The sequence below is a fragment of the Scleropages formosus genome, chromosome 14 (genome assembly GCF_900964775.1).
Source record: "Scleropages formosus chromosome 14, fSclFor1.1, whole genome shotgun sequence".
NCBI classification, from domain to species: domain Eukaryota; kingdom Metazoa; phylum Chordata; class Actinopteri; order Osteoglossiformes; family Osteoglossidae; genus Scleropages; species Scleropages formosus.
Window position 1 is genome coordinate 22,369,638 of NC_041819.1, and position 71,248 is coordinate 22,440,885.

Consider the following 71,248-nt stretch of genomic DNA (forward strand, 5'->3'; position numbering starts at 1 on the left):
ATTGGATTTCTGTGCTAGTCGCGGTTTATCCATAACGAACACCATGTTCATGCATAAGGGTGTCCACCAGTGCACTTGGCACCAGGACACCCTAGGTCGGAGGTCGATGATCGACTTTGTAGTCGTTTCTTCTGACCTTCGGCCATATGTCTTGGACACCCGGGTGAAGAGAGGGGCTGAGCTGTCAACTGATCACCACCTGGTGGTGAGTTGGATTCGATGGCGGGGGAAAAAGCTGGACAGACCTGGCAGGCCCAAACGCATAGTGAGGGTCTGTTGGGAACGTTTGGCGGAGGCCCCTGTCAGAGAGGTCTTCAACTCCCACCTCCGACAGAGCTTCAACCAGGTCCCGAGGGAGGTGGGGGACATTGAGTCTGAATGGACTATGTTCCGCTCCTCCATTGTCGGTGCGGCTGTTCGGAGCTGCGGCCATAAGGTCTCCGGTGCCTGTCGCGGCGGCAATCCCCGAACACGGTGGTGGACACCGGAAGTAAGGGATGCCGTCAAGCTGAAGAAGGAGTTCTATCGGGCCTGGCTGGCTCATGGGACTCCTGAAGCAGCTGACGGGTACCGACGGGCCAAACGGAGCGCGGCTCTGGCAGTCGCCGCGGCAAAAACTCGGGCTTGGGAGGAGTTCGGTGAGGCCATGGAGGAAGACTTTCGGTCGGCCTCAAAGAGATTCTGGCAAACCGTCCGGCGACTCAGAGGGGGGAAGCGGTGTTCCACGAACACTGTTTACAGTGGAAGTGGTGCGCTGCTGACCTCAGCTGAGGATGTTCTCGGGCGGTGGAAGGAGTACTTTGAGGATCTCCTCAATCCCTCCGACACGCCTTCCGTAGAGGAAGCTGAGGCTGGGGACTCGGAGGGGGACTCGTCCATTACCCTGGCTGAAGTTGCTGAGGTAGTCAAAAAACTCCTCGGTGGCAAGGCTCCGGGGGTGGATGAGATCCGCCCCGAGTTTCTCAAGTCTCTGGATGTTGTGGGGCTGTCTTGGCTGACACGCCTCTGCAGCATCGCGTGGAGTTCGGGAACGGTGCCTCTGGACTGGCAGACCGGGGTGGTGGTCCCTCTTTTTAAGAAGGGGGACCGGAGATTGTGTTCCAACTACAGGGGGATCACACTCCTTAGCCTCCCTGGGAAAGTCTATGCCAGGGTACTGGAAAGGAGAATCCGACCGATAGTCGAACCTCGGATTCAGGAGGAGCAATGCGGTTTTCGCCCTGGCCGTGGAACACTGGACCAGCTCTATACCCTCACTAGGGTGTTGGAGGGTTCGTGGGAGTTTGCCCAACCAGTCCATATGTGTTTTGTGGACCTGGAGAAGGCATTCGACCGTGTCCCTCGTGGCATCCTGTGGGGGGTGCTTCGGGATTATGGGGTTCGGGGCTCGTTGCTACGGGCTGTTCGTTCCCTGTATGACCGGAGCAGGAGCTTGGTTCGCATTGCCGGCAGTAAGTCAGACCTTTTCCCGGTGCATGTTGGACTCCGCCAGGGCTGCCCTTTGTCACCGATTCTGTTCATTATTTTTATGGACAGAATTTCTAGGCGCAGTCAGGGAACGGAGGGTGTCTGTTTTGGTGGCCGCGAGATCTCGTCTCTGCTTTTTGCGGACGATGTGGTCCTGTTGGCTTCATCAAGTCAAGACTTGCAGCGTGCACTGGGGAGGTTTGCAGCCGAGTGCGAAGCGGCGGGGATGAGAATCAGCACCTCCAAATCCGAGGCCATGGTTCTCAGTCGGAAAAAGGTGGATTGCTCCCTCCGGGTTAGGGGGGAGTTGCTCCCTCAAGTGGAGGAGTTTAAGTATCTTGGGGTCTTGTTCACGAGTGAGGGAAAAATGGAGCGGCAGGTCGACAGACGGATCGGTGCGGCGTCTGCAGTAATGCGGTCATTGTACCGGTCTGTTGTGGTGAAGAGGGAGCTGAGTCGTAAGGCGAAGCTCTCAATTTACCGGTCGATCTACGTTCCTACCCTCACCTATGGTCATGAACTCTGGATCATGACCGAAAGAATGAGATCGCGGATACAAGCGGCAGAAATGAGTTTCCTCCGCAGAGTGGCTGGGCGCACCCTTAGGGATAGGGTGAGGAGCTCAGTCACCCGGGAGGAGCTCGGAGTAGAGCCGCTGCTCCTCCGCATCGAGAGGAGCCAGTTGAGGTGGCTCGGGCATCTGTTCCGGATGCCTCCTGGACGCCTCCCTGGGGAGGTGCTCCGGGCTTGTCCCACTGGGAGGAGGCCTCGGGGCAGACCCAGGACACGTTGGAGAGACTATGTCTCCCGGCTGGCCTGGGAACGCCTTGGGGTTCCCCCAGAGGAACTGGAGGAGGTGTGCGGGGAGAGGGAGGTCTGGAGTACTCTGCTCGGACTGCTGCCCCCGCGACCCGGCCCCGGATAAAAGCGGAGGAAGATGGATGGATGGATGGATCCTTTTCTGGTGTGAACCGTAGTCGTGTGTGGGGAACCAGGTCTTCGGTGCCATGTGATGGATGGAGTTCACAATTTGGAAAATCTGACAGATGGTTTCTGGGCATGAAGCAGCTGAAAACTCTGAAGATGAAATGTACTATGCAGAGTAGATGTGCAACAAGCTTGAGAGCTTGTCATGATTTTTCAACTGCACTTGAGGTTGCAGTTGTCAGGAGTGAATTCTTGAAAGGTCCTGTTTCCACAATTAACTACAAGTCAGGTGAAGTCTCTCTGGCATCTCAAGTCTTCTCACACTTGGGGAACCTTGCTCTATGTATGGATATATATAGGCAATTATGTTTCTGTCTGTCCATCTAAAATGGCACAATGGTGAAGCATAATTTACATTTACTCATTTAGCTGATGCTTTTCTCCAAAGTAACTTAGAATGTTAAGGTTACAAGTATTTACCCATTTATACAGCTGGGTAATTTTTACTAGAGCAATTCAGGGTAAGTACCTTGCTTAAGAGTACTACAGACAGAGGTAAGGCTCAAACCTGCAACCTTTGGGTCTAAAAGCAGTCATGCTAATCACTATGCTACCAGCTGTCCATAATGTCATAATAGCAATTTGTTGCACTCAAAATATAGCGAAATGTTGGTTTGCCTTTTATAAAACCTCACCAACTTGTGCAACCTAGGCCCTTTTGTCCATAGTTTGAGTCACGGCCCTGATGATCTCAAGCACTAACATTTAGCTCAAGGTCTTGAAAGGGGACTCCAAACCCTCAGGGGGCATTTGGGCTATTCTACCATGGCCAATCATGTGTAGCCTCTTCACTACAACCCAAGAAGAAAGAGCCTTTAAAATAAACTCCAGAGAGAGCTGGTGGAGTCACTTCCACTGGTGACCAGTGACCCCCAACAGCTCCCCCAGAACCTCTTGCCTCCTCCCCTCTAAAAAAAAAAGAACTTTCTTTCAGGTTTCTCCCTCAATGTCCCTTTCAGCAGCGACCCCTGAGAAATCAACATGACAATGTAACAATGCACGGCCCTTTGAAAGGAGATCCTGTGTTTGTTAACCGCTTTCCACCAAAGAACACCAGGGGCAGAGTGCAAAGCCCTCAAACCCAACCATGGACAAGCAGGCTTTGGCCATGCACCTGAAGAAGATATACTTTCATTAAGTTGGCAGCATTCTTCCTAGAAAGCGTGGAATCTCCTCATGCCCTCTAAAGGATGTGATTCATCGACATTGTGGTCCATTCACTCACAAGCCTCTTACATTTTACAGGCTTCCTTCTTAAATGTCTTATGACTTTATCATATTTAAAAAAAAAAAAAGTTTCCTGCCATCCTTAGGACTTTGAATTTTTGTGCATGTATTTTTCAAATAAAATGTGCTATTTCCTGTAAAGTGTAAAGTACAAGAGTTTTATCACTTTAAAGACTGATCTTCAGATATAAGTAGTCTGATGTAAAAGAATAGCTGAATAAAGAAAGAACATAGAAGGTATTTTACCAATAAGCCCCACCCACTACAAAGAAACTCCATCACGAGGTGAAACCACGCAGACTTCTGACAAGATTGGAACTATGGGGGGAAACGTGCACGGTGATTATTCCCATATTTATGTGTGTCATAATTTTAGAAAAAGGAATTACCTGAATGGATTAAGACTTCAGAAAAGTTACAAGGAAAAAAAAGCTTGTAATATTCATTCCTTTTTCACTAATCCTTTGTCCAGATAGAGTTGCAAGGGAAAGCACTTGAAACGCATGACATCACAATCTGCGGTACTGCATTACATTCCAGTAGGCTGTTGAATATGGATTTGCTATGGTATGTATGCATGACATGGTTCTAATGTTTAATCCTTACTGTATATTTCGCTTCAGTGTTATTTTTCAGGTATCAGTAGCAACTGGTTGACAAATTCAGACAAATTAACTCTTGTTTAGTGTGTTACATAAACACTGGGGAGGACACTACAGGGTTGAGTGAACACGAGGGAAAGGGGCCATCACCCCCCATTATACATATGGTTCTTCAAAAGTATTCTATGACTTTTCCCATTTCCCCCATCATCTAAAATGACCACAAATGGATCCCAGAGGAATCCCGCTGTTGTACCCATAAACATGGAGCTTTGCCTAACTTTTTTAGTGAAATGAAGAAATAACATCTCATAAAGCCACTGAAAGATGTAAGCTTTCACAAACTATTAGCTTTATAGCATGCAATTTATCATGCACATAAAATATATAAAGACTACATATATATTTATGTGTATATATATATATATAATATATACATATATATGCATAGTGAAGAAAACTTTTCCAAGTTATATATGTTAATACGTCGCTTTCGCCATAAGCACGAAAAACCCTTGTGCCACTAGCTGTCGTGTTAGTGATACTCCTTCTTTATGTAACACTCTCCATTATTCATCAAAAGGAGTTTAAGCGCTCCTCAGTGCTGTCACACCTTAACGAGCAGTGCTGCGAAGGTCCTTCATGAATCTTTTAGAAGCCCGAGTGGAGGAAATAGATGGTGAGGCAGTGAATGGAGAAGGAGAAGGTTGATGGGGGAAGAGGATGGGACAGAGAAAGGAAAGTAAAGGTGCAGGCCTTCAGTGTGTATCCCTCCTCGAAGCCCCTTTACTGGGGACATACAGCTCAGTCTCCTGCAATAGTGCTGCACGGGGTCATTGTATGCATATTCATTTTTAAATGTTTTTTGTAATCTGTAAAGACGTGTGCACTTTATCGCAGGAAACTGTGGCACTTGTGGGGGAAATGTTCAGAGATAGATTTTAGGCAGCAAATTTTGATTGATCTTGACGGATAATAGACAACATCTCTTCTTTTTATTATAAAAATAGAAATTGCTTGTGTTGAATTTATAAAAAAAGGTTTGAAAAGCAGTCCTCCAGAGGACTTGGTGGACTTTTTTTTCTGTAGCCACTTCTGCCTGAAGCCCATATATATTTTCTGTTTAAAAATAGAAATGGTCATTTAGGAGCCCTCAGTATTTTTAGAGCAGTGCTTGAAAAATGACATGATGTTGACAATGGTTTTGTGTAAAATGGTATTAATTTCCATCTGTGTATGATGTAATTCTGTCACTTTTTTTGCTTTAAATTCACCATTGTTTGCCTCTGAGTCTCTGATTGACAAAGAGCAGTAGCGTTCGTCTGAAGCGAAAAAAAAAAAACCACACAAAAACATGAATAAATAAAATAACTATTTGCGGCGCAACCCATTCATGCTTTAAAATAACTAGTGTATTTTTGTACAAATGTTTTTCTTTGCTGTGACATTTTTTTCAATAGCAAATTGTGCATTTCAATGCGAAAAGTTTAGATTAAAATTGACAAATTTGGAATATTTAATTATATACACCATTTATACAGCATTGTATTTGTCTATGCCATTAAAAAGGCAACCTTTTTAGGTTTGGTTCAATGCTTGAAATGGAGTAAAAATAGTACAATGACGATACTTTTGACCGTATATTTTGTATGGGGTTATTGCCGAAACAAAAAGCATGCATGCCCAAGGCACCATTTAATAGGTGTTTTTAAATAAAGGATAACATCAATAACATTATCATTCCTTATGTGTTAGCTGTGTTTTTCCTCAAAATGACTTTGCACTGCTTGATCTATTTATGTAGATTTCTAAAACAATCTCTTTGGCCCTGTGCAGATGTTGTTCCTGAGATGACCAAGTCTTCAACATGTTATGGGTCCTTTATCCTTTATAATCATTATTACTATTGTTTTTTTGGATAGTTTGCTACTTTTTTACACCATTTTTATAGCTGCGCACTTTGACATAGACCCAGTGAGCGTAAGGGTCATGCTGCAGAAGTGGGGATGGGGTCTTGAACCACGCAGGGTGTGTATGTCCATAGCCTTTACTACTCCAGCCTTCAGTCTTTAACTTGCGTACACTCAAATACTGTAGGCTACCGCCTTCACAAGTTCACCACATCCAAGGTGTTGAATATCAAATAATATATTAACAATGACCGGAATCTAACCCTGCGCCTTGGGGTTTATCCATGGGCCATAACTTATGGACATATTTGGCCCCTCATACACATGACCTTAATAACCTCTTTGTCAGATGATGTACTACAAGAAGGAAGACACAACATGAAGAGATACTGCATGTTGCACATTCCTTTCCCGTCTTTATCTTTCATGCCACTAACGACACCTCTGGCATTCAATTAATTTCTACTTCTTTCCACTTTATTTCATCTAACGTATTATTTACCATTTTGATAATGTTTGCTTCACGTGCAAAATATTTTTGCGAAACTTGACCCGAAAGAGTATTCACTACTTTGTCTTTTCCATGGAACGCAAAGCATGCTGGGAGAAACGGATCGGTCGCCATGTTGGATGGAGAATATGGTTAGCGTTACTTCCTCGTTTCCACGGCGACCCGAAACCTGCCGGAACATCTCGAACGCAAGGCATGCTGGGAGAAAGGAGCAGGTTGCCATCTTGGTTTGGTAAAGTTAGTGAACGGATCGCAAAAACAGTCTCGTTTGTGGGAGTATCTGAGGACCCACTGGGCACTTTTTAAGGGGTGTACGTTAAGTAAAACCCAGGCAGCCAGAGGGCGCTTTTACTGGGCAGACTCCGCTTCGGAATCCGGCGTTTGAGAGGCCGGTTCCAGAGTGGTCATGGGTCGGTCGCGCAGCCGCAGCTCGTCTCGCTCCAAACACTCCAAGAGCAACAAGCACGGCAAGAAGCGCAGCCGCTCGCGCTCCCGGGACAAGGAGAGGCCCAAGAAGCGCTCCAAGTCCCGCGAGGCGAAGCGCAGCCGGCGGCGCGAGTCGCGCTCCCGCTCGCGCTCCACGAACGCGTCGTCCCGCCGGGAGCGCGAGCGCGAGCGCGTGTCCTCCCCGCCCGAGCGCATCGACATTTTCGGCCGCACGCTGAGCAAGAGGAGCGCGCTGGACGAGAAGCAGAAGAAGGAGGAGGAGGAGAAGAAGGCGGAGATGGAGAGGCAGAGGAAGATGTAAGCGACCGCGCGGCTCTGCTGCTTCATGATCATCACCACCATCATTACTATTAGTCTAGTCAGTGTGGGGGAGGGCTTCCCATGACCGACCACATTATGACCGTGGGACCAAGAGAAACACGATCAGATCAGGTGCCCATCTGCATGGCATGAGACCCGTCTAGGTGTGAGGGAGCTGGGCCCCCACTTCCTCTGTTCTGTATGAAAGCCAACGTCCCTGTGTGGGCAGGTTGACCATGTCATTATGTCCTCCTCCATTGATGCCCCCCGAAAACGCATTTAAATTATGGTGATGCGACCTTCTGATTGACCCTGGTGGTTCCTATTTAAGTGGACCTGCTTCTGTGTGAGCAGAGGAACTAGTTTGTTAACCACCAGGCCACCGACAATCCCCCCCGGGTTTGGGGGTGGGGTGTGCATTGAGATGTTCCTCCACCTCGCACTTCTCTTGTGTGGAGAGAATAGGTTCCCACAGCTGTCGTTTCTATTTCGCTGGGGGCACTTCTACACACAAGCTTTTGTTGATGTTTTTCCCTGGTCCTTGATACCTTCAAAGCGTTTCTCCTGCCCTTACCGCCAATTTTAGACATTACCTAAGTCAAACTGCAATAATAAATGCGGGTGTCGTTGAGGATGAAATGCTGCCAAGGCTCAGCTGTCTGATGGGTGCAGACTTCACACCCAGCCCTGGAGGATATTGAGGTGTCTTCCATGGTCTTGTCCGTGGGTGTTTGGAAACATCCTGAGATGGGATCCATCCAGCCACAGTCCATAAGCTCTCATCCAGTTCAGGGTCTTGGTAGTCCAGAGCCTGTCTTGGAAGCATATGTTGTGAGTCGAGGTACGATGCTGGTCCAGTTGAGATTGAATATTCAGTTTAGTTCAAATTATTTTTAAGCGCTCTTCTCACACGGTGATGCAGAGAGCTGGAGAAGGGATATGCAAAGAAATGTCTCATAGTTTTAACACTATATTCATGGTTTGGGTGTGTGTGTTCACCCTGGTTCCTGTGTGTCATATGTATGGGGATGCTTGTGCATTTTTGCCCACGTTTTCTCGTTCATGCTCGCACGTACGGAAACTTTCTTTGGTTCATTGCATCCCTGTTCTCCTTTCAGCACCCATATCTTTGGTTCTAGTAAAAGATGGTCTTCTGTAGCTCACTTATTAGTTTGTGAAGATGAATGCGTGTAAACAGGCTAATGAACTACAGCAGAGCTGAGCAATGATGTCTTAAGGTTAACTGTCTTCCGAGGACTCGCGATCGGACATTAAACCAGCCCCTACTTAGCCATCGCTTCTCAAATCTCACTTTAGGGCTCCAGAAATCCAGTTCATGTCCGCTGATACTCAACGACACCAGTCGTTTCTCTTCCGTCTTCTCAGATGCCCGGAGAGCGAAACCTTAAACCCAGTTTATGCTGCCTGTAGCCTCAGAGTGTAGTGCTGAGTTGTCCCATTCCACTCCCCCAGTCAGAGTCCCGTTCCCAGTGCAGTTCCCTTGATCTCAGTTGATTACTATATCAACTGAGTTGATATAGTAAAAATGACCCTGTAGAATAAATGGGTAAATAATTGTACATAGCTTAGTATGCAAATATAGCATTGTAAATCACTGTGAAAAGTGTCAGCTAAATGCATAAATATAATAAATATGGATTATGTCCACAGAGATGCAACCATCGGTAGTTTTTCTAGGACTTGACCTCTCTTGGCCTCCCTAGTAACCGTCACATTGAAAATGCGGCCTTTTTTTTTCGGCAGCTTTCCAGTGCTGGGAGGTAAAAAGACAGCTGGTGTGCACCTCTTACCCCCGGGCTTTGTTGCCAGTTTACGTGGTTAACCTTTTTGGCTGGTGCCCCGTCAGATCACTGTGCATGCCGTGGCCCGGGTTTGTTTGTGCCCAGAGCAATGCGGAGTGCCTCTGCTGCTTCCTGTTTGCAGGTGCAGACTAATCCGTTTAAGGCTAAACGCACTACCCTGCCATTGTGTGGTGGTTGTTTTTGTTTTTCTGTCCTTCTCTCCCCTGCCCAGCAACCCTAAGCCTTTTGTACACATCCTCCAGTGCAGTCAGGCATAATGTCCTGCTCATGTTTCCCAATGCGCTGTCTTCTGGATTAGGTTTGGGGGAGGAATTGAGGAATTGGAGGAGGGATTGTGCATCTTAATCTTGAACCATTCGTCCCCAGAGCCCTGCTTTAACTTCTTTTGTAGCTACACGTTAAAATATGCCTTGGGAAGAAGTACACCCCAAGCACAGGAGATTCCATAAAACCTGTATTATCTCAGAATTGTGGTAAATGGAGTGATAGATGGATACTGAATGTAACGACTGCAGCATGATGGCTCTCCAGGGTTCGGTGCTATGTAAAGTGTGGTGGTGAGGATGAGGATAGTTAAACAGGCTGTGTTTCTTTGCCTGGGGTACAGAGACCCAGACCACATGTTTAGCCCCCATGCTTGGCAACAAACCCTTTCCCTGAACAGTGTCGGATAAGTCCCTTTCCCTCAACGCAGCCCCAGAAGCACGCTTCGAGCCCGTGGTTACAGAATTGTTCTGGTCAATGATCTTATAATAAACACTTTTGTGTGTGTGGTTTTTTTTGTTTGTTTTTGGGTTCTTTCCCTGAAGCATGGAGGATTTTTATAGCTAGTGTAAGTAAAGCGGCTGCAGAAATATCAGTCCCTGTCGGACCTCTTTTATTCCCCAAAGCTGATTCGTCTATCTAAACTTGGTTTATGGTTAATGAGGATTGTAATCACCTCTGGGTTGATCAGGTCTTTATTTAATTTTTGGTCTTAATTAGTGGAATTGCACAAATCGTGGTAACAGCTGTGTCCTCTGCGTGATCCATGCGTCTCCTTCACCCCCTGTCCTCTCCCACCTGGCTTTCCTGTACCAACAGCCGCCAGCAGGAGATCGAGGAGAAGCTGATCGAGGAAGAGACGGCACGCCGTGTGGAGGAGCTGGTGGCCAAGCGTGTCGAGGAGGAGCTTGAGAAACGACGGGACGAGATTGAGCGTGAGGTGCTGCGGCGTGTCGAGGAGGCCAAACGAATCATGGAGCGACAGCTGCTGGAGGAGCTCGAGCGCCAGCGGCAGGCTGAACTAGCTGCCCAGAAGGCCAGAGAGGTAACGCTCAGTCGTTGGGAACGCAGGCTCTGCCCCTACACAGGAAGCTCCATGGCAAAACTTGCGGGAAGGAGTGGCTTATGTGTCTGGGGAGCAGGTCTAGAGGAATGAAGGGGCGCAGCAGTGTGTGCGCCTACACCCCAGTCAAACCTGAAAGAAACCATTTAGCAGCAGCTTGATTATTTTATTTCAGTTATTTTTTTCTGCAGTCCTTTTTGTTTATAGTGCCCTGCATTTAAGGCCCTGTGGGGAGAGAGATTCCAAAGGAAACTTTTGCCACGGAAATATGATTGACACGTGTCAGTTCCCCCATCCGCCCCTGTTGAAACTTTAATCAATATTCCCTCCTGATCAATGCAATAGTGTTGTTCTGTACCCACATTTTTCCCTCTTTGGGCTCAGTGTGCAGTCGCCACAGCCTGTGTTCGCTCTATGGTTCAGGTGGCCATTAAAATGCTTCCCTTTTCCTACTGCAGCAACTGTCCGTCCTCAGGCAGCTGGGAGCAATGGGGGATCAGTTCCCCGACTCTCCTGCACTCAGTCTAGTGTCTTGTTACCATTTCCATGTGCCTGTGACTGATGGCCCTCGTGGGTTTAGAACAGGGTTCACGCAGCATGTCTGTATGACTTTAGATCACACTCTGACTCCTGAATATTCTTCCTGTAATGTGCGTGATGTTAGTTTAGAATATACTTTCCCCTCCCCTTGTCATTATCAGTGTTAAGGAACACTGGAAGCTGCTTCTCTCGTAGAGGATGAAACATCACTCTGCATTACTTTGTGTCTGGAAAACAGCTTTTTTTCTTTCCATCCTCAGTGCTTCATTTTTTTTTTTTTTTTTTTTTTTTTTTGTTGGTTGCAAAATTACCACTTATGTTTTTCAGCAATACTCATGTTCCCTCACCTACCCACGAACCACTTAGATCTCTCTTCTCTACTACATGTAGAAGCAGATTATGGGAATGGGAGAGTGTCCTTTGTAAACTTAACACATATGTGGCGACTGTAGACCCCCACCAGCCTTCGGATCCCAAAGTGGCCCAGTGTCTTGCCACTCCAATTGCACATCGGCCTGGTTGCGCCAATCGCTCGTCTTGCTCTTTTTGTGAAAGTCTACATCTTTTAATATTAATGTGAAATTCCACCAGCACAGATGTGGGGAAACTTCTGGAAAATTTGTCAAATCCGACTCTCGCACGACAGGGCAGCTTTGATCCTCTACTCCCAGTTTCCTGTTTCACACGAAAGACTTTCTTAATGACCTTGTGTGTTAACGTATTTTTATTGTACTTTTTTTGTTCTAACTAACCAGTTCACATGTACTTGTATTTCCTAATGAAATGTTTGCTTTAGGACTGATGTACGTTTTTGTAGCGTTATTCTGTCTTGGATTCCTGTAACGTCGTCGAGCTCCGCAGTCCTCAGATGACTGCTCTACCCCCCACCACCCAGCCACCCCCCTGCCCCGCCCTTGTCATGCCCCACCCAGCCACTCCCCCCCACCGTACTGTCACAGTACTGCACTGGACGTTGTTAAAGAGACATACGAAAGGAGAGAAAAGAGAGTGCAACCCAAGCGGCATGCTCACTCGTACTGCACCTGCTAGTTGTAAGGAGGAGGCCCCCATCCTACGAGTGGAAGCGCTTCTCTGTCTCTCCGCAGGACACGGGACGAGACAGTAAATATGCACCCCCTTTTAATGCTGATGCTTAAAGGAGTTGTAGGTACACAGGCAAGGAATTGCGTAGGTATACGTGCATCGGTGAGCGAAAACTATTCAATCTTTTTTCTTTTCTCCTGCTTATGATGATGATGATGATGATGATAATGACATCAGTGTTCTTAAGAAGTCAGGCGCATTGGGTTCTTAATCTATTTTTCTCTAGTGTCCAGTTTAAATGTTTTTATATGCATATGTATCCCTGGTGGTATATTTTATGTAAATTTGTGTTCTATCAGAGGGAGGGTATAGATGTGATTTAGGATATTTTGGGAGGGTTTTTGTCACCCTTAAAGAAAGCAGAAAAAGATTTGTGTAATGCGTTTTCTGTTCTTTTTAATGATTTTCTGTGTGTGTGCGCGTGTGTGTTGTAGTTCCTGCTGTTTTGTGTGTGGCTGAAGGTGGAGAGAGATGTTGTAGGTGGACCACTGAGAATGTCCTGCACGGTCTAACATGGCATCATGTCCCCCCTCTAGGAGGAGGAAAAGTCCAAACGGGAGGAGCTGGAGAAAATCCTGGAGGAGAATAACCGTAAGATAGCAGACGCTCAGGCCAAGCTGGTACGTCTGCAGTGTTTTTGATCTGTCCGCTGCCTAAGAGGATGCAGTCGACAGTTACACGCTACTTGTCTTTCCTTCAGTCACAATGTGTTTGTTAGCAGTAGGAGTGGTGTTTCTGTGGAAAATGCAAATGCTCCTTCTCGATAACGGATTATTTTTCACCTTCCTGGGTGTAGCCAGACAAGATTGACGTCTAATATATGTGTTTAGGTGCTTAACCAACATGAAGTCATACATTTACTTCCTTAAGCAGGATTATGTGCTGCAATTTAAATATTTACAAAAAGAAACAAGTTACTGTTTTTGAGCGGCGGCCCTTTAACACTCCATCCCTCAGGTAACACGGTAAACGTCCTAATGTGCTTTTACCTGCATGCCATCTCTTTATGATTACTATTTTGTTACGAATATTATTTCTTCATTTATTCAGCAGACACCTTTCTCCTTACTTACCTTTTCATACATCTGGCTAATTTGTACCATATCAGTTCAGCTTAATTGCTGTTGTCAAGGGTTCTACAGCATTTACATTTATTCATTCACATTCATTCATATCTATACAGTTATTTACCCATTTATACAGTAATTTTACTAGAGCAATTTAGGGCAAGTACCTTGCTTAAGGGAACTGTAGCAGTAGGAAGGATTCAAACTTGCGACTTTCAGATGTGAAGGCAGCAGCTTTATGCATGATGCTATCAGCTGCCCCAGGAGGAGAGGAGTTTAAGACCATGTCCTTTGAGCGAGGCGGCATCTCTAACTAGTACAACATGGTAATAATGCTAATATTTGACATGTGACAGGTCTCTAAATGCTCAGGGGCGTTTATTCCTTGCGTCTTCCAGCTTTGCTATGGGATTGAAGGTAAAAATGCTGCATGGTAGTGTACGGCGGTAAAAACACGGTACAAGAGCATATTCACAGAGCATGTTCCCGCAATGGCCGAAAGCGTCATGTTGCCATGTGTCGCCGTTGTGCATATTGATGAGCGGGGGCCGTCCTGGTGCCGTTCCAGGGTTGGAGCCGTTCTCAGCGTTGAGATGTTTGTCTTTGCCTGTTTGGGTACAGTCTGCTTCCTCCATTTATTGGACAGGGAAACTGTTTGGATTAGTCAAAAATGTAGTAAACATAACAATGAGTTCTATTTTTTTTTTTTTTTTTTTTTTGCACTCGAGTGTATTTCACGATTTCTGAAGTGTTTGTGTGGTAATTGTTTTCCCTGTCTGCTGTGTTTTTCCCTTTGGGATGTGTCCAGGCCGAGGAGCAGTTGCGAATTGTCGAGGAGCAGAGAAAGATTCACGAGGAGAGGATGAAGCTGGAGCAGGAGAGACAGCGGCAGCAGAAGGAGGAGCAGAAAATAATCCTGGGCAAAGGGAAGTCAAGACCCAAGCTGTCCTTCTCCCTGAAAGCGGCGGAGTGACGCCTGCGGGGTGCCGGGGGGGGAGGGGGGCCACCAGACGCCGAGCGCACATGCGCACTCTGTCCCGCTGTTCGGTAGCTTCATGTTGAAGTGTCCCCTCAAAACGCCCAGCTTTGCGTTCCTGCTCATGTGCGCGCACTGCGCTCGGCGGTCTTCCTGACACGAGATGGCCAAGGTCGGCGGTCACCATCGTTTGCTCTTTCCATTTCTCTGTTCTCTTGGGCCTCTTTTTTGACTCCGCCCACTCCTGCATCCCAGGCGAGCACAAGTGTCTCTTTCTTTGGCCCATGGCAGGGGCGGCTGTCGTCGAGAGGTAGTTTTGCGGTGGGGGAAGGGCGAATGATCTGTGACGACGCTTTGAGGAAGCATGGAGAAGCTGGTGGTAGAAGGACGTGTGCCCCCCGCCCCCCCCACTCCAGGCGAACCTGTGGCTTCAACACCAACACTTCACCTCGGCCCAAGTTTTTGGTTTTTGTACAGGAATTTTGCTCCTAGGAGTTAAATTGAAAAACTCTTAGCAGCTTTGGTTCTGGTCACCATTACTTGATGTACCGAATCCCACCTGGTAATCTGTAACCGTAGCGTGCCGCCAAGGAGTTCACAACACTGTTTGATACCAGTAACCGCGGTACTTTGTTTCGAGAGGCGCAGCCTGTTGGCTTTTCTCATGTACTGTGGTGTAAAGAGGTTACGCTGCTCTTGCTGAGCCTTGTTTTTGGGCAGTTCAGTTTTTTTGCTCTGTATACACAGCTCAGCGTTTTAATAGCTAAGCAGACGCACACAAGTGGTTTCTTCATTGTAAAGACAAACTAGTAATTTGGATGATCCGACGACACGGCACGTTAAGGTTCCAGATGACCGGGTTCGATTGTAAACATGAAGTGGTGCTGTCCCTTTTATCTCTTGTTTTAAAAATAGCTGAAATGGATTTAATGAAGAGGTGAACGAACGAACGCAATGTTTTAACACAAAATAGTCGGCGCCTGCAATATCCTCCCCCCACTGCATGAGCAGGTATCTCTTTGAAGATGGTGCGCGCGCGCGTGCGTGTGTGTGCGCGCGTGTGCGCGTGTCTTCCTCGGGAGAAGAAGAGCTATACTTTCAGCGGAAGCCCCGTCTTCTGTTGTTCGTTCTCATACGCAGTCTGTGACCTGTGAGGTCCTTTGTGCGATAAACATATTGGAAAAGAACAGAAGGGTGCCATGTTTGGGACTTGCGACTCTTCCACTCGCTCACACGCGCGCACCTCGTCCCTAGTACAATAGTATTCCCCCCTTTCTCCCCTCTCTGTAGTAGGCCAACATTTCTGGAAAAAATAATAGTAAACAGCCATACTTGTTCAAAGGCAGTGCTGGTTCAGGTAAGCATATCTAGCTACGTGGTGGAATTGGGAGTGGTTGTGTGTGCGTGCGTACGTGTGTGTGCGTGAGTGTGTGTGTGCGCGTTTGTGGTGAAGTGTAAATGTGGGGGAGGGGGGTCATCGGAAGGGTCAGGCTTGTATGGTGTAATCTTTGGTATTTCTCCTGTTCTGTTCACTCTACGTTAAATAATAAAATGTCGGCGAAAGTGCCACTCGGCTCTGTGTGTTTTTCACCGAAAGCCAATTTGGACAGCGGGCGAAAAGGTGACTGGAGCCTGGCGCTGCTCTCTTTCTTTAATTGGATGTTTTTGAACAAAGGCCGAAATTACAGCTCGTAGCGCAACGTAGTGGTGTTTAAAATGGTATTGTAGCACAGTACGGTGAGCACTTCCTATACACACCTCTCGCTGCCTACTGGATTGGCAGCTAGACACGCACTCATTACTCAGAGGCTGGAGGTTTGAATGTCACATCCTGCTGTTATACGATTCAGCAAGGTACTTGCCTGAGTTGGTGCGGTAAAAATGAACTGTTAATGGTATATAACTTAATTGCTTTGGAGAAAAGCTTCATTGCGATGACTAAACAAATATTTACATCTGTGTTCATCCTCAGAGGTTCACTCGCTATCCTTAACCACATATTGTAAGGCGGGGTCACGGTGGTCCAGAGCCTACCCTGGCACCCTGGGCCGTGAGGCAGGGTACAGGGACCAGTTCGGCTGGTCTGTGGGAGGAAACCCATATGAACACGGGGAGAACATAGAAACTGCGCGCGCGCGCGCGCACACTGAACAGCGATTGAACGCACGTGCCAGCACATAGCGCTACCGGCTGCACTATCGTGCTGCTCCATCAGCACGTCCCTCACTTGTCCCCGAGGTGGAAAGGATGGTGAGCCCGCGGGAAAGGGCCGAAGCGAAACGCAGCCCCTCTCTTCACACGCACGCTGCGCGCGCACAGTGTGGGCAGCACGCGCTCCGGATCCGCGGTGAGACCGTAGGACGGAGTGTGTGTGCGGGGGGAGTAGATTAGTAGTACTCGTCACACTATGTTGTGAGCGATTAGCTGTGTGTGCTCACGTGCAGGTTTCCGCGCGGCAACGAAGCGACATTAGAGCGATAAATAAGCGGCTCTAATTGGGCCTCCGCGCCGTTCGGGACTCCTTGTATATTCAATTTTTGTGCACGGCGAACAGACACTTCTTCTTCTTCTTCTCCCGCGTGGCGTACACTGCACACCAGTCCACTTATTTTAGCCTTTTCTATAGCAGGCTCTTTTACTGGATCGTCTCAGGGTCCGTGTCTTGATCAAGGGTTCGGGATTCGAACCACTGCCCCGACGGTTCTAACCACTACGCCACCTGCTGCTCCTCTCTTCATGGTCATCACGGCGATGGTGCCATAAGACGAGCGGCGACTATGTCCGGTGTGCCCACGGTGGGAAGGATCCCCGGCCGAACACGAACGAACACACTCACACACACGGAGCGCAACAGAGGGTTTGCACCGGGAGGTTCGGGTTCGGGTTCGGGTTCGTGAAGCACGTGGCTTGGTCGGAACTGACACCTCAAAGTTACTTCCCCCCCCCCCCCCCCAAAAAAACACAGACGCTTTTGCCGAGTGTCGAATGAATCGGAGTAACACTGTAGTAAACAACAAGTAATTATTAAAAGCTCCATGTGTGAATGCGATTCCCGGTATGTCAGTTATTTGTGAACAGTCTGAGTTCCCTAAATAATGAAGCTCTTAGTCGAACTGAAAGTACACAGAAAATCATGAACTACTCTTGAGCTTCCATAGCTGTGCGACAATTGCAAAACGTGTTTGAGTACATACAATTACAAGTATTAAAATATATGATTTATTTAATATCATCTTAATTCAAGGTCGAAAACTTGTCAATAAGGTGAGCCAAAAAAACTTCTTTTAAGCAAACATATATTTTAATATAATCAACACTTATTTTAAATAAATGTATGATAATATTAATAGCAATAATAATAACCCTGGGGTTCTTATTATTATTATTAGTAGTAGTACTAGTAATAGCAGTAGTAGTAGAATAAGAGATACCATTGTTCTCGGTTCCTGTATGAATTACAATTTTAGATGAAAATGCAAAAATTTTCAAATTTTCAAATAAATAGTCGCTGTTTTTTTATTAGAAATATGAAAAGAATGTAATTTACCGGTAAGCTGTAAAATGTTCTTTAATGTGTTTTATCATAATTAACAATGTAACTACAAACGTACAATTGTATTAACATTTGAAATAATAATAATAATAATAATAATAATAATAATTTACCTATTCCTAGTAGGCCTTTAATCGAGCGGTTACCTTTAGAAAAATGGTAAACATCTTCAAGCTGCTAATTTCATTGACTATTTTCAGATAGAAACACATGTACAGCACACACACTATTTTAATTTATAGTCCTCGAGCCGGAGGGACAGAGACCCGACACACTCGCACTCCTCACGCTGCGTTCATTCGGGAAGGAAATCTCTATGATCTGCAATCATCTCCAATCATCTCCAATCATCGTGTCCAATCATCTCCTCTCTGCTGGTGTGTAAAATAAACAGCGCAATTCGCGTCTGCCTGTAAATTGACTCTGATTCAATTAACATCTAACAATTAAGTCGTTAAACTTGCGAACCGCTTCCTCGCGCTTGCTGTCCGACATGGAGCGAGTGCTTCATTAAACCATTTTTTGGTTTTCTAAATTTTCCGTGTATAGTTTTCACTTCATAACACATTGCATCTCTTGCTTCTATTATTTTTTGATGATTATCAATCCGCGTTGCTATTCTGCTGCCCGTCACGCTGTCTTCTGTTTTTCCTCTGAATGAATATAGCCCGGGAGTCGCAGCAATGTTGAAGCCTCTGAAAAAGATGTTTTCGTATGCTTTTGCTTTATTTTGTTTTTAACGGTAGGCATTAAAACAAACTGTACGGCTTCTGAGAATTAAGATTATAAAGAAAATAACAATACGAACAACTAAACATTTCAAAGGATGATCTGTGTATCCGTTAGCACAACAACAACAGCAATAATAATAATAATAATAATAATAATAATAATAATAATAATAATAATAAAGACTTTGAAAGTGTTTCAAGGAAAGAAAGTTTCGGACGCGCTTATCCCGTCCCGGACTCATGACATACTCCACTCTGACCGCTAGTTGGCGGTATTGCCTTTCTCTACAGACATGTCTTAATACAGACCTCAAAACTGACCGCCGCACATCTGCAGCAAGCAGGACTCACTTTTTGCACTCTTCTTTTCTCTGGTTTTAAACGATTGATTAAGATATTAAATAATTGTAAAAGCTCAGAAGCGACACTAGGTATTGCCTTGGGTTTTAAACAGACGCACTAAAACTGAACTAAACCAACAAGCTAAATCTTTTTCTGTCAAAAGTATAAATGAGTACCTATGATTTTTGTCACTTTTGCAGCTGTTGCCATGATCACGATTTAAAAATGTTCAGTATTTGGAATGTGGGGGAAAATGACGTGACACAATGATCACGGTCACAGTATTGTTCTCGTCACTTTATTAAGTTGACAAATGAAACTGTAATGTGTTTGAAGGTGATATGACAGTCATATTTTATTGTTGTTATGCTTTTTGTAATTTTTCAGTTTTTAGTTCTTCTTTCGTTCGGCTTCAATTCTCACTGTACTTCGTCTTACCGGTTGAGCTGCCGATTTTCATCTTAGCCAATCACCGACGCCTTCCCTTTGAATGACGGGAGATTTACCATTGAATTGAGGCGTCCCCAGCCAATGAGAACGAGAGGAGGCGGAGCCAGTGGAAAAAAAACCGCTCGCGAGCGCCGAGTCCCCGACAGTCACTTTGAGTCACTTGTGCGCGCGAGGGGCTCGCGGCGGCGTCTCGCGTCTTCGTTTCGCAGAGCAGTTTCCACGGGATCTGAACGCAGTCCACCCACGGGACTCCGGTGCACCTGAAAAAGACATTCCCATGAGAACTTACATCTCACTTTAGTTCATTTGTTCATTTTTTTCCTTTTCATTTTTTTTTATTCATCCTCATTAGTACATTTCTCCATTTAAAAAAATAATAATAATTTTGATGACTATTACTATTTTTTTATTCGTAGCCAGCCAAAGGAATAAACGCGTCGCTCTTCTTTCTGCTGCTCTTCTGGGAGACCGCTTGTCTTTGGATTGATACCGCCTTCCTGGTCATTTGCTGGACGGATCGGGGATTATTCTGTGCGTGTCGGTGTTTCCACGGGCAAGGAAGGCATCTGCGTGGGTCGCCCCCCCTCCCCCTGCTCCGTGGGATGCGCTCCCTTCTTCTCGCCGGAGACATTTGAATGAGAGACTGTCGTCTCCCTGCCTTTAACGCCTCTCCTCGTGCATCCAGGAGGGCATCGGGATCTTTCCCGGCGCGTGAGCTGCGAAGCCCCGCGAGCTCGACTCGAGCGCGAGCGCCGTGCTGCTGCCACGGCGCGGGACTAACTCCGGGACAAGTCTCTTTTCACAGGGATAAATCTGGGTGCCCTCCTCCCTCCCCAGGATCAGGATTACAGAGTTTGGCCTTTGTGACCGATCGCCAATCCGAGACACATTTTCCTAGATTATTTCCTCCTTATTTTTATAGTTACAGTAATAATAATTAATATTGCCAGCGCACGCGACCTGCAGCGATGGGGCTCGCGACGTGGAGGTATTACCTGGGAGTTCTGCTGGTCGCGTGCAAGGTGGACCTGCCCCGCGCGGTTACTCTGGAGTCCATCTACTGGAACACGACGAACACCAAGTGAGTAGGACCCCCCCCCCCCAAACCCCATTAACCAGCACACGCACACTCCCCCGACACCCCTAACACCCGCGCCGCACCGCGCCGCACATCCTCGGGAAAAAAATCCGCGTGCACGATTTTTCTGATACCTGTGAACTGAGGAGTCATCTGGTCTGTCCTCATGCTCATATTCCGCATGAACATTTACCGTGCACAGTGCAGTAAATGGCAGGGTACATGGCAGAGTGATGGGGGGGTGAGTTAAAAATGGCCTTGGACACTTGGGAAGGACGTGTCGGGCTCTTCACCTTTTATACCAGCATCTGATCATCAAACGTGATGAGCAGACATGATCTGATGAGGAAAAATTCACAACCAACGTCCCCAAAACGTGCTCTATTTCTATTTCTGCCAGCCTTTTATATATATTGCTCAGAATATTTCTAGTAGCTCACTGGATGGAGTTGTGCCTTCAGAGCCCGAGCTTCGCCTTCTCTCCTCAATCAGGGCATTTCCACTGTAAAAAAAAAATGTATACAGTACGTATTCTGTATATTTCGGTGAAACTTTAAGTAATTATATAACTTTTTGTCTCTGACATTTAGAGACAGTGTAACTGAAGCGCAGGTTTATCACTCAGTTATTCTTCACGGATGTTTCCACACTTGTAAAGTAAAAGCGGCCTTTTTTAGTGTAGTTAAAACAATATATATTCTATTTATGTATCTATACGCACGGGGTATGACTGAGTGTTATTTTCATATTTTCTAAGTGCCTGACTTGAATTTTATTTTTTTTCCCATCATTTTTTAATCTCAAAATGCCCATTTATTTGTTTTCCTTATTTCAAGTGTCTGTAGGAGTGGGAAACACCCAGTATGAGTGTAAACCGCACTGTACTTCCCGCAGTGGAGAAGTGTGATTTTTTTTTTCTTTTTTTGTGCTTCATAATAATTATTTCTGTGCAGATATACTGTGTTCTTTGTAGTTCGGGGGAGGAGAGCGCAGGCCTTGCGCTTCGGTGCGCTCTGCTGTGCGGCGGCGCGCGCTGCGGGATGGAGCGGCTCCGGCGGCGTTGGCGCGCGCGGTGCTGCGGGTGGACCAGTGACACAGTGACATGTTCATCTCTTTTGTGTCCGTCATCTTCTTCATCAACGCATTCATCTTCTTTCTTCTCGTGCTCTTTGCCACACGCTGCGTGATGGGTTGCGGCTGAAACACGTAAAAAATTAATTAAGGCTTTAAATATGTCATAAATGTCGGGATGCGAGTGAACCCTACGTAAAAATAATAAGAAATACACAAAGCACACGCATAATCGCGTCGGGGCGTTAATTCGTTCTGACATCCCCGGCTGTGTGTTGTTGTGTGTGCTTGTGTGATTTTGTGTGTGCTTGTTAGGGACGCGCCGGAAAACGTCAGCGGATCGATACACGCCGTGGTCTAGCGGCTAACAGGTGCTCGCCGGCGACGCGTGTGCGCGGACTGTCGAGAGCGCGCCGGCCCCCGCGACACGACTCCGCCGAACGTGCAGCGGAGGTCGAAGAAGGAGAAATTAGTGCGAGCGAATAACGGAATCGGGAGGGAGCTACGTAGGCGAACCTGCTCTTAAACGTCGGTGTCCTCGCATTAACTGCGCGTCCACGCGCACATTTTCATGACCGAAAACGCATTTTAGACGAACGAAGGCCACAGAAGAGCAGCAGTACAGACGAACCGCCCGAACTAGCTGTCGGATCGCGCGCTCGCGGGCCGTTGAGCGCAAGGGGGACGTGAGACGAGAGGAGAGGAGAGGAGAGGACCCGCGCGGCTGCGCGTGCGGGCTCGCGCTCGTTTGCGCTGAGCCTCGCGCCCCTCTCCTCGTCTCACGGCTTAGCTGACGACAGTTTTAAATTTAATTCAAATAAATAAATAAACAAAACTGAAACAGAACGACTAAGACATTAAGTTGGATGTGTAATATTTAAGAAGACACTGATCACCTCAGTCTCAGACTGACTCGTGAAAGTCTTTTTTTGCAGTAATAAGAGGGCGGCGTGAGGCGACCTCCTCGCTGCTTTTTTTGGTATTCTCTCATATTTGGGCCTCTTTCAGGGTGAAACACGACGAAGGTGAAGTGTTCAGCAGTGCGTTTGTGAGGTTAGGTGTCCACATATAGACCTTTCCACAGTAGGCCCTTGGTTTGAGGCCCCTTGCGTCTTTGCTTTGGACACACGGACACCTGTTATTGAAACAACAGAAATGGTCAGAAAAGTTTCCAGGTGTTTTCGGCCTCTGCCTCAAAGTCCAAGCGAAGGAGAAAGGCTGAGGCTGTATTCTTCTTCTTCTTTTTCTTCTTCTTCTTCTTCTTCTTATTATTATTATTACTGTTGGGGGCCACCAGGTAGTTTAGCGGTTATAGCTGCTTGACCCAGGTTCGAATCCCTCCTGGTGTGGTACTCTTGTAGTACGTGAGTTCTCACTCTGAGCTAATAAAGTAAGCGTCCACCTTTATAAACGGGTAAATCATTGCATGAACAAACAAAAACAGGAAAAGTGTCAGGTAAGCGAGTAAATGCGAAGTAAATGTGCTGCCACTTGAAGTAAAACATCTGAACTTGCTCTTGCGCAAGTCCGAAACGTTGGTGTGCGGTCGGTAACAACGGCAGCCTGTCAGTAACGTTAATTAAAAAGATTAACATTAAATTAAACCTAACCCTGACATTAAATAAATACATTGTGAGGAAACCATGTTTATGTCTCGGAGGAATGTCTCGGAAGCAATATCGCTGAATTTTTGGAGCCGTTTCACTGTAATTCCAATTGGTTGTATGTTATTACACCCTCCCAACCCCCCCGCACATACACATACACACACTCCTTTTCTTGCGTTACTGTTGTTCAGGAGAGCACGCGGGAGAAATGCAAAGTTCATGGGCCGCTGCGTTCTCTGGAGACAAATAAGGCTCCTTTGTGCGCCGCTCGAGAACCTTGCTGTCCCTTTGGGTTTTTTGACTTAACCGACTGTGCGAAGTGTGTGTGTGTGTTTGTGTGTGAAAACTCGCAGATCCCCAGTAATCCGTTTTGTAGTTTGGTCGCAGAAACAAAAAGCAGGCCTTCCCAACACGTCCCATTTGCGGGGAATCCATCCCTGACTCCAGTGTACTTCATTAGGAGATTACATCGCATACGGGCCCTTTGTGGCACCGGCGGCACATAGGGATTCGGATCCGCTGTGAATGATGGTGGAAGGGGGGTGCTCGGAGTGCCCCGGGTGGTGGTGGGGGGGGTGTGCTTACTGGCCGCTCTCATTGGCCCCATGAAGGGAACCCCATGGGGTAATTGTTCCGTAACTCCCTCTCCCCATTTTACAAGGGAGAGTGTTTGGAGATTGAAGAGGAGAAAAGGAAGAGGGATTGGGGTGGAAGAAGTTAAAGCCTCTTTTTCATGCAATTTGCAGCTAGGTAAGACCGGAGGAGATTGCTCCCCATGGAAACGCTCGGGATAAAAGTTTCGGTTCAGGCCTGCAGCGTATTGGGGGGGTGAGGGGAGAACACGAACGAGCGAGAGCGTGTATTTGAGAGAGATAGAAGCAATTCGGTCCTGAGATTATAGTGCCAGAGCGAGAAAAGGCTTCATGGAGCAGATTACGGCATGAAAGGCTGGACTAAGCGCTTTGGGAGGGGGCAGAACCACAAGTCCAGGAGCAGAATGTCTTGATGTGGGGACAGAACCACAGTCCGGGGACGGAACCTGGACGAAGGCCCATCCGCATCACTCGGTCAGCCCACAGCAGGGTGAGTCCACCTGCATTTTGCACTTTCCCTCTCGCTGTTTGTCCCTCTGTCGCTGATTTACTTTGCGGCAAGGACTGAAATCTAAACAGATTACTTCAGCAGACCCCATCTCCTTTTTCTCCATCTTAAAGTGTTCCTTTTCTTCTTAAAACTGGTGACGGACCCTTTGGTAGCCAGCAGCTGTTGTCACTCGGTTAAGAATACATATATTCTTGTTTCACTTCCTATGTGTTTCTGATGAATGGCAAAAGCTGACGGAGGAGAATAAAGAGAATAAACTATAGACAGGGATTGCGAGGTGGAACATAGAAGTGGGAGGAAAAGAGCAAGAAGCAGAGCGAGGGGGGAAAAAAAACACAGAATCCAGAGGCGTATGAATCGATTGTATGTTAAAATAAAGGGTGCCGTATCACATGGTAATGGCTCTGGACTCCAATTCGCGATTATCTTTATAGCTTTTCCCCTCACACTTTAATTATCCGTTATCCATGGCTTTGTGAGAAGAAAGGGTGATGGTGCTGGGGAAAGATAGAAATTCATCCCAAACAAAATTGTCCAGCAATAAACCACCGACAGACATGTTATTGCAATACGAAGAGCCCCCCCCAAAAAAGAACTCATATAAATGACACAACAGATATCAACAGCCAGACTTGCTTTCAGGGTACATCCATGTCATCCTTCTCTGGGCCTTGCAACGCTTTTAACACGTTTGATAGAAGGGAATGGGGACTAAACCTCCCAGTCCCGCTCGAGGGACACTTTGGGGCCCCGGTGGGAGGAGGGCGTATCTGGAATGTGTCTCCGTTAATTTTACTAAACCACTAAGTGTCCTTTAGTGTCCATTTCTTCAGCGTTCTGCAAACCGGTCGGTCCGCTCTGTGTTTTTAAATCGGCATATATTTTCGGACAAAGATAACATTTACATTGCATTTACACGTATTCATTTGGCAGACTCTTTTTTTTTCTCCAAAGCGACGTACATTTCATAGAAAATAAAATCTGTGCATTACATTAGCAGAAAGAGACATAGTTGCAGATGTGTGATTTTTTAAGTAAACTTAGTTTGTTTCTTTCCACCATATGCACCAATGTTCATCACACGAGTAGCTGCATAAAACTGAATATCGACAATTCCCGATCACCTCCTTACTAATTTCAGATGGATAATGGATAAACAAACATAAAGGAAACTGCCCATCTGTTCTAGAGAGGTCAGAATGAAAACCTTCACATTAAGTAGTAATAAATCTAATAATGCCTCTGTTACGGCAAGTGTTTGCATGTTAGCAGCCAAGTCGAGGGTGATGGACGTCTGCTGGTCCTTATTGTGTTGTCACAGCTTTCTCCTCCAGGCCGTGGAATATTTATGACCCCTATAAGACGGGGGCCGATTGCGGTTCTAGCGGTTAAAGCCACATACTTGCGCGAGAAAAGCCCCAGGTTGTGTTTTATTGCCCACCCGCCCCACCAGTCTTCCCCTTCATCATCGGTCATCAGTCTTTCCCCCACATACACCAGCCCTGTTTTTTTCTGCTGAAGCTGGGGGGGAGAAGGCTACTTGAACCGCACCCGTTGGGGGTGTGATGGGCTGACATTAGTGTCCCGTCGTTTCACGGCGATGGGCAGGGCTCGGAGAAATGGAAAAATCGGGTATGAAGGGCTGCTCCCACCCGTAGGAGGTATTTGATCGTGTGATCTGGCCATTTTGCTTTGGTTTCAACCCTGATTGTTTCCGCCCTCCTCAGATCAATGCTAAGAAAGAAGATTAAAACATTAGGACGTAAAACTCGACCCGTGCAAGTCACTGCGATCCAGGCTCAGATTTTATTATCATAGATTTTCTAACCATTCCAGTTCCGAGTTTTTTCTAAGCCATGATGCGATTTACCATATTGATTTCATCTCCTGAGAGGCTGTGAGAGAGACTGGCTCCTCACCTCTCTGTCTGTGTGTGTGTGTGTGTGTGTGTGTGTGTGTGTGTGTGTGTGTGTGTGTGTGTGTGTGTGTTTGTGAGAGGAGTACAGTTTTGGTTTAAGCTTCTGAGCAGAGTCCAGCGCCCCTTTTGAAGTACTGGCTCACCAAAATATTTTGAGCACATCATTGTGTAAGTGTGTTTGTAGGAAAAAACTCGGCTGTTCCGTTACGCAGACTTCAGGGCAGGTGACGCTGCGGCGCGGAGACGGAGATACGATCGAGACATGAAAGAGCTTCCGTGTGACAGACAGGCATGTGCCCATCAGTGTGTCATCAGATGGAGATTCAATCCGCCACTTGTTCACGCCTCGGTGCTGCACGCACAGGCCGCCTGCTCTTTTCTTCTACAAACACAGCGGAGGCGCGGACCGGGCGGTGCAGATAGACATCTCCACCGAACGCTTTTGTTTGGCGCTTTGATTGTGCCGTCGATGATGCCGGCGAGGATCATGCAGGAGCAGTTGTCATAACTGGATTTGCAGGGTGGGATCATTTCGCCGTGGGAACCTCCGCAAGCTCACATTTATTGCCCCCCGTCTCCTGGAGCTGAGCAGCGCTGATGAGTTAGCCAGATGGTGGCGTGCTTCCTGCGACCTCTCTGACCTGCAGAACCCGGCCCGTCTCCGCCGTTCTTCGGTCTGCCTTTGCTGTCCAGCTCGCTGGCTGTCTGGACAGCGTTACGTTCCCAAGGCTCAGAGGACGCTCATACGCACAGATGATCATCCAGCGCAAAAAAGCGTGTGGTGCGTTCTTGTGTAACACACTTGTATTTGACTGGGCCCATGTGCCGGTTCTGATTTTCTGGGAGTTTTTCTGTTTGTTTTTAATTATTTTTTAAAATTGATTAAATAAGCACACTTGGGTGCGCAGACTACGCAGACACTCATACATATTTGGCCGCGAGTCTCATTTCGCATCTGCTTTTCTCTGCAAACGCTGCTTTTCAGTAGACGCGGGGCGATGCGTCTGACCTCTCTGCAGAAGGTCAGAGGTCAAACACTGGGCTTCCTGCCAGACCCCTTCGGCTTAGAGCATTTAGGGAAACCGGGACACAAAGGGTTGTTTTTTTTTTTTTTTTTTAATATTTCATGAGGTAATATTTTTACAGCGATATTTTAGCGAGCTGGGCGGGCTGGGGGAGGCAGGGCTATGGCTGCCTCAGGCTACTTAGGCACAGTTCTTTAAACTGGGCAGCACAGTTTACAGCTTAGGCCCGACACCAGGAATGAGAGTGTGACATTGCCACGGGGAGAAGTGGGGCCAGCTAAAGAATGACCCCCCCAGGTCAGGAGGAGCCTGAAGGCTCATGTCATTTGCCTGCATCCCATCTGGACACACCATTTCAGAATAATAACGAGAAAAAAAGTCTGAAGAGCCAAGGAAATAGAGTAACACACACACACACACACATTCTCTGAACCGCTTGTCCCATACGGGGCCGCGGGGAACCGGAGCCTACCCGGTAACACAGGGCGTAAGGCCAGAGGGGGAGGGGACACACCCAGGATGGGACACCAGTCCATCGCAAGGCACCCCAAGCGGGACTCGAACCCCAGACCCACCGGAGGGCAGGACCTGGTCCAACCCACTGCGCCACCGCACCCCCCGAAATAGAGTAACACACACACATTTTCAGAACCGCTTGTCCCATACGGTGTCACGGGGAACCGGAGCCTAACCCGGCAACGCAGGGCGTAAAGCTGGAGGGGGAGGGGACACACCCAGGACGGGACGCCAGTCCGTCGCAAGGCACCCCAAGCGGGACTGGAACCCCAGACCCACCGGAGGGCAGGACCTGGTCCAACCCACTGCGCCACCGCACCCCCCGAAATAGAGTAACAGTGTATATCCATTTTTAACAATGGGTACGGCTGTTGATATTCCTGTTTTTTGATCCTGTTTTTCCACAACATTTAGAAACTGTTAGATGTACCATGTTTACTCAATCAGTGGGTGTCACTGCCCTGAGGTAGACTGATGTTCCGTCCACCTGGACCCTGCCTCATGCCTTATGCTTCCAGGATAGGCTCCCCACCACCGTGACCGTACATTTGGATAAAAGGCTACTGATGGTGATTAGATGGATCAAATTCAAATTCAAATTTTATTTGTCACATACACAACCATACACAGTACGACGTGCAGTGAAGTGCTTTTATACAGCTGTCCGACATACCAATCTAGAAAGACAAATAACAGGCACTAAAATAAATATATATATATTTATATATATATATAATATATATATATATATACAATCTATTTATGCATTTGTAAGACCAAAATATATAAATATCTAATTATAAAAATTTGTGCGGCATAAGATGGGGATCAGTTTATTGTCATCAATCACATCTGTGACACGTGCCATTTTAACGTGTCCATTTGGGCACAAGTTGTGCTGATTAAACTTGTGATCTAACCAAACCGTATTGTTTCTTTATCTCTCCTTCTTTCTGACCAGATTTGTCCCAGGCCAGGGGCTGGTGCTGTACCCCCAGATTGGGGACAAGATGGACATTGTGTGCCCCCGTGGGGAGGCCGGACAGGTCGAAGGGGTGGAGCTGTATAAACTGTACATGGTGGATCGCAAGCAGCTGGATACCTGCACAGTCACGGAGGCCGACACACCGCTGCTGAATTGCGACAAACCCGACCAGGATGTCAAGTTCACGCTCAAGTTCCAGGAGTTCAGCCCAAACCTCTGGGGCCTGGAGTTCTTCCGAGGCATCGACTACTACATCATTTGTGAGTATCTCCCTGTGTCACTTCCTCGCACCGTACTGACATTAAGTCAATTAGCCGATGCATCTTTCTAAAATGCAGTTGTGCAGCACCGCTGTCACGTCCTTGCGAGACCAGAGTCTACGTCCTGCCGCTCACCGGCCCACTTCTGTCTGCGGGTGTTTCCATTCCAGGGCGCCACTTACTGAGTCACATAGTTGTACGTAAGCAGCAGTACGGTGGCACCGGCTCTCCGCCGTCTGCCACCTTTAACAGACACGGACCGTACCATCCATGTGTGAGCCCAGGGTGCCACGGAGCAAACCATCTGTGCGTGAGCCGACGGTGCCAGGGTTTGCTCTGACTGGACCATCTGTGTGGGGAGCAGACCGGTCAGTTCCTGGGCTCGGCATGCAGCAGGAGGCGAGAGGAGTCTCGCTATTTAACTGATGGGGAAATAAATCCGCCTGCCACAGTCGCGTTACGCACGTATACTTCAGCATGTTCAGCTACAGAAAGGTTGTATCACTGTATTGGAGCCCTGAGACAGGGGCCTGACTTTGTACACCTATAGATACACAGAAGGGGGAGGGAAACCTCTAGGGTGCGGAATACCGTGTCTGGATCTCAGATCGTGAGCTTCTGTTGCTCAGAAATGACAGAAAGCCCTTAAAATCTTCCTCCCGTCTGTGTGTGAATGGATTATAAAGAGCCACCGATTCGGCTCCCCATTGGCATCAGAAGAACCGCGCAAACCTGGTCCTTCAGATGTACGACACATAGACACCCCCCCCCCCACCCTGCACAGAGGAGAAGACTTGCTGACACTCAAGGAGAGAGAGAGAGAGAGAGAGAGAGAGAGAGAGAGAGAGAGAGAGAGAGATGCAGACACTGCCGAGTCATCAGTCCTTCTGTGCGCCTTCATTCGCATGTTCCTTCATTATGCATGAGCGCATGGATGGGTGGGTTTCGTCTGCACCCCCCGACCGCCCCGATATCAACCCAGGATGATGCATCGGCATCTGGCTGTCTGATTTCCAGAGGCATCCCTTTGGAAAGATAAGTAAATAAAGGCACAAAGTCGTGCTCATGTGACTGTGGGGGCGTGATGGATTATGGAGCGGCGGCTGCAGAAAGCGGGAGGTGGGGGTGGCGGGCGTTTGACACAGAATCTATTTTTCAAGCGGCCGCTCCACCCTGACTGACAGCAGAAACAGTTAACGAAGGCGCTCTTCCGAGTGTGCTGCTTTCACCTTGTCTCTCTCCCTCTCTTGCCCTCTCGCTCTCCGTCTCTGTCACGTTATGGCCGGAACGTTTGGAACTGCTTCCTCCTCGTGTCCTAACAGCTGCAGCGAAAAAATATAGCTTTGGGAGAAAAATGCATGACTGCAGAATAAAACGAGGAAATGAAATACGATGGGTTTTGCCGTTCGTCTCATTCCCACTCTCCCGGGGGGGGGGCGTTTATGGCAACGCCGTTCCTCGGTGGTGAGGGAGCAATCATCTCTCTAAACCGTGAACGGCTGGTCACCTTGCGCCTCTCCCTGCCAGCTCCCACCTCATCTGCAGAGGTGTGTGGGGGGCTTTATAGCTCGATCGAAAAAGGCCAGGATGTCCCAAAATTTGGAGATCTGCTGAGAAGGGGAAAACCACAAGGGAAGCGACGGGCCTCCTTAACCCATGTCGGGTGTTGTGTATTCGCCATCAAAAGAGTTTATCTTCCCAGAGTAAGTCATTAATTATAGGACGCTTAACTAATCCCAGTAGTCTGGTTTAACCAGCATGCTTACACCAATGGGATATCTGGAGGAGGAAATTGGTTTATCTCCATTCCTTGCTCTCTGCAAACGCTGCAGCGCAAGAGGGTAACAGAAGGTCCCGGCATGCGGTTCACGAGGGGACGGGTGTGTACGCAAATGTGGCCCGCGCTGTAATCTGCCCCCTCCCAGCTCCCAGGCCACAACTCACAGGGGAAGCAACGATTTCCTAAGTCGGTCTGTAAGCATTGAAGATGCAGAGAGCGCCGCGAGCACCCCCTGCCCCACCACCCCCCACCGGTCCCGTGCAGCGCGCTTAATGGCTTTGCAAGACTGTTTTTGTTGATGTGCAGTCCACACAAGAGTCTTGCGCACGATGCAGAAGCTCACTTCAATCCTCAAACACCACACCCCAGTCGAATGCCTGCCTGGCAGGTTTACGCCAGGTTTACAAACAGCAGTTGCTACACGCCAAGTAATGGTATGTGCCAGGCTCCTGCGAGTGTGTGTGCGCGCGTGCGTCCTCCTAACTCGGTGACCCACAATGCTATTCCAGCGCAGAGCGGCCGAGTTTGATGTGATCGTTTAAGGCAGCGCGGCTTCCAGCCGGGAGCAGAAAGAGCCCGTTATCTGATCTAAATAGTCTTGGTGTAGCTGCCAAAAGGCCCAGAGATCTCCTAAAAAAAAAGGACGAGTGGGGACTGGGGTTTTTGGGAGAAGCGCACAGAGGCTGAAGATGCTGAATGGCGTGTGTTCATTTGGCTGACGTCGCTCTGCTGTGGTGCCTCTGAGTGAATGCTGCTAACATTTTGCGTGTTGTTTTTTTTCCAATGGTGCCCAGAACTGAATTAACAGATACACACCACATCCATCTTGCGTGGCAGCTGACGGCGAACCTGCTGGAGCAGGGAACGGGGTCAGGAACGGGGGGCGGTGTGGGTGAAGGCGGAGGATGGTGGCGGCCGAAGGTGCGAGCCGAGCCACTGTCCGGCTCCTGCGGGCTGCAGTGTCGCAGCGAATTAACGTGCCCCGGTGCTGAGTGGGTACTAGCTGGTTCGTACCCTGGCGCCATGGCGGCGCGTTCACGCTTCACAAGCTACTGGGGGGCAATTACCGCGTCATTAATATCATTGCTCCATCTGCCTCCGCTTTGCTCTCTCGCTCGCTCTCCCGTTCTCGTTCCGCAATGGTCCCATCCACCAAGCATCTTTTGTCACAGCCTTTTTTCCGGACCAGTTTTGTATTATTTATGCTCACACACACAAATACAGAGTGGCTTTGCTGATTAAATTAATATTAATTGACCAAGAAATTGAGTAAACAGAAGGAAAGTCTCATTTAAGTGCTTCGAAAACACCGAAGAAGGTCCACGCTGAAGTGTTTGCGAGTTACAATCAGCGAACCACGTCGGCTCCTTTCTTCGTACACGCACTCCCACAATGAGCGTTGAAAAATGAGCTCAGAGTTTGAGATTAGAGCCTCCAACTGACAATGGGTGCAATCATTATAACGTTTGAACCTGAAATATGAGATCCAGAGTATAAAGATAAAGTTTTCGCTGTGTTTTTGGCTTTGATGTCAAGTTGTGAATGCGAACATTAATGAGAATGTGGGCTGTGTGTGTGAGTACGGTTTGCATTCAGTGAGTGCCGTTGAAGTTTGCCGTGTTTCGCAGCATGCAAATACACATGCACATGCACAGTAGCTCTCTCTCTTTTACATGCATACAGACGCCCGTGTACGCAATCACAGGCACACACCCAAGTACTTTGACTCTGTTTCACACAGACACAAACACATGCGCACACGCACTGGCTGCTGGGAGCAGGAAGTTCCTGGAATAGGTCAGTCCCGTGTCCAGGTTGCCCTTTGAGGGCCATTGCATTAATCTCTGGTGACAGGGATTGTTTTTGGCCAGTGCCGGCTGCTTTCTCTATGCTCTCGCTGCATGTGTGTGCCGTGGCTGACCACCTTCCCAGGCACCCACAATCTCCCTGGTTGGGGCTCCCATACGTTACGTCTGTTAATTCTCTGAGGGGCGACGGTGTGGAGGGGCACTCGAGCAGGCTAATTCCGGCCTCCAAGCAGGGGCGCGGGCGCATCCAAAAGAGAGACCATGGGAGCTGGAGCTTCCGGAAAGCGCAGGGACGTTTGAGTGATTGCGCTCGCGGGGAGAAGCGACGTGTCTCGGTGAAGCCTTCACATGCTGTGGGCTCGCCGGAGTCACTCTCTCTCTCCGCGTCTCTCTCCCTCCCTCTCTGCTCCAGTACTGCAGGTTTAGCGTAGAAGCTGTCTCTGTTGCCATCTCCTTCACGTCTTCCCTGAGACCTTAGCAGTGAGACTAAGCAATAAGAAAAGTGTCCAGTCTTTGGGTGCCTGTGTAACCGCGTGTCCCCCCCCGCCCCAAGCGCCCTTCACTTGTGCAGACAGGATTAGGTATGCTGCGGATTTTGTTGCCAAATGCACAGAAACCGCGACCGCTGACATCGGCGATCAGAGTTCTGTCTGAGAGCGGTCCAGTCTGCTTATTTTATTTTTCAGTGTTGGAGCTGGGTAGGGAACTGAAGAGCTGAAAGAACAACAACAACAACAAAAAACGCAACCTTTTGGCAAATGGGAGTGATTTGCAGTATGGGAGTCTAAACTCCTGTTGTTCTCCTGAGCTGTGGCTCCTCCATTCAGGGCGGGGTCCTGTATGTGGAGAAGAACGCCGTTTCAGGGCTTTTTTTCTCCAGACAGGAAGCGGGCTGGGGGGGTGGTTCTCTCATGCATCTCAAAGCTGCCTTGCTCTATGGATGGGTGAGGTGTTTGGGGGCTCCGCTGCACATCTCTGTGTGTTTGCGTGTGCATGTGACAGGAGACCCTGCCCTGCGCCTTGCTCCGGCACGGATTCTGAGCGAGGATTTGCAGAAAACAAGCGTGCACAACAAGCGGAAGCTGTTAAGGAGCTTTCGAACCAGCACCCTCGTCCTTTCCCGCATGTGAAACAAAAAGGCAGGCAGACCCGTTCGGGGAGAGAAGCAGAAGGAGGGCGAGATGGAGAGAGAGAGCCGCACTTGTTCACATAACTGCCGACCTTTGTTTGGGCATGCAGAGCGCCGTCCATTAGCATTTACCTCACATTTACCTCTGTGCAGAAAGTGCCAGGTTGTGGTGGGGAATTGGGGGGGGCACAATATAGAGAGTAGTTTGGTCAGGTTTTACATGGGTTGCTGCGAAACACCTGTTTTTTCATTGTCTTCCGGGGTGATGAAAAGAGCTTTGAGATTTGGGGAGAGGTGGAGGGGATTGATGGGGCTGGGGATTTAGGGGTGCGGGGATACGGGGGTGGGGGGCAGCAAGCCGAGAGGCGCCTGTGTCTCAACGCACTGGCAGAGGGAATGCAGGGCACAGCACACTGGAAGACAGCCAGACCCGCTAAGCCCTCGCATCTCATTAGATCTGTGTTGCTGACCTGATGCACTGCATTCTGGGTGGTGGGCCTGTAGCAAACAAGTGTGGCCACTGGAGGCAGTGACGAGGCAAGGCCACCCACTGAGAAGGGGGGGCGCTCTCTGTTCTTTAAGGGTTGTGCAATGGCTGGCTGAGGATCCGTTTCCACCTAACCCTAACCCCAAAATCTCCCTTAAGTTTTGGCCCGAGTTTGCCTTTCAAAGCTGCAAATATGCCCTTGACACTCAGTTCTTTAAAGGTCTTTGAAATATTCATAACCCCTTGTCATGGCGCCATGCCTCAGAGAGACTGGAGTGAAGCTTTCCCCCCTTTTTCTTCTCCATTAGGCCGAGATCGAGCCAAGGAGTCCTGGATCCTCCTGACAGAGGCCTGCTTCAGCAATAAAGGCCTATTACTCTCCTGAGTGTCGTACGCTCTAATGACTGATAAGCTGCTGAGGAATTTCCCCCATTTCGCCAAGTCGGGCTGCCTTTGGTCCTCCTCGTTCATTTTCCTGCTTGTTCCAAGGGACGGTTCATTACGGTTAATGACATTATAGCCGCGCTTCTCTGGGGTAATTGACTTTGGGGAGGGCAGACTGAAGCAGCCCCCCAGGAATGCATGCTTTTGCATTTACATTTTACATTTATTCATTTAGCAGACGCTTTTCTCCAAAGCGACGTACATCTCATAGAAAATACAATTTGTGCATTACATTAAGAGAAAGAGAGACATAGCTGCAGATGTGTGATTCTCAAGTACAGTTAGTTTGCTTCTTTCCAACTAGATGAAGATGGAGGAGGAAGTGGCGGAGGACACAGTAGGGATGAGAAGGTGACAAAGAGTCAGTGTGGTCTTTTAGTTGCAGACTGTATTTTGCTGTAGAAGAAGGTTGTTTTAGCTCAGGGAACATCAGAGTGAAAAGTAGATGAGAGTTGTTTGTAGACATCCAGGTCCATTCAAGTTTTTGATTTTCACCGTCGTTGCTCTGCAGCCCGGAGTTTGGTCCTGTTAGTTCGTAATGTATCTTTTTTTTAAAAAAAAATTACTGCAACGTTTCAATACACACACACACTTGCTGAAGCCACCTGTCCCAAGCGAGGTTGCGGTGAGCCGGAGCCTAACCTGGCAACACAGGGTGCAAGCCTTGGGGGGGGCACACCCAGGGTGGGATGCCAGTCTGTCATAAGGCACTCCAAGCAGGGCTCGAACCCCAGACCTACCACAGAGCAGGACTCTGCCAAACCTGCTGCACCACCGCACCCCCCATGACATTTTAATACTGAATTATTAAAATTACTTTTACAATAACAAGCATAGAAACATTCGGCATTTCTTTGTTTGTTATTCACCTTTCTGTAAAGAATCTAAAATACATAGAAAAACATTACAATTAGTAATGCAATACTTCTGTTCATGGATATGCAGACATTGTCGTAGAAGCTATTAAAAGGGGTCTGCCTATAAGTGTTTCAGAAGGACAGCACACTACCCACCAGAGTCAGGCAATTCATTACTTTTTCCCTTCGCCTGTTCCTTGTCTACATATAACAGTCTGTTATTTTATCACCAAAGGTTCCCTTTTTTCCGCTATTTTCTGGCATTTGTGCCTCTGAACCACATACTTAATGTCTCTCATTGACTAAACATCCTCTCCCCTCTTCTGACTGCAGTCATCAGATGACGCTTAGCTCAGTCATCTAGAACTTCAGCAATCAGACATTGCCTTCTTCTCCAGGTCCCATTGCCCCCAGAAGGTTCAGAACCTTCTGTGTGTCCTCCTGACCTCACCCGTCCACTTTGGAAAACTTGAAGAGCACTTTGACTTTGTTCATCCATTCCTCCTTAAGACAGAGGACACAATGAGACACCACATCTATGGACAGGTTCTCACTGGAAAGAGCCACCTCAGTCTTCTTGAGAAGCGTGGGCCCTCTCTCCGTGGGCTGTGTGTTTGTACTGCTGATGTTGAATTGGTAAAGGGACAGGATGTCATTGTCACAGACCGCAGGGTAGAGTGAAACCCACTCTGCATTGACTACATCCACCAGTACTGAGAACTCTGAAGAAGCATCTTTTTAGCACAGTTACAGTCATGGAGGCTTTGGCCTGGAGGGACCGCGTACACACCCTGATGGTGACGCACACCTCACTCTCACCCCTGTGGCAGTTTGTCAGCATACCGAGTCGCGCTGTGGATTGTAGCCCCCCGTCGATGGACCGTATTCCGCTGACAATTCTGCCGCGTCGTCCTGTTACCACGTTGTTACAGCTATGTGTGAGATTTCCAAGTCTTCGCCTTGGATTGGTGTCAGAGAGGGGGCACGGCCGGCTGCGGTGCAAGAGTGCTTTGGCGTGCATTAATTCTTTCCCCTGCAAATGCATACTAGCTTGAACGCTGTCCTGCGTGTGCTCATCTGTGCACGGTCACCTGTGATCGGTGTAACCTCACTTTCGTGATCTTGGCTGTTTCAATGAGTTTCGACACCCCTCGCATTTGCCGTCGCCTGCTGAAAGCACGCCTGTCTCACACCCACCGCTGTCTGCCTACCTGCCCTAAACTCCCTCCCCCACCCTCCAGGCCCGTCTGCCTGGCTGCTGACTTCTGCTTTGAGGAGTGACTCTGAAAAACTTTCCGTTCTGCTGTGATTTTTTTTATGTTCTGCTTTTTCTGGTTTCTTCTCTGACAGCAGCGAGGCTGTGTGTTCTTCTTCCCCTCCGTCTCGGTGTCATCCATCTTCTTTTCCTCTTCTCGCTGTTGTGCCCCTCCCTCTTTCCCATCTCTTTCCATTTGCGTTTTCAGAAGCGTGTTGTTCGTGTCCCTGCTCCTCCCTCTTTCTCCCCTTTTTTCTGTCCTCCTCTCTCACCTTCATCGCTCTGTCTCCCCTGTCCTCCTCTTCTCCCCTCGGTAGAGGTGAAGTAGCCTAACAAGGCAAGTTCGCCCTCTGAGAGGGACTCCACATCAATGGCACGCTTCTGGAGAGACCGCGTGCTTTAGCCTCTGCTGCCGTCTCTCCAGTCCGGCTTCGTATTTTCCATATCGCTTTCATGTTGGTCCTCTCAGATGTGAGCGGCCTACTCGCTGTAGATGCCTCTGTCTCTGACTCCCCCACACACAGCCGTCAGCGCGGCAGACACAAACAGCTTCTGAGGGTTCTGTGGAACATGAGGCTCGTGCGATAGCGCAGCAGGCAGCCAAACAGGCCTGCTGCCTCCTCTCCACCCTGTTCGCTATGTTTCACTTCCTGTTTGCAGTGGCCTCCGCTAGCAAAAGGTGTTGGATGCTGCACTGGTGACACCGCTGGCTACCTGGAGTGGCAGGTAGCGCCGTGGTTTACACTGCCGTTTTGGGCCTGTAAGACCCGGCTTTGAATCCCTTCTCCTGCTGTTGTACCCTTGAGCGAGATACTTACCCTGACTTCATACGCTAAAATTACTCAGTTGTGTGAATGGGGAAACCATTGTAAGCAGCTTTTAACATGTCAAGTAACTGTAGAAGAAAAGATCCACTAAATGAATAAATGTAAATGTCACAGTGCTGCCGCAGTGTTGGTAACAGTGTTTGTCCTCTGTCCTCTCTCAGCGACATCCAACGGGACCCTTGAAGGAATAAACAATCAGAAAGGAGGTGTATGCAAGACCAAATCCATGAAGATTGTCATGAAAGTAGGGCAGAGTGAGTAAAACTTTGCAATATCTTCTTCCTCCTCTTCTTTTTATTGTTATTATTGTTGTTATTATTATTGTTTTAGTTGTTGTTACTGTTGTTCCTTCCTGGCCATTCGAAAGCAATGTACGCGGCTTGTCATTTTTCACTTTTTCCATTTTATACCCCCTTTACCACCACTGTCATCCACTCAGATAGTGTATACGCAATGTGGATGTGCCAGACATGGCTAATGCAGGAATGAATATGTAAATTTTATTTAAATATTCATCTGGCAGTGAGGAAAGGGCTCTGGGTATAACCTTCTGTAAGTAATGAATCGTACTGCACCCCTGGCAAAGAACCGAGATCAGTCCCCAAAAGGCCTTGTCCCACTGTTAATTAATGATGATTATTAATAAATGACTTAGCTGCCTTTTGCTTTGGTGATCTCCGAGAAGTCTCGGTCCTCTTTGCATGGGCAGTCACAGAGGGACCGCGCCGCTGGTCCCAACTTGACCGCATGGTGATTCTGGTTTGACAAAGTCAACCGTTGTCACATGTAGCTAATGTGTGTGATTCTCGTGCCTTCCAGATCCCTTGGATCCAGTATCACCAAAAGACAACCCGACCAGATACCCGCCTAAGTACCCCGACACAGAGGGAAAGGATACTCCCCACAAACAACCAGGCGACACCGAGGGCAACCGTGGTATGTGAGAATTTTCGCATGATATCATTCCCCAAACAGGCACCCTGAGCCAGAAATACTTTTGTGCACTTTTGCCCATTTATAGAAGATTGTTTTGTCCCTTTATGCCAAAGTAACTCAAGTTATGCCCTTAAGACTGCAGTCCTGCATTCACACTTTGGACCTTCGGGTCCAATTCCTTAACCAAGATGTGGCCTGTTGCTATGGAGACTGGAGGATTTAGCACACTTAAACAAGTGCCTTATGGATTTATGCAGAAATTGATTCAGATCTGGTGGTAAATCAGCCTGTGGTGTACCTCGCTCCTATGGGTACGGAGCAGCCGAACCCACCAAGTTCCCGGAAGGACAGAATGCTGGAACTTGGACTGTTTGGCTGGGTTTAAGGGAAGGTCACTTGATTTGTCCACTGATAATTGAAAGTTGGCCGAAACACCGATAGGAATCGACAGAACCGCTGGTCCCCTCATCTGGAGAGCGTCTTTTTGAGGGGAATGATCTGATTGCTCCTCATTTTAAAAGCCTCCGTGAGCATACAGACCCGCTGGTCCTCTTGAGATATCGCCAGGCACTCTTATCTTTATTGCGCTGCAGGGACTAGAAAAAGGAAAATTCTGGTTCCGGAAATGAACCTGGAACAAGCCCGAAGCTCCTTCTTTAAGCTTTCACGGTCTCGGTCTCGGTCCTGCTAATAATTGCTGGATGAACCCATCAGCATGCTTCTGAGTCTGTCTGGACACGTTGGTTGTAGATCCCAGCAGGTTAGCTGCCCCATCCCACGCCACACTTCCCAGTTGGCCCACTGCCAGCCACTTGTTTGTCTGAATGCAAACAGGCATAATGGTAAAAATCAGTAAATAACACCAATAATCACTTTGTTGGCAGTGTCCTTAGCTCACGTTACAATTTAGCCTCGCATCAAAGGCGTTGCTTTACGTACGTGGTTCGCCTTAATTTGGAAGGACAGAAGCAAAACACCCAACTGCCACTAAGTGCCTGTAGCCAAGGGTGACTTTGGCAGTTACCAGCTGGAGTTCCGGCCTGTGAATGAATCTGCTGCACTGGTTGTTTATCCTCAGTGTTACAACTGGTCCGCCAAACAGCTCCATTCTGAAGGGTCTCCAGCGCTGGCTCTCATTCCAGGTCGTTGCTGTAGAGTGCGGACAACCAGTTCCAAGTTCTGCGAGCCTAGCGTGGTTATGGCTCCTCTTAGTTCACAGTCCTGCTGGGACATCTCTTTGGTTCTGCCCTGTTTCTGGTGCGCTCACACTATTCTCCTGCCCCCCCTCCCCAGATGCTACGGTGAAGGACAACGAAACAGATGACCAGGGTGGCAGGTCGTCAAGCGTCATCGGCTCCGAGGTGGCGCTTTTTGCTGGAATTGCTTCAGGCAGCGTCATCTTCGTGGCTGTCATTGTCATGCTTGTGCTCCTGTTGCTGAAGTACCGCAGACGGCACAGGAAGCACTCTCCGCAGCATGCCGCCGCGCTGTCCCTCAGCACACTGGCTTCGCCAAAACGCAGCGGAGGAGGAGGCAACAACAACGGCTCGGAGCCCAGCGACATCATCATCCCGCTTAGGACTGCCGACAGCGTCTTCTGCCCTCACTACGAGAAGGTTAGCGGAGACTACGGCCACCCCGTCTATATAGTACAGGAGATGCCACCCCAGAGTCCCGCTAATATTTACTACAAGGTTTGAGCTCCACCAGATGGATCTGGAGGGGGTCCTGTCCTTGTTTTTAGTGTTATTATTACGGTTATTAATATGATTAAAATTATTACGATTCCGAAGAACTCCTAGCTGCTCTGTGGGTTTGGGCTCCCCCTGGTGGCCCGGTTGTTTGTGCACTAAGACTGATGCCATGGAATGATCCGGTGGAGCGGCACGTCAGCAGAAATACGCGGCGGATGGAGCGCGGAATCTGCAGGGACAGAGAGAGGACGCCGGAGCAACGGCGGCCGGGCTGTCGCCTCTTTGCACTCTGGGATTCTACCCAGATCTTACTCCTGCATTGGACAGGAATGAGGGGGAGAGAGACGGAGGGAGAAAGAGGGGACGGAAAACCGGCCAACTCCGAGCTCGTTTCTGCGAATATCGTTCATCGGCGCTCTCGGCACTCTGGGGAAGAGAAACGGGGGAGGATTTGGAGGACGATTCCTCAGTGTTGACACAGGGATCTGTACGTGACTTTTTCAACACCTCGGCGGTCACTCACCCATGGATCATTTTGTTTCAGTTTCCCTCTTCGCCTGCCACCTTTTTTCAGCCTAATGATTCTCAGTATTGTTACTTGAAGGTTTAACATGTCCTTTGCCACTTTTGTAAATGTATGCATTTCTCCCCCTGGGTTTCATTCACTGTTTGCTTGTATGTTATTTCAATACTGGGAATCTCGCAGATCTGTCGTGGAAATTTGAGAGCGGTTTATAAGTGACAGACGTGTCAGTGATGGAAACAGTGTAGCCGCGAGCTGGCGGTCCAGAGCGAATGTCTAGAAGACACAGGAAGTAGGAGAAGGAGCTGAGGGAGGTGCAGGGGTTGAGGGCAGTAGGTGAGAGCATGACCTGTTTGTTTAGTCTATGGGCGAGGCCTCCTCACCTGTTGGGCGGCTGGTCTGCAGTCACACGGCGGTTAGAACAGCACTTTTTCTGGTTCCTTCACCATACCTCTGGGTAGGTTCCTGGCAGTATCGAAGAAACCTCTTGGCGTCCACAGCTTAAGGTCTGTTTAGGTTTTTAAATACTAGTGTCTTCACTTGTCCAGTACTGTACCCCCAGGAAGGAGGACTAAGCCATAGTCGTGGTCCAAGTCTTTCTCAGAGCGGGGTTCTCGGTATTTAGGGAGCTGTGGGTACAGGCAACAGATACCTGCCTTACTACTGTGTTACCTGAGCAAGATAAAGGAGAAACGCGGTGTCTTTCGGCAAGCCGGCGATTTGGGCCTGGGTGCCGTCCTGCGCAGCTCAGCTTGCATTTCAAGGTCAAAGCTGCCTGGTGCTCTCTTCAACACGCAAAGCACAGGAATTTTAAACTCCATTCGCTTTTTTTTTTTAAAAAAACCTTTCTTGAAAGAGAAGTAGCTCTACATTTTTAAGGGAGATTTCAAGAAACTAGAAGAAAATGAAAAGTTAAGTATTTATTTATGATAGACACATAGAGGACAGGAGTTATTTGCGAGTGTGTGAGAACTTTAATAATATATTATGGTAAATGCACATTATGCAAGATAGGGTTTGCTTTTCCAAAATGCAAGTTTTCTTTCATTCCCACATGAATGTCTCAGTTGCCTTTTTTTAAAACACAGGGCTGGAGAGGAGAAAGGGACAGTTAAGTTGGACTTGTGCCCTTGGGAAAATAGTTCTGGTCCAAAAATAGAGAGAATGGTGTAAGAGAGATGGTGGTAAATCGGACCGGTCGGACCCAGTGTTTGCCCAGAATATCCCACGCTGCTTCGCACTAGAATCTCCAAAACAATGAAGGGGAGGTTTCCAAACCTGCCCCGACCTCTACCCCGCAAGACTTCTCTTTTTTGTTTTTACTGCATTTTTGTTTTCGTGCCCCCCGCTCCTCATCCCAAGAGACTCAGCTGCAACGCAGCTATTTTTAAACGTTATTACACAAAAAAGTTGCATTTCTTATTCCACACACGTTACTTGCTCCAGGCAACTCACAGGAAATTTGGGAACACAGAAACAGCGTAAGAGAAAGGGGGAGCAGTGCTGACATGGCCCCAGGTTACGACTCTCATTCACTTGTGTGTTTCTCACTTCCCACACTTCTTGAGTTCAAATCCCACCTTCCCTCATTGACTACATCACTCCCACTAAGAGAAAAAAGCCTTGAGAGTTTGTGTCTCAGTTTGAGGCTACAATACTGGCAAATATGCAATTTTTATTTATTTTTTAACTTAAAAAAAAAACTATACCCAAGGAAAGTGTTCTTAAACCACTGATAATGATACACCTTAACAAGCGACGTTTGTTCTGTGAATCTGCTGTTAGTTTCTTCTTTTTTTTCTAGGGTGATTTTTTTTTTCTTTCCTAAGCGTTTCTTTAGCAACTCTGTTTTACTGTGCTGTCGTTAGGAGGTAAGCTGTGAAACACAATGGGAGTTGAATAAATTCATCTGAGAGGTTATTTAAGAAAAAAAAAAAGAAAAAAAACAAAAACACATAGCTGTTTGGCTGCTGTCCGACTGGGACAGAATATGACAATCTTATTAGTTTCTTTAAATCTGAAGTGCTCGCCCAGTCAACGCGCAACACTTCCGTGACATTGCTGGAATATTTCACCTGCACCGTACCGTTGTGGCACCGTTGCGGGAATGTTGCGTGATGGCCGGGAAACGACTCTTCGGGCTACTGTAAAATGCCTTGCTTGTATGGTCGGCCCTGGTCACGTGACTCTGAAATTTGCACCGTACATCTGTAGTTAAAATACTGTAAATATGTTATTGTTTGTATTGTACATGAAATCCGGGTTGGTATGATAGCCTTATTCACCTTTTTAGAAAAAGAAAAAGAAAAAAACGAAACGGAAAAAACGAAAAACAAAAATACGTCACAGTCAAAAACGACATAACTTTTTTGGTAACCTACTTGTGTAAATATTGAAAACAGATCTGATGAGAGGTTTTTTTTATGAACTCCTAAGTAAGATGTTTTGTATAAAATTTGCATTTTTTGCTATGTATTTTAGCTAGAGATCATTTGAAAGTCAGTGACCTAACAACACCCCCCCATTTTGCACTGTTTCATGAAAATTTGGTTTAAAAAAAGGACAGAAACATTGCCAAACCGACTGCTGCATATTTGTGCCATAAGTGTGTACCATAAATATTTATTTGAGTTGTCTTTTTTTGTTTCTATTTTATTTTCGTCCGTTTTGTAAGTAACACAGTATTATGACTGAGTTGTACGTTTGTCTCCCCGATCTTATACATTGTTCTGGGTTCTAGGCTGTCGCGGCTCGCACCCCGCTGCAGAATCGGTCAGGCCGCGCAAAGGTTTTACAAGAAAAGGAACAGTGACACACATTCCACCAGTCTGTTACAAACGAAAATTGTTTTTCAATAAAATGTGTTTCCTATGGACATGCTCTTCCTCTCTCTCTCCGTTAATAGAAAAGTGTTCATCTGTACATGCCATGTTGGAGTTACGTTTCCAAACACAGCACCAGAGTAAGAGGCGTGTCAACCATCCTGGCTTGTTTACCAGTGTTTCTGCTTAGGTAAATGTGCCCTGGATTAATAACGCGACGTGCGTGTGTGAATAAGCGTGTGTATGGATGTGTGTGGTATTGCAAGCGTGCGCTCATGTGTTGTCCTGCCGACGGGCCTCCCCCCGCCCCACAGCACCAGCATAATGCCACCCGAGAGTTATTTACACATCTTGGGTTCTTTCCGCAGCCCAGGACTGGCATCGCATATGGCGGAGGCACAATTGAAGGAAAAATAAAAAGAAACAATGAAACTTAAAGAACAATTAGCAAACTCTTGGCTGAAAAAGCGTACGAGCGTAGAGGAATGTACAGGCTGTTTGGTTTTCTCGAGCTCCAGCCATTGTAAGTGAAAGAGCTGAGTCACTGAGCCAGTGACAGACTTTCTCCTCCTTTTCCCACACTTTGGACCTCTGACAAAAACCACGCTCTCCTGAAATGGCTCGATTTAGCAGAACGCAGCACCCTACGTACACTGTAATACACTACATGTATACCGTCAACAAAGTCATAATCTTGGAAAGCCATGCTTCTTTATAACCTGTCGTATCTATAAACACGAGGGCTTTCAAAATCCAATTATGTGATTCAGCAATGAGCAGACGGTTCTTGGTTGCTTAAGAGATGACTTCAACTGTTATGTGATTTATTTTTTGTCACAAAACAATACAAGGTGCAATAGAGGACAATCAGTAGGGATGTTTTCCTCCCCCAAGTCCACTTTCTCCAACTGCTATTTAACTTGCTGTAATGCTTAGCTTGATATCTTTGTCTCTGTATGTCTCCAGACAGGTAAAAAAATGCACTGCAATAAAACAAAATGTACCGGGAACTGAATATAAACAAACAAAGAGGTTTACTTTTAATAGTTTCGTTTTTTTCCTCATAATCTCTCAAGCACTGAAAAGGTTTGACCCTTGTGACTTGTTTATAACAGCAAGACATGGGTGTACCCAGCATTTTTCTTTTTTTAAACTGGAAAACAAACAGAGCAGGGGTACGCATTAGGCCTCCTAATGCTGTTTAATTTATAAAGCAGAACCTTTTAAATAAAACATTAGATCTCCATAAACAGAACTCAATTTCCAAAATGTACTCAAATTACATAAAATTATAATACATCAGACGTAATTAGAGGTGCTGGTTTACTTCCATGGGCGCCGTAAATACACTACATGAATCTCAGTACATTGTTTAATTACTATCTCTTTTAAACAGATTATTGAGACGGGCTCCTTGAGCCCAAGACACCATCTATACACACTTTTCTGTTTATTTTTATTTCTTTCGTGGTGCGGTTTCACTGGTGACTAAACTACGCTAAGCTGGGTGGGTACAGTGGCTCTGCAGCACGTACAGTATCAGCACTGTACAGCTGTAACATGTATAGTATCAGTGTACCGTGCCACACCCACATTGCCCGCATCACCCACACACCATTCCGGCAAATTCCGTATCACATTAATCAGTTCTAACTAAATCTGCTCAAGAGTTACTCATAGAAACTGAGACTTGATTTAGCTCTGCATTAGCTCCGATAAGCAGCTATTTGACAGTTTGTGTCGTTAATATCTACCTGGCATTAGAATTCTGTCCTGTGTTATTTTCAGGTTCTGAGATTTAAAGTGGTTTTATTTTTTGTGTAAACTTTGCTGCTATCTGTCCCCCTGCAAGGTTATCGGAGCGTCGCCCCTGGAGAGCAGCATGGACTAATGTTTGTTTTTCTCCAAGGAATTCACAAACGCCGCGAGACGAGACACGGCGTTCGGATCGCCCGGCGGTCGGTCCGCAGGCGGCTGAGTCCTCGCCCCCGTGCCACCGATGCTCGGAGATCTGTCTCCCGATTCATACTAATGTCCTCCTCTTGGGAAGGACACGGGTGCGTTTTATAGCACGCTCCCACCACTTCCACCGCTTCCATCGATTTTGAGGCGGATTTTGCATCCCACCGTGGATGTGGGGAAAAGGCGCCCTGCTCATGTCTTCGGTTTAGCCTCATTAGTGATTAACAAGGCAGTCGTTCGCGGCGCACAGGTGCACAGGTTTCCCACCGAGCCATTCTATGCAGGACAAAATCCCTGTCGAAATGACATGCATGAAGAGCAAGGGCGGTCCCTTCGTCAACACTAAGCACGAAAATATGCATCTTGTCTCAATAGCAAGCGCGCACAGAGCCGGGAAAGAGGCCCATGTGACTCTTGTAGGCTCTTCACGTTATCAGGATTACCTGTCCCACAGGTGAGGACGTGACTCAGAGTTCTGGGATGCTTTACACTGTGAACCTTCGGCGAGTCCTTTCCCTTCTCGCTCAGAAAGGGCTCGGCACGTCAAACCAAACAAAGGATCTCGACGCTAATCTCCTCCGCTGCCGCCCAGCCCTCGACGTTTAGCTCACGTTCTAGGGAGTGTGTGTGTGTGTGTGTGTGTGTGTGTGTGTGTGTGTGTGTGTGTGTGTGTGTGTGTGTGTGTGATGGTATCATGATGAAGGAATTAGGCCTGGAAAGGGGAGGTTGGCGTAGGGGAGCAGCAGCAGCCGTACTCAAGCCGGGGGTACTCTCCCTGAATGGCTTCGGTAAACATTCAGCAGTATGTAGCAGAAAGATAGTCTCTTAATGTCTATAAAACGCTACACTGATAACTTAATCTGAGATAAGTCAATAGTAATCAGTTTTTTTTCTCATCCTGCCAAATCTAGCATGGGGAGTAAAGAACTTGGCTTTGATTTACACGCTGGCTGCTGGACTGACTCTAAGTCTTTGCTTGTTTACTACAGGTTTTGAAGGCAGCCGGACTGGTGGTGTAGCATAAAGCCTCAACATTGTAATCCTGTGTTCTCCCAGCATGCCTTGGGGCTAAGCCCTTCTGTCATTGTGTCCGCAGGCCTGGTCCATCTCCGACTGCGCAGAATCTACTTGGTCTAGCTGTTCTTCTCCAGGCATTGCCCTTTCTAGTCCTGTAGGATGGTAGGTCCTGGGTTTATTTCTGCTCCCTCACTTTCGGGTGTTTTTTGGTGGTATAGTTTTTTGAACTGTAGTAAAATTCATGTTAAATTAGCCACAGGCTCACAGGCTACAGCAAAAGTCTTTGAACTTGGAATCTGGATTTTGGAGGACTGCAATGTCTGCAAATTACTCCAGCTGTCTTTAATCCAGCTCCTCTCCCTCTGGCCTACTGGTGGTCCCGCTCATGAGACGTCCATCTAAAGTCCATAGACTCCTGGTTTTCAATCCAATGCGGTGGAATGAGCTCCCTCTCTCCCTCTGAGCTGCTGAATCTCTTCCAACATTCAAGAAGTGTTTCAAAACCCATTTATTTTGGACGTTGTTTCCTCATGATCTTCTAACTGCCCAGTAAGCATACACAACATCATCTATCACAAATACAGTATCTTTATGTTGAACATCAATTCTTTAGGCAGCTACTTGTGTGAAGTGCAAAAATTGCGCTATTGGACAAACTGACCGATCCTCAACCATTGCACGCCTGTAAAAGTTCTTTGCACCTGTTGTGAAATTCACTTTTATGCAAGCGTCTGTCATTTTGCAGAACGGCAAACGCCTAAGTGTAAATGCAATATAAATGTCATCCAGCAAGCTTCACAAATATGTTCATTCTTTAAAATTAATGGAATTCACCAGAGAAAAACATTTTAAATTTAATTGTAATTTTTCTCCTTTCTCCCTGTCTTTTGACAATGACCGTGACTCATGTGTAAAGAACTTGCGCAGAAACCTTTGTTCACCAGGGAAATCAAACCTTGAATGCCCCAAGGGCTGAAGAGTTGGTCTTGTTGGGCCTCAAGAAGTTCTCTTTTTTCAGAAACCATGCCACCTCACCTCACTTCATCCCCCAGGATCTGAGCATCATGTCTGTGCTACTCATATGTTAACAATTTAGATGTTTTTTTTTGTTGCACAGGTTAAGGGTGCTTAATCCCCGAGAAGATCATCGCTAGAGGATCGCCATTGTCCTGCGGTTACGATCGTTTAATTGTGGAGCAGCTCCTGTAAGAGGGTTACGGTTGTAGTTTCTAAGAGCATTCAAACAAAAGTCCCGTTCTGAGGGCTGCTTGTCCAGGAGGGAGCTTGGATGTAAAGGAACAAAAGGTCAAAGGAAGGATTAGTGGATCTCGCTGCATCGCTTTCGAATTCCCACCGGCCCCTCTCTTTTGACATCAATCAGCAAGCGCAGAAAAACAGCCAAAGCTGAAAATCCCTAATTGATCCCCCTTCCTCCCATTTTCTCTATGGTACAGTGCTTTACTCTAAGGGGTGGAATCAATGGTTCGGTACAAGAGAATGATGGTGCAAACCTCCATCGAGGGCCGTGGGCTTAGCTGTAGTTCCAGGTGTGTGGGCGCAATGGGACTTGATTGGGGTTCGGTTAGTTCAGGAGCGAGAACTGCATACCTGGTTGTCAGACCCAGTCCGTTTCACATCCAGCAGCACGGTGCCAGCGGTTACAGGCCACCCTTTCCTCACCTCTGGCCAATATTTGCTACGCGATATGCATGGACACACACCTATTTGGAATAAAAGCAAATACATACGTAAGAACAGTTCCATCTGATATCACAATCTGTGATGCAATGTAGGAGTGGGGCAGCAGAGACCTCACCTACAATTTGAGTCTACATAGGAAGTCACCTGCCATGCCATGATTGATTATGCTGCTCCCTGTCCCCGGCACCACTATATCTCCAGCTCTAGCCTCCCCCACCCAGCTACACACAATTACCCCTTGCACCAATCCCACTGCTACCACCACTTCCCATGCCAGTACAGTCCTCCCCCGAGGTCTCGAGAGCACCTGCGAGTGGAACGCGTATCAGTGCGTCATTCATTATTTGTATCATCTGGTCCTGGTTATGTCTCCTGCTCCTCAACAAAGTGCGCATCTCTCATCAAAGTCCCCCATCTGCGCTATCGTAACAGTTTTTTAGTGTTTTGCGGAGTGTGACGAAATCAAATAGGTGAGATTAACATGGAGAAGAAGATAAAACAACAGAGGCAGCTCTTCTCCAGTCGCACTGTTTTAATTGCAGGCTAAGGTTTTTGCATATATAAATATAAATTGGCAAATTAGCTCGCTGCTACAGTGATTAAGCAGCATTAACGACAAGGTAAAGCAATGCAAGCGTGTGGGACTGTTTCAAATAAAAAATATAAACTTTAATTTCAGAGTACTTTCAGGAGTGCTGGAGTGAGTCAATCAACCCAGTAACCGCTCTCAAAACGAGGAATCGCAGGGACTACTTTTTCCAGCGGATCTTCAGGAGCCTCCTCATCGCAAACACTGATGTTGCTCAAAGACATCTGACTGACACCTTCCTCCCGTGACCGCAGAGAGGAAAGGATGACTTCATAGAAGGAGATTTCAGATGAAACGTGTGTGAACCTCTTTTTTTTTCCAAGGACTTTTAGCTGCGGAATGAAATCTCTTAAGTATCAGTTGACTCGTCAAATACTTTTGGAAACAAAGGTGTTTTGTTAAAACGTCGACACGTTGAGACTCGCTAACGCTCATCTCTTTTCTTTCCCATAATCCCCGGGGATCTGAGGTTTCTCTGCTGAAAGACTTTGTGTTCATAAACAGGAATGTCATAATTTCAGAGTCGTCTCTTGTCCTTCTTCGCCGTCATCATTACCATCACCACCATCATCATCGTCATCATCATTTCATCTCTTTTCACTCAGCCTGACATTTTCAGCTCTCTGTTTTGTTCAGTGACCGTGAAATAATCTCTTTATAACCCAGCTATGCATTTTGAAGTGAAAGTTCGCAAATGTGTCTCGATGTTTTCTACTCTGGTGCAGGGGTCAGGGGTCCGAGAGGCCTAAAAACTCACCTGCAACCTCGAAAGGCCCACGAGCAAAGACCTGAAACATTTTTCACCTTCCTCATGGTCTTTGTTTTATCGACTTTAAATCTCATCTCTTCAGCTAAAGTTTCCGGGTTAATCATATAAGCTGTTCTTGCTGTGAAGTAATTCGCATATTCTATTATCCACCTCTGTCCAGTTATTAAATGATATATATTCTTGGGACCTGAACTGAATTAATTCATAAATGGATGCAGTTCTGTGAACCTACTGTAGTTTTAATTATATAGTAAAATCGTCATCGCTCATAATATCAAATCTGCGAAATAACAAGTGCTCTAATTATGTATTGTAATGTATTCATGAACTTCATTATAATGACGGTAAGAGTACAATAACAGAGCGGGGAGGTGGCGACACCAGGGAGGCTCTCCATTCACTGGCTCGTTGCGAGGGTCTCTCTCTGGCTCCTCTCTCTTGGCTGGGGATCTGAGCGCCAAAGGTGGTGGTCTTCCCCCTGTTTTAAAAAGGTGGAGCTGAGGGAGGCCGGGGGGGCTTCAGGGGAGAACAATGCCGAGTCTGTGCGAGGGGGTCGGGAGGGAAGATAGCATCGCCGCCCCGTGAAAAGCCGACTCTGTCTCGGGCTCGTCTCAGAACTGGGGCCAAGCGCCGTGCCGCTGGAGAGACATGACAGAGAAGGCTCGGGCCGAGCGCAGACGCGCCGCATTCACGGACGGGCCGAGGCTTCGCGGCGCCCGGCCAAAGACCCTCTAACGAACAAGACCTCCGACACCCTCCCACGTCTCGGGGCGTGTGCGTAATGCGCTATGCAAATATCTGCAAAAAAAATCTCTGCAGAAGTCGGTTACCAAGTCAACCTCTTGTTTCCAAGGGTAACAATGTGTTCTTTTCATGGGGGAAAAAATAATAATGTATGTTCAGTGGTTTTGGAGTCCTTTTATCTTGCAAAAACATTTCCATTAAAATGAATTTCTTAGAGTTTATAAAGTCAATGGCTGATGCTGACCAGTAGGATGAACCGTGACTGTCTAGCACATCCGTACTCATGCACCGCCATTCATATTCATATTTGAACATTTTAAGTGAAATGCCACTGCCTGTGGAATGCAAAAAAATAAAGACCTAATTAGATTCCTGTGTCTTGGCGATGACTGCCGTAGGTGAATTCATCTTGAGTTTACTTTTTTAAATTATTCCTTATCACTGGGCTGAAATGTCATTATACATTATTTATTACATTCTCCTTCCATTATTAATTGGCATTATTAAAATTTGTATTGAGATGGATTGAAATAAGCCTACTTTTAAGATATAATTTCCTTTTGTTAACTTATCGTATCAAGATGTAAAATAAGGAGCAGATGAGAGAATGTAACATGCCAGATAGTTTGGACCTGTTCATTGCTTTTGCCGTACTGGACTTATATGCCATGAGGGCAGCGGGTAGCAGAGTGGCTTACATTCATACACTGAGTTGATGCTTTCGTCCAACGCAACTTAGTGTTAAAGCACCTACAATTATTGACCCTTTTATACTCGGGCAATTTAGGGTAAGTCCCTTATTCAAGGGTCCTACAGCTGGAGTTTGAACCTACGACCTTTAGGTCCGAAGCTAACCACTTTGCTATCAGCTATATCAATCTAGTCAGAGCTGTTTCCTTATAACTGAAAGTTCTGGGTTCGAATGCCTGCCCCTATTGCTCTTGGTCAAAATATATACTCTGTATTGATATGGTAGAAAATGACCAGGGTGTATAAATGGATAAATCAATGTAAATAGCTCAGAACTCAGATAATTGCGGTAACCTGATCTCTAACAGAAGTGTGAGGTGAATTAATATACCTTATTTAATTGCTGGATCTCAAAGTTCAGAATAATTTGCTGTGAAAACCATGAAAACGCTTAGCGCCGCCACCTTGCCGACAGGCCCTGGATCGGCGTGAACGTTTCGTCTATATCCGTACTTGAGGAGAGTCGGGGGGGAGCCGACTCTGAACCGTTTGTTTAAAAGATGAGATGAAACTGGAGTGGGGCAGGTGGACGGGGGGCCGCGCAGGAGGATACCGCGAGACCCGCTGCTTTCCTGAGTGCGTGTTTGTGACCCGCGTGCGGGGGCCCGGCGCACAAAAGGCTGCTTTGTGGTGGTTTTTCCTTCGGCTTTCAGGCCGAAAGAGGATACGACCGCGGCGGAGCGTTTTTCGATCCCGCCGCATCGTGGGTGTGCGGAATCGTAGCGGGCCTGTCGACTTTGACGGGTTCGACTCCCTCCTGTCGGTGTGTGGAAACGCAGCAGGGAGGGTCACTCTGGCGGACTCGCATGTGCCGTGTGCACGCCGGACGTCCCGGCCCCAGCCTTGTGCGTCGACCACGGGGTCGATAGGGCCTGGTTTCCCTCAACGGCCTCCAGCACGCTAAATCCTTTACCTCTGTAAACTGTTAGGGAGCCACCGGGTCTTTAAGGCGAATGAAATCAATTACACGCAGCAGCTACTAGCGGCTGGCTACTTTTCAGCCTCGAACGCCCCTGCTGAAAGCATCCGTCTTGGAAACACTGCGAGAGCCAGATCAAATGAGTGTTTCTGTGTGTGTGTGTGTGTGTGTGTGTGTGTGTGTGTGTGTGTGTGTGTGTGTGTGTATTTTTGTGACTGTATTTGTATGTAAGTGTGCGTTTGTGTTTAAACTCACCACTAGCAGTGGGGTGAGTATGAATAACATTGATATAAAGCCAAAAAGCTCATACACAAACACACGCATGCACACACACCCATACACACACACACACACACACACACACGCACACGCTCGGCCAAGCAAAGGGCGCTGGTGGCTCCCTGCCCCAGCGTCAAGCTCAGTGGGGGTAAATGGAGTGTGCAGTGTACGGGGCGAGTGGCTTTAACCGCTCTCCGGCGGTTCCCTTTGAACTCCTTTGTGAGAGGGAGCCCCTGTCGCGCAGGAGCGGAGCGAGGTGGCGGAGGAGGTGGGGGTGGGTGTGGGGGTGGGAGTGGGGCGGCTCGCTCTCCGGGATGTGTGTCTCAGAGGACACCGTGCAAGAAAAGGAGAATCGGAGAGGCTATTAAGTTGGTAGCTGACCAATAAAACAGGCAGTCCTGAGGTCGCAGGGGTCAACGAGCATGTGGGGGCAGTGAAAGGCGGTACGTGGGGTGGGGTGAGTTTCAGAAACGAGGGGTGTGGATAAAAGAAACACCTTAGGGAAAAAGCAACAGTGCCAAACCGATGAGAACTGTTAAAAAAAGGTAAACTCTGCCTTTGTTCCTCATTCCTTCCTCGCTAACCCTAACCCTAACTCTAACGCTACCCCATCCCTATCCCTAATCCCTAACCCTAACCGTATTCAAACCCAGACCCTAATGTAACTCTACCCCAGCCCTAACACAAACAATAACCCTATCCCTAAACCTACCCCTAACCCTAATCCTATTCAAACCCTAACCCCAACCCTAACCCTAACCCCAACCCTAACCCTAACTCTAACCCTAACCCTAACCCTAACTCTACCCCTAACCCTAACCCTAACTCTACCCCAACTCTAACTCTACCCCTAACTCTAACCCTAACCCTAACCCTAACCCTAACTCTACCCCTAACCAAAACCCTAACTCTAACTCTAACCCTAACTCTACCCCTAACCCATGCCCTAATCCTATTCCTATTCCTATCCTTAACCCCACAATCCAAACTCATCTGCTCCTCCTACCTGCTGTTGTTGTTATTTCGTTGCTTAGCAAATTCCTGTATCCAAAGCGACTTACATGCCGCACATGTTTGCATTTGCACAGCAGGTTATTTACTGATTGAATTCGGGGGAAGTTCTTTGCTCAAGGGTACAGCAGCACACTTCTCCTGATCATCCCAGTTTCTCCAGCTTCTCACAGTTTCACAGGGTGTGTGTTGGGTGGGTGCGGTGGTGCCGACGGAAACGCGGAAAGTGTGAGATTTCTGTTCTCTGAGACCTGGAGGCAACGGGGACAGGAGGCTGGACGTGGGAAGGAGTTTGGGAAGGATGGTCTGTGCGGTGAGACGCGAGGCGAGAGGGCAAATACGGAGCTGGCAGAGACTAAACACACACATCCTGACAGACCAGTTCTGCAGAGCGGACCGAGAGACACGTGCTTTCTCATACGAACGCGCACGCTCTTGCGCCTGTATGCAAATCAGCCGCAAGCGAAGCCTTCGGTTTTTTCTCTTTGCTCGTGAAAAACCGGCACGGTTAAAGCATCGACCGCGCGGCATTAGTCAAGAGCAGCTGCTATAAAAAGAAGGAGACGGAGCGGTGCCGTCGGAAAGGTCACGCCGCTCCGGTCGCGGGGCCGAATATTACTGCAAGTGGGCTGGTAGAAGTACGTCAAAAACACAGATACACAAATACAGAATGAAATCTTCAAACGCAGATTCAAAAGGACCCGGGGCAAAAAGGAGGCTGGGTTGGTGGGGGAGACGGGGGAGACGGGGGAGGGCAAATAGTCCTCGGGAGGCTGAACGCAGTAAACCTGAATAGTTCTCTGGGAGGTCGAACACTCAAGCCTTGCAGGAGGTTGGAAAGAATTCACAAAACGGGTCTGCGGCATCGCGTAACGCCTCAATGTGGCACCCCCGCCATCGATGTGGTTGCCATGGGGACACGGAGGGCTGTGGATTAGGCAGCAGGGGGTCGACGAGACCAGCGGAGATCAGAGAGCTCCAAACTCATCTCTCGGGACGTGCCGACCCCACCCTCCCCTACGGCCCCCACCTAAATAAGGGGAAAAAAAGAGTCCAAACATTTCTCCATCCAAAAACTGAGCCCCCCCCGTGGCACCAGGATGACACGGGCAGTCGACCGAGCCTTCTTGTCCCAGCTGCTGCTCGCACCTTCCCGCACCTCCAGCGCCATCGAGGAAAGCGGCTGGTACATCGCAAGATTCCTCCTGAAAGGGACAGCCAGTCCTCTGAGTCCACAGCTCTTCTGTAGGCGGAGGACCTGCACCCAGGAGAAGGAGCTGAAAAGATCTTTGTATGTGTCATTTGCCTCCCTGATATTTTCCAGCAAGCCCCCCCCCCCCAACCCTTCCCCCAAACCCCAACCCCAGATGCTTTGATCCTGGCGGTCGGGCTGTCCTCCCCACATCCCGCGCACCACTTCAGACCATGGAAGCACAGTGGCGTACGGGGGTACGTACAGAGGTGTGTCTGCGGTATGCCTCGGCGGCGGGAGCATCATGATGGAGTGGGGCCCCGCGCTGCATTTTCCGAGCCTTTTCCCACCATTGTTCCCATTCATCGCTCTCATTCTCGATGCTAGGGGACGCCGGTGTCTGCATGCGACGCACAAAACCTCGTAACACAAGCCGGTGTGTGTGCACACAGCGGATCCACTACATAAAGAGTGTATCTTTCACTTGGCGCCCATCCAAAGCGAGACACAATGGCGCTCGATTTTCTATTTATACAGGTGGCTGCTTTATCGATGCCCCGCAGGTTAACTGTTCTGCCCAGGGGTGCAAAAAGCAAAGCGCTCAAGGGATTCGAACCCACAACCCGCAGCTTAAGCATTATGCTGTTTTCAATACATGCCTATCTGAGAACTCCTGACCCCTGATGGGATATAAATGCACGTTTTAAAATCTTTTTTTTTTAAAAACACGCTTTGAGCAGGATGACCGGTGATGCAATGAGCGTGATTTTTCTGATGCTCCGTATGTGTCCGAGCATGAGGCACGGCTTTACGTTTGCAGATGTGCTCTTCATAGGTTGCATCTTTTAATATTTTATCTTAGTCATGAGGGAGGGCTTATATAAAAATAACATTATTTGAGGCCAAGCGGTCAAAAATAGACTTTGCAGCCAGAGAGGCTTGATGAAAGCATTAGCCACACATCTGGGTCTGATACTGGCTTAATGTGTGTTCGCTGCCGAGGGGTTGAAGTGTATAATTGAGAGCCCTGTAGGTTGCCCTAGATAAGGGTATATGCTCAGCATGTAAATAATGGAGGTTCTGTTTCGGAGAAACTGATCGACACCCCCCCCCCCCACACCCCACGTTTTTGTTGTATTTCAGTGACTCAGTGTTGTCCTTGCGGGGAGACCTGTGAAGGCCCTCTCCTCTGCTTGGCAAACTCTGTCCTCTAAGGTGTGTTCAGCTTGCCGCTGTGACAATGTGTGTGTGTATGCGTGTGTATCAGGTCCAAAACAGTAATAAATTTCAACCTGAGGAGTCCTAGAACCTGTCTGTCATCCATCCATCGATCATCAGAGGGTGTGATGCAGTATACACACTGCATGGGACACCAGCCCGTCACAGGGTAATCATTGACACACTCATTCACACACACAGCAAGGGAACGTTAGAATCACCATTTCACCGGAGTCACATGTCTTTGGACTGTGGGAGGAAACCAGAGCAGGTGGGGGGAACCCACAGAAATCAGGGGCAAAGTTCACACAGACTGAGTGGGATCTGAACCCACAAACCAGGAGCTGTGAGACACCAGCTAGACCTTCTTCACCATTGTGCTGCCCCACGAAACATCCAGTTGTACCTGTAAGTTGTCTTAGGTAAAATTGTCGGAGAAAGAACATGCAGAGCATGTGAATCTTATGGAAACTTGATGTGACCAGACGTAACAGTGGCAACAGGTAAAAATGTAGTACTGGACCCTTGACTGCTGGGTTCCTGATTAAGTTAATGCCATTGTTTAGATGTATGACTCTCTATGTGTGTGTGTGTGTGTGTGTGTGTGTGGTGGGAGGAGCTGCCCTTGCATTCTCATGATATTGGCATCAATTAAAAGGCACACTATCCACTGTCCTTTTGCCAGTGTGTGCCTTGTCTTCCTGCCCGTGTTTTACTGCACTCACACCAACCTGCCCACCCAGGAATTTTGTGGGTATTAGACTCTAATGGTTCTGCATGAATGTGTACAATGACCAAATTCCTACTTGGGAATCCTGTACCTTGTTTAAAACCCAATGATTTAACGGGTACTTAGGAGTAAATGGAGCAGAAAGGAAGACCAGTAAACAGGACATAGCAGCACCAACATCTGATTGCAATGTAGCCAACAGCCAGCTGCACAATAAGTGGACCAGCGATGATTATGGATTTGTTCATCTGACGTCTTTATTAAAGACAGCTGACACTGTTAGCCCTCTATAGTCGACTGCTTACAATGATTCACACATTCACACAGTGGGTAATTTGTACAGTATTAGTGTGAGGTAAGTACCTTGATCAAGGCTACTACAGCGGGAGGTTGGATTGGAACAGGGAACTTTCAACTAACCCGGACCCCAACCCTAACCCTCACCCTCACCCCAACCCTAACCCTCACCCTCACCCTAAACCTAACCCTCACCCTCACCCTAAACCTAACCCTCACCCTAACCCTAACCCTCACCCTCACCCTAAACCTAACCCTCACCCTCACCCTAAACCTAACCCTCACCCTAACTCTAACCCTAGCCCTAGCCCTAGCCCTAACCCTAACCTTGATCAAGGCTACTACAGCAGGAGGTTGGATTGGAACAGGGAGCTTTCAACTAACCCTAACCCTCACCCTAACCCTAACCCTAACCCCAACCCTAACCCTCACCCTCACCCTAAACCTAACCCTCACCCTCACCCTAAACCTAACCCTCACCCTAACTCTAACCCTAGCCCTAGCCCTAGCCCTAACCCTAACCTTGATCAAGGCTACTACAGCAGGAGGTTGGATTGGAACAGGGAGCTTTCAACTAACCCTAACCCTCACCCTAACCCTAACCCTAACCCTCACCCTAACCCTAACCCTAGCCCTAACCCTAGTCCTAACCTTGATCAAAGCTACTACAGCAGGAGGTTGGATTGGAACAGGGAGCTTTCAACTAACTCTAACCCTAACCCCAACCCTAACCCTCACCCTAACCCTAACCCTAGCCTTAACCCTAACCCTAGCTGTAACCCTAACCCTAACCCTAGCACTGACCCTATTGACCCCAAGACATGTTAACTGTAGTGACCCTAAAGTTTTAAAACTGAAGGATTAACTGTCTTGAAATCCGAAGGATTAACTATATTTACCGTTGAAGGATTAACTATTCCCTCAACTGGCAACTTGGAGGAACAGCCTCAAGAAGCCCAGCGACGCGTTCGAGGAACGGTCATTAAATGATTATTTACAGAATGAGTAACGGGTTGCGAGCAAGAGGAGCATTTCGGTTTTACAGCATCCCTGCTGATGGCGAAATGAGCTGAGACGATACGGAAACGGTTAAGGGTTCGGGGGTTTGCGACTGGTTGAGAACAAAAGCAGCCGACTGTTACCGACTCCCCCGGAAGGTGTCTCTGTTTTCTGTCCCTTTAATTCGGTCTCCACATGTCCCTCCTCCCTTTAATCTTCCCGGTTTGAGCTTTTCAGCCGCGTGCTTCGTTCAGTCATTAAAGACCTGCAAGCTCCCTTTCGGGGGAATAAACACTCAAATGTGCGACGCTTCGATTGGGAGGAAGTCCCCAGCGCCCCCATCAGGCCGCTGTTGTGCTGCGCTGTCAATCACAGGGAAGGTCAGAGGGCAGCGACCGCCGTAATTGCGGACAAATCGATAAGTTAGAACGCGTTCGGAGACGGAAAAATGCATATTTGCTCGCGCGGGAAGGGCCGATTATCGCACGTTAACCGAGCGTGGCCCTAACGGCAGCAGCGCGGTGGCGGCCTTCGCCGGCTGATCGATAAATTGCTCCCTAACCGCTCCTTCGATGAGCGGCAGCAGCGTGCGGTTGATTTTAATTCTCTCGAAGAGCGCCGCTTCCAAATTGCGCTCCCGGCGAGCAGGCGAGCCCAGTGATTTCGGTCCGTATTTTTAGCCTTCTCTCCTAATTCACGAATACACAAATGCGGGCTCTCTGAGCTCAATGATCGACCCAGTGCGCTTTTATTCATTCACGCGCTATTCAAAGAGTACAAAACCTGTTTTTTTTCCCCCTCTTTTTTTTCACCTCCTTTCCGACTTTAATGAACTCCCCGCCCCCTTTTCCCGGTACGCGCAGAATCCGCTCACACAGGCACCGTGAATACAGTAATCAGAAAGAAACTATTTAGTGTAATGCTTCCAGTACTGAAATACACACACGGAAGCGGTCGTCATGGAAACGCCAAACTCCCACAGTTTCGCCATTCTGCGTCCCCTTGTTCGTCTCTCAGTACGCGCTGCGCTCCCTTCCTCTATTCACATGCCCTCCTTCTCTTTCGTCTCCGTTTGGGCCTTTCGAAGCCCCGGAATCCTCCCCCGGTTCCCCATACGTGTTGTTTTAACGCTTGCTCACCGCCCTGCTCCATGTGACAGGAAGTAGAGGACAGTGGGCGTGTCCTCTTCTCATTCACACCACTCCCAGCTGAGTTACTGTGAAAATGCCGGTGACATGATATTTTTCTGGAACCCCAGGGTTCATCTGAGGAGAGACGAGCATCTCACCGTGGAAAATGACCCCTGCTTATACGCCTGGCCCATCCCGGATCAGCGCGGGGTCAACGGTGGTCTCCCGTAGAACCGGTGCACCACCTCGAGGTCCAACGGTTGACCCAAAGCATCGCTCGCATCCTCAGAGAGCCAAAGGCCGTGTTCTCACTCTGCGGTGTGTTGGACGCACATCGGCTGATGAGTAATCAGACATTTTATCCATCCGTGAAGCCGAATATTTTCAGCAGGTCTCCTTTCGGGCCTCGATCCCACAACCTTCTGGTTTCAATCCTGATGCCGGGGAGCAGGAGAGGGGAGGGGCGTCCATGCCCTTGCGGGCCGGATGACAGCCCCCTCCTGTGGCTCTCCTCCGACCGGCCCTTTGATGCCTCCCCCACCCCCCGTGGCTGTCTGGCTGGTTCTGCTGGAGGCCAAGCAGGGAACAAGCAGTAGAGGGAGACCAAGGCATCAGAGCTCAGTGTGCGAAGAGTGTGTGGATGTGCCACGTGTTATACACGTGTGTGTGTGCCTTCACATGTGTGCTGCTGGGAGGGGAAGATAAATGACAAGAATTATAAGAGATCATTTCTAAGAATGCCTTTTGTACCCAAGAAAAGCGTAAAGGAAATATGCGAGAGAACGCAGTTGCGCATTGTTCCTTTGCCCCGACCCGAGGTCCCGAGGTGATGTCACTGGTAGCTGCCATTGTCGAGACGACGGGGCGATGGGAAAAAATCTCACCTTGCTCTGAAACTCAGCCTGAGCGATAACATCTTCAGAGATAATTGCTGCTGCTGTGAGATCCATTGTATGCGATGTAGAAATAACACAGCTCCGTCCGGGCTTCATGGGAGAGGGTGAGCGGCGCTGAGTCACCAGGCCGCGAAAGCGGCGAATAGGACGGGTCTGAACTGTCACCCCCCTGCAGAGAACGACCGCTTGTGTGTGTGTGTGTGTGTGCGCGCGTGCATACTTATGTACGAATCGATGTATTTGTGTGTAGGTGTGCTCTCTCCTGCTCGCAGCCCTTCCATACCCCGCTCTCACCCGCAGCACTTCACCACGATAATTACCGGGCCGATGGCGTGCGTCGAACCCGTGGCGCACGGGGTTGTGTTAATCCCCTGAAATGAAAACGCCAGGCGCATCTGGACGGGTTTGTCTCTCCAGAGTGAGGAGAGACCTGGAATCCACTCTGTGGTTCACACTCGGAGCGCTGCTTGTGTCTTGTACGTATGTTTTAGTTCTCATGCCTGGAAAAACAATCCCTCAGCTTTGAGGCCTATTTTTTCTGTAGGGCATAGTGTGTGTGTGTGTGTGTGTGTGTGTGTGTGTGTGTGTGTGTGTGAGAGAGAGAGAGAGAGACCATCTGGGGCTGACTGCACAAGAACAAATATGCTGTCTAGCAGTGTAAGACTGTGTGTGTGTGTGTGTGTGTTTCCCTGTATACCTCTTTCTTTAACCTCATTGCACCATTTTTGAAGAAAATATCCCAATAAGTATTACAAGCATCGAAATTACTTTAGTACTTTAAATACTGAAGAAAATAAAGTATTTTTTGATTCTAATAAGTATTATACTTTAATACTTAAAGTATTTTCAGTGCTTATAAAACTTATTAGGATATTTTCTATGAAAATACTTTCTTTTCAGTGCTTATAATGCTTTGGATACTTGCTTCAAAAATAAGTATTTTCGATGCTTACAGTCAACCTTAAAAATCCCTAAACCTTAAAATAGAAGCTGCAAAAATGTTTGATCAATTTTAATATATTTTTGGCTTTTACTGAGGCTATTATTTATTCATTTAGCTGATGCTTCTCTCCAAAGCAACTTTCATGGCGAGCTTTGTGTATTAATCCACTTGCAATTATTTACCCATTTATACAGCTGGGTAATTTTTACTAAATCAGTTCAGGAAGAGAACCTCAAGGGTATCACAGCAGCGCCAAGGTACCTGATGGTTCTAAACACTACACCACCTGCTGACCTGTGGTGGGACTGGAAGTAGTATATTGCGTGCGTGTGTGTGTGTGTGTGTGTGTGTGTGTGTGTGTACACGCTGCTATTTGAAAGCATGCGAAGCCCTTGTGTCCCTCAGCTTTACCACAAAATGGTTATTTAATGATGATGCAGTGATTCTTGTGCGACATAATAAGTGTGAAATGACCAGTTCCGTATGTTGCCTTTGAGGAAACCGTGTGTGTAGCAGAAACACAGTAGTAGTGCAGGTGTAAAAATAAGTGAACCTCAGGTTGCATTGGTTAAACCCACTAGGTAAGTAGAATCGGGGTATAAAAAATAGTCATTCAGTCATTTAATACATTGATTTTAATATTTAACATTTATATTTTATGTGTGTGTGTGTGTGTGTGTGTGTATTTTATGTGTGTGTGTGTGTGTGTGTGTGTGTGTGATAGGTTTATTTTAATATTTTACACAAGAATGATGACCATCCCTATAGGGTCCAGATACTTTCAAACTGCACTGTACATATATAATTGTGGTGACATAAATACGACATGGGGTGTGGTGCAGTGGGTTTGACCGGGTCCTGCTCTCTGGCAGGGCTGGGGTTCGAGTCCCGCGGGGGTGCCTTATGACAGACTGGCGTCCCATCCTGGGTATGTCCCCTCCCCCTCCAGCCCCATACCCTGTGTTGCTGGCTTATGTTCTGGCTTGCTGCAACCCCGCTTGGGACAAGTGGTTTCCTCCAGCCTCATACCCTGTGTTGCCGGGCTAGGCTCTGGCTCGCTGTGCCCCAGATCGGGACAAGCTGTTTCAGTCAGTGCGTGTGTGTAAATATGATACACACACATTGTCTGAAACCGCTTGTCCCGATCTGGGGCACAGCGAGCCAGAGCCTAGCCCGGCAACACAGGGCATAAGGCTGGAGGGGGAAGGGAGACACCCAGGACAGGACGCCAGTCCGCCGCAAGGCACCCCAAGCGGGACTCGAACCCCAGACCCACTGGAGAGAAGGACCCGGTCCAACCCACTGTGCCATCGCACCCCCCTTTATACAGTAAATAAGTATGATATATATACATACATGGGTGTGAATATCTTTGCTTCTCCTGTGTCTGTCCACTTGTGTGCACGTGCAAGAAATCACCGCTTTGGTTTCTCTTGTCGGAAGTGAGGCGTCTCTGGTGCGGCTCTTATCTCTTCTGAGGGGCTTTCTGCACCCTCATCGGCTTCACACCTGATAAAGGTCCAGCCATTTGTTTCCATTCTGCTCACATGTCAAACGGATTAAAGGGGTCTTTTGACCAAAAAAAACACACGCAACCGCATGCGCGTGCGCACACAGACACATGTACACACATGCGCGCGCGCGCCCTGAGCGAGGCCTCTCCGCTCTCGAGATCGGTGCGCTTGATTGACACGGTAATTTTCCCATCTAAGCTCTTTGTATTTGTCTTTGGCGCTTGATTATCGGCAGCACTTAAAGAAAATCTCATCATCTTGGCCGTTTGTAGTTTTGCATGTTAATTTGGGCGCGGGGCCGCACGCCGGGGTACGAGAGGAGAATGATCTCGTTAGGGGGCTGAGGGATGCCATCATTGCTATCGACTCACGCCGCTTCATCAGAATGCCTGATCAGGCAGCGCCGGGTGTTTGTGTCGCAGGGGCGCCGGAACCCGGGAGGATGACAGCAGGGTTCGGTCGGGCCGTTCCAGTCCGTGTGGAGAAGCTGGCAGGCGTGCGTCCCGAGAGGGCCTGCTGTTTGATCCCTAAAGCACACCTACAAACCCAAAATTCATTCATTATCACACACACACACACACACACACACACACAGATGGAAATTTAGAGTCGGCACTTCAGCTGAAACGCCTCTTTGGACTGTGTGCGGAAACCAGAGCAGCTGGGGGAAACCGGAACGTGGGGAGACCGAGCAAACTGCGCGCAGGCTGAGCCGCATTTGAACCGGGGGAGCTACCCGCTGCGCCTCCGTGCCGAGACACTTTGTCGGGAACGTGGAGAAAAGACTGTTCGCAGGAGTCCACACCTGATCCTCCAGCGAGACAGTGCGCCGCCGCTGCTCCCCAGGTGAAATCCTCAGTAGAAATCGCTCTTGTGGCGTTTAAAAGAGGCCTGTTCCGCCTCGCTCTGGGTATCGGGCTCAGGGAACAAACCGCAGGGCCCTGGCAGAAATAAACGTGCGCGGTACTCCTTCGCCGTTTGGCTGGATCCTTTCTAGAGGCCGCAAACATCCGGTGCGTGACGTCATGGAAGAATCGTGACGGTGGCCTCACGCAGGGCGAGCGGCACGAGGCGGCCCCGCCCCCGCCCCTCACCACCTGAGCCTTCCCCGGTTCACGAATGCAAATGGGTCTGAGCGCGCAGCCTGCGGTCGCAATCACGCCTCAATGACCGGTTGATTGCGAGGTGTCAAGACAGGGACGAACGGATCCGTTTCAGACAGTCGGACGGGGGTAGCGACAGGTGGAGCGTTTCTCCCATCGTTCCTTGTGCAAAGCGGGACTTTCCCCTTTCATGTGGCGCTAATTATGACGGACGTGTTTTTCGGGCCCCCCCACCACCCTCGCCAAAGCTGTGAGGTAATTAGACGACGGTTCACGCCGCCAGGCCTACAGGCGAAGGGGGGCTCTGGAACGGTGCCCACCCTGGCCACCGAGCGCTCTGAGAGGAGCCGGACGACCGAGGGGTCTGACGGGGACGGGGTGGGTACGGGCCAAGGCGAGCGGCACAGACATGCCCCAAATCCAGGAACACGCACCGCGTCTCCCAGGGAGCCGGGATCTGTGGCTCTCGGGCCCGGCGCCAAATGCCCGTAAGCTTCGAATTCCATTTGGGACCCTGCTGTTGTACTCGTGGTCACGGTCACCTAGCTTTCATTGTGGCAAATTGCAGCTTTCGCAAAACCGGCTCAGCCTGGGCTAATTCTATACAATCAATGTGGCGTTAAACCAGTTATGGGTAAAATTTCCACATAACAATAAAAAAGAATATGCAACAATAAAATCAAAGGAGAGTGGTCTGTTATTTATTGCTCAGCTGTTCTGTCCAAAGCGAATTTCTACCGGACCATTTAAGACAAGGTCATGACCAAAGGCTACAACAGCAGGAACCTTCTGGTCGGAAGTGGATCGTCTTCATCACCGTGACGCACATTCAGGGAACCCAGCGGTTGGTGAAGAAGCTCCACTTGGACACGTCACAAAATACAAAAGTACTTCCGTTGCAACTTTAGCAAAAGCCTCAAACTGCATGGCCATCATTTTTATTGAATAAAACTAAATAAAATAGATGTAATGATATTTGCACATAAAAAGTAAGAAAAAGTATTTGTCATCTCTACAGAAGGTAACAACCATCATGCATTTGACACTTTTGTCCAAGGTGAATCACAATATCATGTTTGTACACTGAGCTACTTACAGTGATTTAACCATCTACACAGTTGGGTAACTTTTACTGTATCAGTTCAGGGTAAATAGCATGATCACAGGTAATACAGCAGGAGTGGAGAGTCACACCCATGTCCTTCAACTGCAAGGTGATGGATTTCCAACCACAAAAGTGCCCGAGGTCCCCCAGGTGAACCTTCAAGCCTGAGCTCATCATTTTCTCTTTATGGATGATCGTCCCCAGTCCAGCTGAAGCTCGCCAGCGTGGTGAAATCTCCATTGTACCACGTGCCGTTTAGAGAGGGTTAGAGCCTATTAAGTGCACAATAGACGTTCTGGGTGTGTGATCCAACCATGTGCGACTGTTTTTTTCCCATTCCATTCATTCTATTGATGCCTTCCCCGCTCTGGCATCTCTTGATTTGATGAGACCATTATGTTTGTCCACAAAACAACAATGTTCACAATTATGGGCACATTATGGAATATTGACTACCTCTGAGAGCTTGGGGACCTGTATCGCGTCCAAAGCAAACCAAAAATTAACATCATTTTCAATTTCCACACGCAAGTCTGTTTCTCATCTGTCTTTCAAAGACATAAATATGCACACGCATTCAGATGCATATAAATGCACTTGGAAAATAATATTTCCAAAGAACTATGATCTTACAGTGCGGTTAATCGAGTTAATGTTGTGAAGTTAATGGGTCGCTTTTGGATTTTAGAGAAATTTATTATTTTATTCTTTTATTCCTTCCATTGGAACAATTACAGCTGTCACTAACTGTATCTAACCAAAACAAAAACCTAAAAAGCTATTAAATATCAGTTAATTTTTTTTTATTTAAATGCATCATTTTGCTGTAAAACCAAAGGACAGCAGCGCTGCTTCCCCTCTCTTCCAGCCTTTCTCCTGCCCTTCAAAGCTGCACATTCCAGTTCCATTAGAAGGATGAAGAAGTAGGGCACCCGTTACATGAACGTGACATTCCCACAGAGACACACACGTTTCCACGCGTCTCAGGTCTCCTAGACGTGTCCTCGGGGCTGACGATAAAGAGGTGATGGAGAAAGCACCACGATGGGGTGTGCCATACAGGCATGGGAGACAGCTTCAAGTTTAGAGTTACTGCTGACAGTTTTGTAACCAAAGCTCCTCTCTCCCATCCATGGCTGTGGCCCTCCGAAGGCTTCCCAAGCTCCTGTTACTACTCTAGATCACAGGCTTCTTCTAAATTATCCATATCCAGCCCAGAATGAGCTCCATCTGTCCAGAACATCGGAATGGCATCTCCTTCAGTGACCCATATGAACCCGCTGCTGATATTCAGGGGATCTCCAAGCTCACAAGCCTTCACATGCAGTAAATGCTTTCTGTTGACAAGCAGTAACCGAGTAAATGGTCCCAACAAAATGTGAGAGTGAAGCTGTGAACATGTTCTGCAGGATTTCCAACCATTGCCTCTGGTGTTTTTGAACAAGAACCCTGTAAAACCTTTTCTCCTAATGTAAAGCACAAACTGTACTTTCTATGAGATGAACGTTGCTTTGGAGAAAAGTATCTGCTAAATGAATAAATGTAAATGTAAACGTAAAGCATGTTTTAATTGTGTTTAATGAATTTGAATACTGTACCGTGTCTATCAAAGTACATTTTTTTCTTTCTGGTAATAATTTCATAGTGGTGCGGCACAACGGTGGACTTCTGGTAAAGAAAAACAGACCAGCACAAATATTTAAATATTTAAATGCTTCTTTGATGCTGGGAGGAAGCCTAAAAGCTGCGGTACATGTACGTTTATACATAATGTAAACAAAGCAGTACTTTATATGAAATGTATCACTGGTTTATCTGTATCTATATGTGTTGTGCTCACCTACTTTGCAAATTGGTTCTGTGATGAGGTTAGACTACAGAAAATAATTTGTGTATGAACAGTATAACATGATAAAACAGAATGATGACAGCAGGAAACACAAAAGGAATAATTTAAAAGGGAGAGATAGGGAGGTCCAAGGACTGAGCCATGAAGCACCCCCGCAGAGAAACTCCATGGAACCTGGCGCAGGAGACCTGAGATCTTTCAGATGATCCAGTCAAAACCATCCTGGTAAATCCCATCTGAGAAAACATGAAGAGGAAACATTCTGAAGATGAACCAAGCTAGAAGCAGTGGAGAGGTCTGAAGGAATCTGCATGGGAGGCAGACAAAGACTGCCCTGCTTTAGTGGTTGCTCCAGCATAACAACCTAACTCTTTTGATCAGTGTGGTTAATCTGGGGAAAAAAAGGATTAGAAAGCTGGTTATCTGGCTGACTGGACAAACAAGTACACAAGACAAGTTGATATCTAAATATTTTAGGCTCTGCTGCCTCGTGTTTCCTCAACAAAGAGCAGGCAGCACGCACCGCCAGAAAACCTGCTGCGAAAGCATCGGCTCCCCTGGCACTCCGGGACTCCGACCTTCTCCGAGACTCTGTCATATGACTGCCAAGCGCAGAAGGACCGTTGGTGCGGAATGACGAGGCATCGAGCGTCTTTAGCGCCCACCCCCCCCAGGCCTCACAGGAATGCCTGGCACGTCCTCTGTCCTGTTCAATTGCTCCCCAGACGTCCGAATGAGAGCAAGGCGAACGATGCTGTCAGGACAGGGAAAGTTAAAAATGAATCTAATCACTGCCCCCATGAATAATGCTTTGCCACTGAGCTTCGCCAGCTTAGGCAATACATATTTAATGCCGGAATGCTGTTGTTCCAGAATGATCATATTCACAGGCACAGTGAACCGCCATATGGAATATTGAGCCACGTTGTTCTAATACAAATTTTAATGTCACAGTGGACCATTGGTAATGGGGAAGAAAGCTCCGGAAGCTCATTCTGTGATGCCAAGAAGAATTATATTTATAAGCAAGCTTCCATTCAATACAGTAAGCAGTCAAGAGGCACATTTCTGAAGGATATTTTTGTTGATCCTGATTTTTTTTTTTTTGTGGGTCATCTTGAGTGAAAAACAGTCAGTGTTCTTTTGGCATCATTTAAAAAAAAAAGGAATCGTGATCCTTTTTTCTCGAGCACTTCAACAAAGATCTTTCTGATCATTAAAAATATCCGGTATTATTTTCCAACTTCATTGAAACAACCATTAAATACGGGCTCATCATGACTCGTGATGGCACGTTGTTCTCGGCTGATGTATTTCAAAGACCTCCGTTTTTTTTCTTTTTTACCAGGTGTAAACACCGGAACTTTGATACGTGCATGTTAAGACTTTAGCTTTCAAACTCTCCTCTTTTGCACTGGAAATGAAGCCTTGTTGCCAGCAGGCCATGTCCATCTCTGCAAGCGATTAGACGTGAGTAATTTGCAGGTCACTTTTAACCATCTTTAAATGTCCAATCAAGGAAAGAAGGTAAATAACCAGATCTGCCCATTAGACACCCAAACAGCGGACAGTTTAAGATCACAGCCCAAGCAAAGTCCGCAGGGGGCCTCTGCTTCTCCTCGTCTGACCAAAGATAGACATGAAAGCGTGTTTCTGAACCCGGGCTCAGGTGCTCAGGACTGCCTGGAGAGAGCGGTGGGGCGTGGAGCGGCTCCAAACCCCCATCTTCCTTCCTTTCCTTCTAAAGAATTCTCACCGCAGCCGAGGAGTGATCTTGTTTATCATTTTAATTATGCTTTTTTTGACAGTCTGAATGTTTAAACATATGCAATTAGTGTAAGCGTTCTAATAATCAAACAGGCGCCGAACGTGAATCAGCGAGTGGCTATTAATTATGCAAGCGCTCAAACATTGTGCGAGAGACGCGTTCGTCTGTTTTGATTAGTGCGTCTTGCATTAAGCAGAAATGCAGATTGTGTGTTTTCCTGCTCGCGGACTTGAAGGAGGGGACGGGAAGTAAAGACCACGGCGGATAATCGCCTAAGAAAGATCAGACGTGGGGTATAAAAGGGGACGGAGACATTAATTACAAGATTACGGTAACGTCGAGGCCAAGGGGATAAAAGCAGCGCAACAGCTAGAAATGTCAGTTGTCACAGTGGTGGGACGATGTTGCATCAGCCACGGTGGGTCCTTGTGTCACCCGTTCCCCCATCCTCTGGGACCACGGGTGTCATTCACCATCCCTCGCAGGGAAAGGATGGAAGTTAAGGTCGACGTGTGTCGACGATCGCTCCGAGGCTCTTTAACCGTGACTTAATGAACTGATTTGCTGCTTCGAAAGCCCTGATGAAACCGAACAAACACCTGGCTCATCTTGATATTTGCCGAGAGCAGCGGGCTCGAGTACCTACCTCGGGGGGGGTCTCCTAGGGATTTGAATTTGCAGGTGACTGGCGATGCTCCCGGCTCCTCGACCGTGACGCCACCTGGCGGAGCGGCACGCCTCGCACCCCGGCTCTTGATGCACCGCCCTGCTGTGTTGCGGGTCTGGCCGCCGAGTCGCCCGGCGAGGTAAACAGCCTCGACTCTTAATCTTATTGTTTGTTGCGTCGCTTTGGCGAAGGTGTGGCGTGGCGAAGGGTGTGACACCACCGTCGGCTGAGAACAGGTGTCGTCGCAGGTGAGTAACCCCTCCGAAGGGAAGGATGAGGCGCTAAACAATGTTTATTTCGCAACGACCAGGGCTGTGATGTCTACAGCATCTGTGCGGGAAGTCAAACGCCTCGAAGATCGGAGGCGGGGACCTACTGGAGACGGGACGGAGGCACCTTGGGTAAGGAGGCCACCCCCTTTAGGCGATGAACGTTCTAATGAACGGGTCAGTATGTCTCCACCTTTGAGCCACGCAGTCGTGGGCCCCTGTCATCCCGCTTTGCATCACCTGTTGGTTTAGGATTTCTTATGTTTGTATGAAATATGTATCAACGGCGGCACTTTCCACAGCGCCGATCATTCAGTTCTTTTCCAGGAGCCTGGAACATCAGAGCCTCAGCCCGCTGTATGTTTGCAGGGCGATGCTGGTGCTGATGGTAAACAGCAGACATTTCCTCCACCCTTTCCGACCGTGTCTCTCTCTCTCTCTCACACACACACACACACACACACACACACACACACACACTCTGGGCGGTGACATAAGAAGAGCGCATGAGAGGAATAAGTTAACAACAACAAGGCCCAGGCTGTCTAATATCTATACGAATGTGTACATTGAGATCGATGTATTCAGCTAATCCCCCCCAGCCACCCAACCACCCACCCTCGTATTTAACACATCGCTTTCTGGTTTTTAATTATACGGATGAAGCAATTCTGTATTGTTTATCAGCACAGGCAGCCGTGGATGAGATTACCCTTTTATTCCTTACGGAAAAGGAAACGTTTCGCTTCTCTTTTCCTCATCTGCGTGGAGAACACCGGTTTAGACGTGTGCATGTGTGTGTGCGTGTGTGTGTGCGTGTGTGTGTGGGTGTGCCCACGCACATGCGAATGTGCTTGTGGGAGATTCCGTCTGCGAGTGTGAGCGTGTGCCTGCGCAAGCCCGTGTATTTGTGTGTCGCGTTCGACTTCGCACTCTGAACCGCATGGCCATTAAAATGCCCAGATTAAGAAGCAAGTCAAGTGCAAACAATTGGAAAATGAAGTTTAAGAAGATTAAATTCCATTTGAGTCTTTTCCAGCGCAACGCTTAATGACGCCGGGGGCGTTTCTCGGTGGCAGGGATATCGTATCGATGACGCTCCCCCACCCGCCGTTTCTGCTTCGGGGTCATGTTGGGGTCGTAAGGCTCTGACCCCCTCCAACGACAAAAACACACCACCTGAACAGGGGGTCAACTCTCTGATAAAGTGCTTCTAAGCCGCTCTTACAGCTACAGCTCCAATTAATCAATTAATCATTATTATTCAGTTGAGCTCGGACTCTGTTACCTTCAGTTTCTAAGGTTCCTGGCTCATTCAAAAAACATTTCGCTGTCTTCTGGTAACCACAAAGAAAGGAGGAAAAAAATCAATTAGAGGCAACAAAAGAAGTTTTTCTCTTGAAATTATAAAGAACAATAAACATAGAGGAGCAACAAACAAGCAACAGCAGCGTAAAACATAAATCAAATTCCTCTGGGCTATTTGAAATAATAAGTAAAAAATGAGACTGAGAATTTCCCTTGTCGTTTATGAGCCAACCCCTCCTCCCTGTCTTTCTTTCTTGCTCCTTCCCTCCGCATTCCACACACTCGCCGGACTTGTGCAGAGATTTTGCGGCGGCCGTGCGGTGGGAACCCTCCCCGAGCGTTTGCCGAGGTGACGTGGACGATAAAGGGTCGTGTGCACGCCTTTGTCTTTTGTTTGTCTCGAAAAGCCGCGTCTTTGCGCCGAAGCGACCGTGTGACAGTCCATTAATCACCTCACCCTGGGAGAAGGTGTGTGGCGCGGCTCACCTGGACTCCGAGGCGTGTTTGGTCTGCAAGCTCAGGACTGCGCTGTTCGGGAGCTACGCAGCTCACAGATACACACACTTGTAAAACCAGAGACTTACAGCACAAGTCAAGTTGAGGCCTTTGATTGAGGATATAATGACACTTTGCTCCTAAGAGTTGACATATAACCTCATCTTTTTTTTCTGCCGTGCGTTGACATACGTGACCGGGAAGCAGACGGAAGGGGGGCATTCACAGCGAGCACAAACACTTCCCTCTTTTTACTTGTTCTGTTCTTGCAGCATTGAGGCTATGATTCAGAACCCTTGCAAAACAGGTTGCATGAGTTTCGCTGTGGTCATCGTGCTGAAGGCAAAGGCTCCAGAAAACGCCGGAAGTGTGACACAGGTACTTTGAAGAGTCTCGGAAGCTACCGCATCACATTCTGCTCAATACAACCGCTTCGCCTCCTATTCTCTCCACCAAACTCCTCTCTGGTGAATTTGGAGCAAAAGGGCGAGTTTTACATATACCACGACTGTTTCTGGTCTGTTGGCTGTGTGG

General features: G+C 47.9%; 2 protein-coding genes across 3 annotated transcripts; both read left to right on the forward strand.

The window, feature by feature from the left end:
• Window positions 1–6,891: 6,891 nt before the first annotated feature.
• Window positions 6,892–15,039, forward strand: arglu1a (arginine and glutamate rich 1a). Its single transcript, XM_029258067.1, has 4 exons — window positions 6,892–7,448; window positions 10,358–10,583; window positions 12,782–12,865; window positions 14,121–15,039. Exons 1-4 carry the CDS (start codon window positions 7,111–7,113, stop codon window positions 14,283–14,285), a joined length of 813 nt encoding a protein of 270 aa, XP_029113900.1. The 5' UTR covers window positions 6,892–7,110; the 3' UTR covers window positions 14,286–15,039.
• A 4,480-nt stretch (window positions 15,040–19,519) lies between these two features.
• On the forward strand, window positions 19,520–42,605 carry efnb2a (ephrin-B2a). 2 transcript variants are annotated; one of them, XM_018743284.1, is made up of 5 exons: window positions 19,520–20,445; window positions 28,645–28,928; window positions 37,677–37,769; window positions 38,335–38,451; window positions 39,745–42,605. In XM_018743284.1, the coding sequence occupies exons 1-5, from the start codon at window positions 20,333–20,335 to the stop codon at window positions 40,149–40,151; spliced, it is 1,014 nt and encodes a 337-aa protein (XP_018598800.1). In that variant the 5' UTR covers window positions 19,520–20,332; the 3' UTR covers window positions 40,152–42,605. The 2 variants fall into 2 exon arrangements, with proteins under 2 accessions (XP_018598800.1, XP_018598801.1); XM_018743285.2 differs by lacking the exon at window positions 19,520–20,445 and adding an exon at window positions 26,178–26,923.
• Window positions 42,606–71,248: the final 28,643 nt, after the last annotated feature.

Bases quoted from the DNA above. Each gene is read 5' to 3' on its own strand.
- arglu1a (XM_029258067.1), top strand. From the start codon at position 7,111: ATGGGTCGGTCGCGCAGCCGCAGCTCGTCTCGCTCCAAACACTCCAAG. The intron at 10,584-12,781 runs GTAACGCTCAGT...TCCCCCCTCTAG, and splicing joins CTGCCCAGAAGGCCAGAGAG to GAGGAGGAAAAGTCCAAACG. The intron at 12,866-14,120 runs GTACGTCTGCAG...GGATGTGTCCAG, and splicing joins CAGACGCTCAGGCCAAGCTG to GCCGAGGAGCAGTTGCGAAT.
- efnb2a (XM_018743284.1), top strand. From the start codon at position 20,333: ATGGGGCTCGCGACGTGGAGGTATTACCTGGGAGTTCTGCTGGTCGCG. The intron at 20,446-28,644 runs GTGAGTAGGACC...CTTTCTGACCAG, and splicing joins TGGAACACGACGAACACCAA to ATTTGTCCCAGGCCAGGGGC. The intron at 28,929-37,676 runs GTGAGTATCTCC...GTCCTCTCTCAG, and splicing joins CATCGACTACTACATCATTT to CGACATCCAACGGGACCCTT.